Source organism: Tiliqua scincoides, chromosome 13, assembly GCF_035046505.1.
Source record: "Tiliqua scincoides isolate rTilSci1 chromosome 13, rTilSci1.hap2, whole genome shotgun sequence".
Classification (NCBI taxonomy): Eukaryota; Metazoa; Chordata; class Lepidosauria; order Squamata; family Scincidae; genus Tiliqua; species Tiliqua scincoides.
In genome coordinates, this window is record NC_089833.1 from 15,837,611 (window position 1) to 15,907,661 (window position 70,051).

A 70,051-nucleotide genomic window follows, 5' to 3' on the forward strand; every position below is an offset into this window, starting at 1 on the left:
TTCCAGGCAGGGAAATTGGTTCTGGGGCTGAACTGACCCCTGGCTCCAATTAAGAGACCAGGAATTTGGAAGGGAAAGAGGGTCTGGTTCAGATTCTGTCCCCTACACCAGGGGTGTCCAAAGTTTTTGACAGGAGGGCCACATCGTCTCTCAGACACTGTGTCTAGGGCCCGAGGGAAAAAAAGAATCAATTTACATTTCAAATTTGAATAAATTTACATAAGTTTACATAAATGAATATATTAAAGATGGAACTTATATGAATGAATGAAGGTCTTGCAATAGCTCAAGGCCTATAAAAGGTCTTGCAAAAAGCAAGGCTGGCCTTTCCTTTGCTGCCACTGCTGTATCACAGATGTGAAACAGCAAGCAGGGGAGGGAGCCCTTATGCCACAGCTCACGCAAGAGGTTAAACAGTTGCCCTCAGGCTGAGAGCAGTTGCGCTGGGCCAGAGTGGGCTCCAACAAATCACCGGAGGGCCAGAGGCTCATTGGAGACTGGGAGCTCTCTGAGGGCCGCATTAAGAGGCCTCGAGGGTCGCAAGTGGCCCCAGGGCCGGGGTTTGGGCACCCCTGCCCTACACAACCTGGGGCGTCTTACTCCATCAAACCAAGGTGAGCCTGTTCCCCAGCCGCCAACAAAGGCTCAGGGATTTAATGAAATCACCAGCGACATCTCAGGCTCCGTCAGCGTGCAGTAAGAATCCACGGGGAACCAGGAGCTGTTTGGGGGGAACCCACTGGGCTATTTGGAGAAAGGCTGCAAAAACCCGGGTGCCCCCAGGAACAGCTGCCTTGTGGCTGCAGCAAGCAAAACTGCAGCCTCTCCCATGCTATGTGGGCATGCCTGAGCATGAAGCACCACTGGGCCTCAGTGGGATTTACTTGGGAGTAAATCAACTCCAGCCAGCCCTGCAAGGCTGCAGTAATCCGAGGCAGACTGACTGTGGGGCCCGCAGGGGACAGTCTTTGGGGTCCGGCTGGGAAGAAGCTGGAACGATTCTTATGATTCTTGGGGAACCCCCAAGAAAGGGAGCAGGAAATATTGGGAAGCAGGAAAGGGCAGTTCTAGAGCTTTGTCCCACACAAGAGGTGCCTGAAATCCCAGTAGTGATGTGCTCCTCCCCCTTCTTTCTTAAGCAACAAGGGAACCAGGGGAGGACAATGGAAAAAAACCTTCTGGGCATGTGAAGAGTACCATTCTTTTGGGGGAGGCAACCATAAGGAACACAGGGAGGGCTTCTGCCCCCCTCTTTCTTAAGGGAACCAGGAGAGGGCAATGGGAAGAAAAGCCCTCTGAGCATGTGAAGAGTACCATTCTTTGGGGGAAGCAACAATAAGGAACACAGGGAGGGCTTCTGCCCCCCTCTTTCTTAAGGGAACCAGGAGAGGGCAGTGGGAAGAAAAGCCCTCTGAGCATGTGAAGAGTACCATTCTTTGGGGGGAGCAACAATAAGGAACACAGGGAGGGCTTCTGCCCCCCTCTTTCTTAAGGGAACCAGGAGAGGGCAATGGGAAGTAAAGCCCTCTGAGCATGTGAAGAGTACCATTCTTTGGGGGAAGCAACAATAAGGAACACAGGGAGGGCTTCTGCCCCCCTCTTTCTTAAGGGAACCAGGAGAGGGCAATGGGAAGTAAAGCCCTCTGAGCATGTGAAGAGTACCATTCTTTGGGGGAAGCAACAATAAGGAACACAGGGAGGGCTTCTGCCCCCCTCTTTCTTAAGGGAACCAGGAGAGGGCAATGGGAAGTAAAGCCCTCTGAGCATGTGAAGAGTACCATTCTTTGGGGGAAGCAACAATAAGGAACACAGGGAGGGCTTCTGCCCCCCTCTTTCTTAAGGGAACCAGGAGAGGGCAATGGGAAGTAAAGCCCTCTGAGCATGTGAAGAGTACCATTCTTTGGGGGAAGCAACAATAAGGAACACAGGGAGGGCTTCTGCCCCCCTCTTTCTTAAGGGAACCAGGAGAGGGCAGTGGGAAGAAAAGCCCTCTGAGCATGTGAAGAGTACCATTCTTTGGGGGGAGCAACAATAAGGAACACAGGGAGGGCTTCTGCCCCCCTCTTTCTTAAGGGAACCAGGAGAGGGCAATGGGAAGTAAAGCCCTCTGAGCATGTGAAGAGTACCATTCTTTGGGGGAAGCAACAATAAGGAACACAGGGAGGGCTTCTGCCCCCCTCTTTCTTAAGGGAACCAGGAGAGGGCAGTGGGAAGAAAAGCCCTCTGAGCATGTGAAGAGTACCATTCTTTGGGGGGAGGCAACCATAAGGAACACAGGGAGGGCTTCTGCCCCCCTCTTTCTTAAGGGAACCAGGAGAGGGCAATGGGAAGTAAAGCCCTCTGAGCATGTGAAGAGTACCATTCTTTGGGGGGGAGGCAACCATAAGGAACACAGGGAGGGCTTCTGCCCCCCTCTTTCTTAAGGGAACCAGGAGAGGGCAATGGGAAGAAAAGCCCTCTGAGCATGTGAAGAGTACCATTCTTTGGGGGAAGCAACAATAAGGAACACAGGGAGGGCTTCTGCCCCCCTCTTTCTTAAGGGAACCAGGAGAGGGCAATGGGAAGTAAAGCCCTCTGAGCATGTGAAGAGTACCATTCTTTGGGGGGGAGGCAACCATAAGGAACACAAGGAGGGCTTCTGCCCCCCTCTTTCTTAAGGGAACCAGGAGAGGGCAGTGGGAAGAAAAGCCCTCTGAGCATGTGAAGAGTACCATTCTTTGGGGGGAGGCAACCATAAGGAACACAGGGAGGGCTTCTGCCCCCCTCTTTCTTAAGGGAACCAGGAGAGGGCAGTGGGAAGTAAAGCCCTCTGAGCATGTGAAGAGTACCATTCTTGGGGGGGGGCAACGATAAGGGAGGGCCTCCAGTAGGGCTAGCTCTGCAGGGGAGGGGAAGGGGGAATGGATGCAATCGCGTGCGCCCCTTTTACACGCAGCTGGCCTGAGCCCCGAGTCAACACGCCCGGGGGCACCTCTGCACGTAGGAATGCAGCTCACACTCCCTCCCTAGCTGCACCTGGGGGGGCGACCTGCGCCTGGGGGGGGGTTGAAGCTTATCTCCTGCCGGAAAGGTGGGGGGGGGAGACCTCTATGCATTGGGGAAGGACCCCCGCAGGGCTCAGGATCCAGCCCCTGCAGCCCCACCCCCTTCCCTTCCCCCCAGCCTTTCAATGGGAGGCGGGGCCGGCCGGCCACGCCCCGCCCTCCCCGCTATAAGGCGCAGCCCGCCCTCACTGCGGCTCGCCTCGGCTGCAGCTGCGGAGCTTCGCTCGCTCGGGCTTTGTGCGGCGGAGGCGCGCCTGGTCCAGCCGAACAAAGACGGTGAGTCCCCCCAGCCCCGGCAGGTCTACTTGGGTGCAAGTGCCGTGATGCCCAATGGGGGCTTACTCCCAGGAAAGCGCGTAGCACGGCAGCCCAGCCCGAGGGTAGCCAAAGGGGCTTACTCCCGGGAAAGCGTGTCTAGGATGGGAGCCCAGCCCAATCCTAGGCAGGTCTACTTGGCTGTAAGCCCCATTGTGTCTAGTGGGACTTACTCCCAGGAAAGCACGTGTGTGCACATGAAATGGAAGCTTTACAGCCTTCCTAGTCAGGTCTACTTGGAAGTAAACCCCATGGTGTCTAATGGGGGCTTACTCCCAGGGGTGTAGCCTTCCAGCCTAATCCTAGGCAGGTCTACTCAGATGCAAGTCTCAATGGGGCTTGCTCTCCAGGATTGTGTCCAATGGAGGCTTACTCCCAGGGGTGTAGCCTTCCAGCCTAATCCTAGGCAGGTCTACTCAGATGCAAGTCTCAATGGGGCTTGCTCTCCAGGATTGTGTCCAATGGAGGCTTACTCCCAGGGGTGTAGCCTTCCAGCCTAATCCTAGGCAGGTCTACTCAGATGCAAGTCTCAATGGGGCTTGCTCTCCAGGATTGTGTCCAGTGGGGGCTTACTCCCAGGGGTGTAGCCTTCCAGCCTAATCCTAGGCAGGTCTACTCAGATGCAAGTCTCAATGGGGCTTGCTCTCCAGGATTGTGTCCAATGGAGGCTTACTCCCAGGGGTGTAGCCTTCCAGCCTAATCCTAGGCAGGTCTACTCAGATGCAAGTCTCAATGGGGCTTGCTCTCCAGGATTGTGTCCAGTGGGGGCTTACTCCCAGGGGTGTAGCCTTCCAGCCTAATCCTAGGCAGGTCTACTCAGATGCAAGTCTCAATGGGGCTTGCTCTCCAGGATTGTGTCCAATGGAGGCTTACTCCCAGGGGTGTAGCCTTCCAGCCTAATCCTAGGCAGGTCTACTCAGATGCAAGTCTCAGTGGGGCTTGCTCTCCAGGATTGTGTCCAATGGGGGCTTACTCCCAGGGGTGTAGCCTTCCAGCTTAATCCTAGGCAGGTCTACTCAGATGCAAGTCTCAATGGGGCTTGCTCTCCAGGATTGTGTCCAATGGAGGCTTACTCCCAGGGGTGTAGCCTTCCAGCCTAATCCTAGGCAGGTCTACTTACCTGCTTCCTGCAAGGGGGCTGCAATGGGGCTTCCTCCCCAGGATTGGGTCCAGCGGGGGCTTCCTCCCCTGGCCAGTGTGCCAGGAGTGGCATCTTCCAGCTCAGTCCGCAGCAGCCTCTTTGGGAGGCTGTGTCCATGGGGCTTCCTCCTGGCCAGCCTGGGTCTTGAGGACTGTGGTCCTTCCTCCCCCGCAGCTGCCGCAAGCATGACGGCCAACGGGACCGCCGAGTCGCTCCAGATCCAGTTCGGCCTGATCAACTGCGGCAACAAGTACCTGACGGCGGAGGCCTTTGGCTTCAAGCTCAACGCCTCTGCGCCCAGCCTGAAGAAGAAGCAGATCTGGACGCTGGAGCAGGACGGCGAGGACTCGGGCGGCGTGGTCTTCCTGCGCAGCCACCTGGGCCGCTACCTGGCGGCCGACAAGGATGGGCAGGTGTCCTGTGACCGCGAGGCGCCTGCCCCCGACTGCCGCTTCCTGATCGTGGCACACGACGATGGGCGCTGGTCGCTGCAGTCGGAGCCCCACCGGCGCTTCTTTGGGGGCACCGAGGACCGGCTGTCCTGCTTCGCGCAGAGCGTCTCCGGCGCCGAGAAGTGGAGCGTGCACCTGGCCATGCACCCGCAGGTGCACCTCTTCAGCGTCACCCGCAAGCGCTACGCCCACCTGGCTGTGGCCCAGGGCGAGCTGGCTGTCAACCGCGATGTGCCCTGGGGGGTGGACTCGCTGGTCACCCTCCTCTTCCAGGGGCAGCGCTACAGCCTGCAGACCTGCGACCACCGCCTCCTGCGCCACGATGGGCAGCTGGTGGAGGCCCCTGAGCCTGGCACCGGCTACACCTTGGAGTTCCGGGCCGGAAAGGTGGCCTTCCGCGACTGCCAGGGCAAGTACCTGGCCCCCTCCGGCCCCAGCGGCACCCTCAAGGCTGGCAAGAGCGCCAAGGTGGGGAAGGATGAGCTCTTTGTGCTGGAGCAGAGCTCTCCGCAGGTGGTCCTGCGTGCCGGCAACGAAAGGAACGTCTCCACCCGACAAGGTAAGTCGGCCCGTTCACACAGGCTCTCTCCGCACTTTGGATTTCCTGGTGGCTGATGTTGGCTCCATCAGGGGACTCACAGCCCAATCCAATGCAGATCTCAGAAGTAAATCCCATTGTGTTCTATGGAGCCTACTCCCAGGAAAGCCCAAGGCCGCAATCTTCTCCATGCTTGCCTGGAAATAAGCCCCATTGAGTAGAATGAGACTTGCTGCTTCTGCCTAGGATTGGGCTCTAAAGTAGCCCTTGAACTCATTTCGCATGATGTGTCAATGATCATGGGGATGTGGTAGGGTGGTGTGGAGGGCAGGCAGGCAATGTGGGCCAAGGAATGAATGTGGTCTTGTGAATGGGTCCTTAGCCTGTTGGGAGTTGACTTAACAGCCCAATCCTAGACAGGTCCTCTCAGAAGTCCTATTGTGTTCAGTGGGGCCTACTCCCAGGTAAGAGCATAAGACTGGCCCTGGGTAGGTGGGTAGGGAGAGTGGGAGGTTGCAAAGGAGACTTCAGTCCCCCTCCCCAAATGCCTTGATCCTTACTGAGACTTTGGTTAATGGGCCAGGCTGGGACAAACCTTCCCAGGACAAAGGTTTATGCCTCTACCACCCCATCTGCCCACTGAAAAATGGGGGAGGGGCCTTTAACACATGTCGCAGGATACTCCCCCCCCCAAGTGATTTGTTCTGTGTTCCTGAATGGGAGACAAAAGTGGATGCTGCTATGGGGGGCCTCGGTGATTATTTAAAAAATTTTGACTCCCAAAATTTCTACAGCCAAGGCCTATGCAATTTGCCCTACACTCTGACAAAGGATTCCGGGGGGCAGTCGGGAAGAAGCTTTATAACCATCCTAAAGGGAACCAACAAGCCTAGAATAGGAGCACTGGATTGCCAGCTTCACCTACCCGGATATTCTTGCCCCCCAAACACTGCAGTTCCCCTCTCTGCTTCTTTCCTTGCTCACTCTCTGTAAGTCTTTGTAGAAGAGTCCAGGGTTGTCGCTCCCTCCAGCTGTTGCTTTTCCCATATTTTGTTGCTTTTCCCCTCTTGAGACGTGATACAAATCTTTATAGAATAAGGGGAGGGGGTGCCACCTCTTTAATAGGGCAGTCCAGAAAAGGTGCCCCAACTATCCAATAGTCCTACATTTTCCCCCCCTTTTCCACCTTCCCCCCCTTTTTTTCCCAGGTCTGCCTTTTGCGCCTGCCTCTTCTTGGCTGGGCTGGGCTTACCTGCTGTGCTTGTGGGTTAAACCCACAAGCAGCCTCTCCCATCTGTCCCTGTTCCCCCCCCCCACTGAGGCTTGCCAGACCTCAAACCCACCCCTCCACAAACCAGCGCTACTATGGCAAGACTAGATCAGCTTTCAGGCTTGCCGGTTCAAAGATGATGGCATCTTTTTTTGCATGGGGAGGGGGTGTAACTCTTGGTGGAATAAGGAACATCTTGGTGCAATGAAAGCCACTTGTTCCCCCCCCCTTTTATCCTTGCTTTTACTTTATCCGTGCTTTCCTGCAAGCCTTGCTTATGCAGCTGGTCTTCCTCTCTTCTTTTTTAAAAACACTTTCCTCCTTTTGTTCCTGCCTGGGTCATCCTTGAAACTTCCCCTCTTGAGGGGGGGGGGGGGAAGAGGAAAAAGGGGTCCTTTTTACCAAACTGAAATCAAGCTGCTTTTTTCCAAAGCCAAGATGAGATCAGAGCTGAAGAAATAACATATCATTGTAAAAAATATACACCTAGGACAATGACTGCATAATAAGGTGGTAGAGGTTTTTTTTTGCATTGAAGTAGTAGCATAGCTGCTCATTACCTTTCCCAAGATATAATCCCAACCAACCACCCCCTGCGGACCCATGCTGTGTTTGAATTTGGCATGGTGGTGGGTAGAGAGATGCCTTGGGGATAAAGAGCTCTCTCTGTCTCGCTCCGAAGCCCCCCTCCCCAAATCCGTTTTTTTTTAAGAATATTAGCAGAATGGGGGGAGGGGGAAAATCCTACAAGATGTTTTCTAAGTCATGTCTTTTAAATCTTGCAGTTGGCATTCCTGCCATTGCTTCTTGCTCTTCTGCAAAGAAGCAACCTAGCATCCCAGCTCCTTTTTTTTTTTCTTCCAAGAAGCTGACTCAACAGGAGATCAAAGGCAGCTAATTCTGCCACCGCCAAGCCTTCCCTCAAAGCGCTCACCCCCCTATTCTAAAAATATAAAGATCAGGCACAGTTGAAAAGAAGTAGTGGTTAAGGCCCTGCATTACCTCCCCCACCCCCATAAATAAAGACTTGAAGAATCTCATTAGGCATTCCCTGCCTTCTAAGGAGTGATCATGATAGGTTCCCCCCCTTGCCCCAAGCATTTGCTGTCTTTCTGCCTCTAGCCTCTTCCCCCCCACTGCAAATGCTGTTCAGCATCCTCTGATATTTCAGACCCCATTTGCACCTTGAGGACTAGAAACCTGCTTGTTTAAAATAAAAAAGTGATTTTTTTTTCCCCCCAGGAAGCTGGATTATGCCCCCCAATACTGCACTTGGGGCTACCGCAGAACGGTAGCACATTTTGCCCTGTCTTGGCATCATCTCCACTCCACATCTTAGCTTTTCTGTGCAGAAGCCCAAAGCTGGCAGGCTGCTAGATTTCCACTGCAAATCTGAGTGGCCAATTTTCTAGCTTTACAGGGAAGAATGTGACCTACATTAAAGTAACAAAAGAGAGCTTTGGCGCTCCCGGCTGCCCCTCTGGCTGGCTCAGCTGTGCGCGCCCAACATGCCCTCCTTGCCAACATCTCTACTCTGCCAAAGCAAGTTCGGCAAACTGGGGTTGTGTACTTGCACACCCAAGGGGCAACCCTGTGGGGTTCTGATGGTGTGCTGCTGTGGAAAGGACACCATCCTGGGTGTCCTGCAAGGCTCCTGGGTTCAGGTTGGCCATGGCTGCTGCTTGGGGCTGTGCCTTGACAATGAAGGAACACGACTCACAGAGCCAAGATGTGTCTGTGGCGCTTCACCAGTGAACTGAGTTCGAATCCCCTCTATGTACAGTAATGCAGAAGCAATTCAGCTTCTTAGTAGTCAAAGAGGGTCACGCTCTTGAGAGAGCCAGGATCTAAAATACCTTATGATTGGCCTATTGGAAAAGATAATTGCAATTCTAAGCGCTCTTAATTGACAAGAGGCTAAGCATTGGCTCAGCCTTGTCCATGTCTCCGCCGTGAACTCACTTGGTGACAATTGGGCAAGACAATCGACCTTGGCAATTTAGGAACAAAATAGGCCTACCCTAAATAGGCTGTGTGTAAGGCTGCTTGAGGCAGTAGATTTGGGGCACTCCATATACTTGGAGATGCTGTAGAGAAGCAAAGCAAGTGTGTTCTTCTGACCTGTGATGCACTCCTGGTGGTCATTGGAGGTCCCTGGGTTGCCAGGGTGGGCAACATCTGACTGCTCCCCTGTTCAGAATGGGCCAAGCAGACCAGAATATGCAGGTACGTTGGTCTTCTGGGCTCTACCTATTGTATAAGCCAGGGTTCTGTGGTTATGGGTTTCTGGGGATGGGACGGGACAGGGAGGTAGGGCAAAATCCCTGTCTGGAACCATAGACCACTGCTGCCAGTCTGTGTCTGTCTAGCTCAGTTTTTACTGCCAGAGGTCAGACTCTGTCAGACAGCTTCCTATTGATGTTCTGGATAGACACGCCATGTAGCCAAAGTTCCATGGGGTTGAAATCTTTGGGAACAAGAGCAGTGGCAGTCCTCACAGGAAGAGTGATGAAAGGGCATCTGGCCACCTGGCTCCAAATATGGTTTGGACTGATGCTTCACTGGTGTAGATCTAAATTTTTTAGACTGTACGGGTGGTTTTTGTGAGCTTGCAACACACAGTAGATGGAGAGCCTGCAGCCTTTTTGTGCTTGCAGAATGATTGGCAGTCAGATTTATTATCTTCCCCCCCCCATTGCAAGCAAAGCAATGGATTCTGGGTTTTTCTTCTGCATGGCTCGTGCAATGAATGGGGTGGGGGCTGCCTGGACTCCCACCCAGCCCTCCACCCTCTCGAGGAGAGCGCTTGGATGATGGCAGATGTGGGATCTTTGTTGGATGGAGGCGGGAGAGGCAGGCAAACAGAACAAGGGCGGGATTGTGACTGTGGATGTGCAAGAGCTGGCTGTTGGGGGGGGGAGGGAGGAAGGCTCCTATTTCAGCCCTTTGTCGCTCTGGAAAACCAGATGTGAGGAGAGGGGCTGCGTGTACTGCAAGGGGCAACGTGGCTTCTTTGACTCTGTTCGTGGAGCTGCATTTTGCAAGCGGGGGCATCTTGTTGTAAGCTTAGAGTGGCTGCCGTGATGGAGGGCCTCTCCAGTGGCGTACCTAAGGTGGGGTAGGGGGTACATGGCCCTGGAGACCATGCCTTGAGGGGGGTGTAAAGTTGGGGGCACCTTCTTGTTTTGCACTCCCCTCGTAGATACTCAGAGAGGTTGTGAGTCACTTACTCCAACTCACGGGGGGGGAGAGAGAAAAGGGCAAAAAAGCCATCGGCTGCTCAGAACAGCACGCAACCTCTCTGAGTGTGCTGTAGCCTCAAAAGTAATTGGCGGTGACGTCACATCATTGCAATTACTTTTGGGTCACACACATCTGGGGGTGACATCATGAGTCAAGTCCCAGATGGCAGAGGGCCAGCTACACCACTGTGCCTCTGACCCCATTCAGCATGGGGGGCTGGAATTGGGCATCACGTAGCTCCTTTTTTGGAGGTCTGGGAGTCTTTCCCAGGTACGAGAAGTGGCCAAGCTTGCTGCTCAGCATACTAAGAAATATCAGTTGGTCAGGCGTGAGTGCCTTTGGTATGATGTGGGAACCCCTCCCCCTGATGTAGGGCTGGCCAAACTGTAGCTTGTGAGCCATATGTGGCTCTTAGACATAATGTGTGGCTCTTGGCAATGCATTGGCTGAGCTCCTTTGATATTGTGATGCAAAAAGGGAAATAAGAAATCTTCAAATTCTGCAATTTACTGGGTATAAACTGGGTGTCCTCTTGGATAAAAAATAAATCCAATGTTCATGGGGAGTACATATATTTAAGAACGTAAACGCTGCTTAAATATGGTGGCTGTCAAACATCTGAAGTTGATCGGATGTGGCTCTCCTGTTAAGCAAGTTGGGCCCCCTGTGCTCTAATCCTTGTTATGAACTCTCGCTAGAGCAGGAAATCCATTCTGTCTGCTCAGTGGTGCTTTCTTCATGTGTTCCGTGGTTGGACCCCAACATTGAAAATGGCTGCCAAGGTTGTAGACGGATTTCTGAAATTTCCCTTCCTGCTCTGACAATCTGCATCTGATTTAGGGGGGAGGGGAGTGTGGAAGAGGCCGGGAGTCGAGATACTCACAGTTCCAGAAATATGCAATGTGTAAATGGCTGTTAGGATTCCTTTTACCCCCATCGATCACGTGGTTCTGCCACATGGTTGCTCATGGCTGTTGAACCCTCTCAGGCTTTTGGGGGGTCTTCTTTTCCCAAAGTAAGCGCGCAGCTGATCTACCCATTCAGGCATGTTTGCTGGAGATCTGGTCCTTGCTGGGCTGGGCTGGACTATTGCACTCCACCATTAGATCACTTTCAGTAAGACTTTCCATGGGTAGAAACCAGTACGTGATGGCAAAGGCAAAGCTAGGAGGCTTTTTCCTGGTGCACTTTGTGCAGGCAAAGAGCCTGCTTAAATGCAGGAGAGCATTCAAAAATGCACATATGCTTCGAGCGGGGCAGTAAAAGGATATTGGTGAGTTGTGTTGCATGTATACAAACAGCCCTGTACACACATGCATCCATTCATGTGTGTGGATATAAATGAACATGGGGCCTTTACCCATAGACGGTGAATACAGTGTGTATTGCTTGAGATGTCAGGGTGGTGTCGAGGTTCGGGAGTTGGACTTGGATCTAGAAGATCCTAGTTTAAATCCCTGCTCAGCCGTGGAGCTTCCTGAGTGGTGAGTCACTGTCTTTTGGGACTTGCCTACATCACAAGGTTGTTGTGAAGATGAAAAGGAGGGGGGGAAACTATGTACTCCGCCTTGAGCACCTTGGAAGAAGGGCGGTGTAAAAACGTGCAAAATGCAAGATGTGAGCTGCTGCATGCAAGCCAATTGGGCAGTTGCATACCCCCCATGGCATGCGCTTTGGAATAGCACATGCGCAGTGGGCTCGAACAGCAGTCCTGTGATGTTTGCTGAATGTGTAACTCCTCTAGGAGCCTCTAATCTGCTTCCCATTGTTCTGTTCCAAGCCTTCCTGAATGGGACAGACAATGGATCACCTTTCTGGCATTTCCAAGGGTCATAAATGTGGCCTCTTTCCTCCCCCCCCTTCCCTGCCCCATCTCTTCTCAACTCCTACCAGAGCTCACCAGTTAGTTGCCTTCAAATGGCTGCTTTGCCAAGGCTTACGTTGGGCCTCCTCCCCCAAAAAACATCTGTTTGGTGGCCTTGGGTGTCCTCTTTGCAGCTTCCTGTGCGGCGATGATGGTTACACCTAGATTTGAAAAGCCAAATGTTGGAGGGGGAGGGGTGCACACCCCTTTCCCCTTGGCTTGGAATTAAATGCATCAGTTTCCTTTGTCTAACGGGATTTCCCTCCTCCCCCATCCTTGCCATCTTTCCAAGGTTGGAAGGAAAAGGGTAAAAAAATAACAATCTCTAGCAGACCTGCTATTCTAGCAAATCTGCCAGCTGACTTTCCTCTCCAACCAGGGAAGCGGTTTCTGCTGAGTTAATCTTACCCAGTACTGAATCAACAGTTGTGGGCTACTTTTTGGGCATGCTGCAGGGACACATCTGGTCCTTTGGGCAGAGTAAGCTTTTTTTCATCCTAATGGGAAAAATGATGACCAAAGTTGAAGGCAAACCAGAAACCTGCAAGGCCAAAGCAAGGGGCTTCTTTGCTGACCTGGCCTCACTATCATGGCTACATCCACAAACCTGCTTGGGGAGTGCCCTACCTCTCAGACAATCCATAGCAGGGCCTTCTCAGTGTTTGCCCCATAACGTGGAATGTAATTGCCTTGCGGAGTGCAGCAGGCTCCTTCTCTTCTGTTTCATGGCACCTGTTAAAGGCCTCTCTTCTTGTTCCAGCATTGCAAGTTGATTGTAAATCCCTCTCTGGTTGACTTGCAGCTGGTGAGATTCTGGTCTGTCCTTTGCAACTCTCTGTGCAGTAATTTCTTGCTGCAGTTAATTTATGGTAGTTTTGATGCACTTAGTTTTAAGATCGTCAGCCACCTTGAGTGTCTTTTCATCAAAATATATGCTCAACCTCTTGATGAAGGTGCACACAGTCAAGATGATGCTTGCAGCCATGGAAGAGGCTTTCTCTGCTGTGTTAAAGAAGGGAGAATGCCTCTTCAACGGAGAGATTGCTTGGGATATATTGCATGCATAATCTCAAAGAAATAGGTGTTTTTCTTTAAATTGTTGGTTTGCTTCGTGTGCAAACTTGTGCAGGGTGAATCGACACCTATGATTGATCAGCAAATTGGGACACCGTTTGTTAAGAAGGTGACTTCTAACTCTGTGAAGCAGCGGTTCTCAAACTTTTTTTTAGCATCGGGACCCACTTTTATGAATGACAATCTGTCGGGACGCACCAAAAGTGGTGTCATTAACCTGGGAGTGATGTCATGGCTGGAACTGACATCATCAATTTAGGCTTCAAACCTAAGCTGCGATCAGCCAAAGGTCCCACTACTGTTATTTTGCACAGCTCAGAATTCAAGCATTCCAGCTTGGAAGTCAAAGCAGAAGGCAGGCTTGGATCCTTCTCCAATCACACAGCCCTCCCAGCGTCCCATCTTTCCACCACTTCAGGACAAAACACCAGGCCTCTCGGAAGCCCACCCTAGCCAGCAGCTCTGCATCCTGTGTATTCAGCTCTGTATTTCCAGAGGTGGCTGAGCTAGGTGCTATGCAACCCACCTGAAACCGGCTCACAACCCACCTAGTGGGTCCTGACCCACAGTTTGAGAAACACTGCTGTAGAGGGAAGAAGCCCTATGAGCAGTGACTCTAAAACTTGGCTGCCATTCCCACCACACATTGCAGAGGAAGGTCTGCAAGCTAGTTGACTAGTTGACAGAGATCATTGTCTAGGTTCTGTGGAGGCTCAGTGCTGCCCCGTGCAAATGGGGTGTGGTGTTGGCTAGAGCTTACTGGCTTGTACAAGCCAGATTTCCTGGACTTAAAGGAAATTGATTCCATGTCACATTCTTGGCTTGTGTTTGGCAGCAACATGGCTGGTGCGACGCTAGGGCTAAAGGTGGGAGTGGAATGGTGCCTTCAGCTGGGTGGGATTGCCTTATGAAGACCCCAAGCCATGCGCCGCCAGAGTTGTAGGAGGACTCTGCTATGCTTTAATACAGGGGTGCCCAAACCCCGGCCCGGGGGCCACTTGCGGCCCTCGGAAGCTCCCAATCAGGCCCTTGGAGAGCCCCCAGTCTCCAATGAGCCTCTGGCCCTCCAGAGACTTGCTGGAGCCCATGCTGGACCGAAACTACTGCTCTCAGCATGAGGACCACTGTACGATCTATCATCTGAGCTGTGGGACGAGGACTCCCTCCCCTACTTGCTGTTTCACGTCTGTGATGCAGCAGTAGCAGCTAAGGAAAGGCTGGCCTTGCTTTGCGCAAGGCCTTTTATGGGCCTTGAGCTATTCCAAGACCTTCATTCATTCATATAGGTTCCATCTCTAACATATTCATTTATGTAAATTTATTCAAATTTTAAATTGTACGTAAATTAATTATCTCTTTCCCGGCCCCTGACACAGTGTCAGAGAGATGATGTGGCCCTCCTGCTAAAATGTTTGGACACTCCTGCTTTAATAGGACACGAACCAGCTTGGTCTGTTCCTGCTTTGTTCCTGCCAAGGTTCACCCCACCACCACCACAAGCCTGGAAGAGATCTCCCCCTCCTTTCTCCTTCCCACCCACCCCCCATGTGCATTTTCTTGATGCTTTAGCATGTAATGCTGTTCAGCTTCCCAGAGACCTCAGCAGGGTTGCGGAGAGCGCAAGTGGGTGGGCGGGCAGAGCCTGTGGCTTTGTCTCCTGCAAAAAATGGATGGAGCAAAGCGGCTGCCCACCTCCCCTAATTAGCAGCAGAGCCCGGCAGATGGTGTGGGGCCACTGAGCATCTGCCCCTCATTACGGATGAGCCCCCTCCCCTTCAATTGGGACTCCAGTGAGAAGGAAGAAAAGGGTGGCCTTTAGATGCATCCTTGTAGGTCTCTTGTAGGGGGGGCAGGGAGGGTGGGAGAAGAGTGTTCCTCCCCCCACAGGAAGCAGGGGGGGGCTGGTAGAGCGTCTGGCTGATGAGGTTAAGCTAGGTGGGATTCTGGGATTGTTGGAACTGATTTTGAAGGAGGGGAAATGCCCATTGGGTGGATCTTGGAGCTTCTCTAGCCGTTGGGTCAAATGGATCCTACCGGATCTGTCTTGGGAATAGTTGTAGTTTCACGAGAGCGGCCCCTCTTGGGTGCCATTCGGTCTATTAAAAAAGAGCCTGCGGGGGAACGTGATTGCAAAATTATGCAGGGGATGGAGAGAGTGGATGGAGGGATGTTCTTTCCCTCTCACAGTCCTTCCATTTGCAGTTGTGACTTGTTGGGGCAGCTGGCAACTAAGTGGTTAATCAGGATTGGCTTGCTGTTTTTGTCCAAGCCAGAACAACCTGGCTGTTGGAATTGGTTATAGGAGGGGGATCGCTTGGGGGTGGGGGCAGTGAGCTGATGTCCCCCAGGCTCCAAAGAGATGGAGGAGGTCACCAGGTCTGAGTGCATTTTGCCAGATGTTCGCATTTTCCTCTCTCCCCACCCCCTCCGCCCGTTCTCCACTGCACACTTCCTGTGGAGCATGACTCTCTCAAATACAACTTGGGGTTACTCCTTATAGTAGCGAGCCTGCCCTGTTGCTAGGGATTCACGCTGTAGTAAAGGTGCCGCAAGGTTGTTTTTTTTGCATCCATTTTTTGCCCCCTCCTGCCAGCTGATTTTTTTTTTCTGTGGTGGGGGGCTTTGGATGCAGCAGTGCTCTGGTGTGACGGCCAGCCCCTCGCTCTGCTGCACTTTGGTTGGGGGAGGCAGTCGGAAAAGAGCATCTGAACCCTGTGCCTAACTGGCAAGAATCTGAAGCCTGGACAGTGAATTGAGGGTTGAGAATTGAGTTGCTGAGGCTGGGGGAGACTTGTGGCACTCTTAAACAGACCTGCCAGTGGTCTTTTTTTTTTTTTTTTAAGGGGGGAAGCAAAGGACTGGCTGCACAGGACAGTGCCACAAGGTGGGATTTGGGTGGGTCTGCCTGACCACTGCCCCAGTGCACTGTTGGTGGCTTCCCCTCGGGGAGCAGGGCTCCTTCTGTGCTGGCCCCATCCCTCTTCAGTTCCCCATTCAGGAAGCCCCAGTTAAAGATCTCCGGAGTTGAAGCAGCCTTGATGAGATTTGTGAATAGATTGACTTCCAAAAGGTGTCTGTTGCGGTGGTGCTGAAGTGCTATTGCAGTGACCGCCCTCCTGGCTGTACATCTTTCAGGGATCCAGTGAGGTGGTTAGCTGTGGCAAGAGACTGGCTTGCTGGAATATAGGTGGGAGGGGGGAAATAAACCTTTAAAAGACTGGAGTAGCAAGTAGCATCATGTTGGCAGTCTGGCAATTGTCTTAACTCGTGGAATGCTGTGTTAATTTTATGGTGGTCCACCCCTGATTATTACCTGAGAGTCTAGTCTACTGCAACAAAAAGACCGTGTGGCACCATCTCCACCCTTTACATGGAAGGGAACCTCCTGCCGCTTTAAAAAAAACGTGTCGAGCTTTACAACTCTGTGTAGAACCTCCAGGTTTAGAGACAGTCTATCTCTGAATACATAATGCTGGGAAGCATCAACAAGCTTTTGCCTGTATGCCCTGCTTGTAGGGGGTTCCCCACAATGGCCAACCGGAGGCTTCTGGGAAACAAGATGGTGGACTAGATTGGCCCTTCTTGGGTTCAATCTGGCCAGCAGTTCCATTTCAGCTGTTCCCACAGCATCTTGGCTCTCGCCAGCTCTTGGTGAGCAGCAGGTGGCCGGTGGCCTTGAAGCAGAGGTGCGACTAATGACTGGCTCTCGTTGCCAGGTTTGTGACGGAGTTGGAATGTTGTTGTGTTCTTTTGCCAGAGTGCGCAGCTGGCTGAGCATGGGTGGAAATGCCAGCTGTGAAAATGGGGAACTGAAATGGAGTGGCTCTCACATAACACCAGAACCAGGGGACATCCACTAAAATTGAGTGTTGGGAGAGTTAGAACAGACAAAAGAAAATATTTCTTTACTCAGCGTGTGGTTGGTCTGTGGAACTCCTTGCCACAGGATGTGGTGATGGCGACTGGCCTGGACACCTTTAAAAGGGGATTGGACAAGTTTCTGGAGGAAAAATCCATTACGGGGTACAAGCCATGATGTGTATGCGCAACCTCCTGATTTTAGAAATGGGTTATGTCAGAATGCCAGATGCAGGGGAGGGCACCAGGATGAGGTCTCTTGTTATCAGGTGTGCTCCCTGGGGCATTTGGTAGGCCGCTGTGAGATACAGGAAGCTGGACTAGATGGGCCTATGGCCTGATCCAGTGGGGCTGTTCTTATGTTCTTATGAGTGTGTGGATTTAGAAATCAGTTTAGGATTGCGGGCAGCCGGGAACGGAACTGGGATGTGACAGTTCTGCAGTGGCAAACAACTGTGCAGAAGCACTGGCCAACTCTGCACATTCCAAGAATGCGCCATCCCGCACCTTATTGGGGGAGTCAAATAGCAGCCCCCTGGCTCCACAAGGTCTCCTTCCCAGCTGTGTGCAGCATTCTGGGGTGGCTTTTGGCCATGTGTAGCCATCAACACTCTGTCAGTTGCAAGCTTCTAGTGCAACAAATGGGAGGGGTGGAGAAGGTGCAAATGGGAGTGGGGGGTGGGGAGAAGCTTTTTCATGCTTTTGGTTCCACAGATGTTCTCCTGGGAATTCTCAACCTGACCTCCTGGGTATGGTGGGCAAGGCTGTTCCTGAATTTGTACCACTCCGGATTGCAGGTAGCCGATGCTCCACGTTTCCAGAAAGGAAATCACAGTGGGGAGGGTGGGGAATTAGATGAATGGAAGAGTTGGCTAGCTTGCCTCTCCCTGAAATGCTAGCTCTCTGTGTGCGAGGCCTGTTTTCTGAAAAGGAGGAGCATTGGACTATGTGCCCCCACTCACAGGATCAGCTGTTTCTTTTGTATGAAGGGAGCCCTGATGCATGTCGGCCCCCCCAAACACTCACAGTTCCCGCAGATATTGTGCACCCCTTGATGGCAGGAGTGTTCTGTGGTATGCTGGGAATGTTGCAATTGATTACAGTATTTGATTTGCTCTTCAGGAAGCCTTCTGTTGGGTACTCGACTCATTGATGTCAGCAGTGCGCCAAGGCTCTTGAGCGCCATTGTTGACCTAGTCTTGTGCTGTTGGGAGTGCCTGTCTGTGGCTTGTAGCCCAAGACTCTGTAGGAGAACTCCTAGCTTCAAGATCTGAGGCACCCTCGGCCCTTATATTGCGCTGCTCTCCCCTTGTGTTGGCATCCCAGTTGCTTGCCAACCAAGCAGCTAAGTGGTGGGTTTTAGGTTCAACCCCTGTATATCCCAGGAGGGAGAGACGCTGTCTCCGAAACGCTGGAGAGCTGCTGCCAGCGGGCGCTGGTATCGCTAGACAACCCAAGGCTCAGACTCTGCACACAGCAGTCTTGTACGTTCAAAGATCTACCTGCGCAGCCACCTCGAAAGATGCACCTGAGTCCTCAACTGGAAAGTCATAATAGGCATTGAGCCTTCCGCCCTATGGCGAGTTTCCCATGGCACAACAGCACCGGTGTTTCTTGGCCCCTGCACCTCTGGGCCAGCTGTCGAACTTGTTGCAAAGCAGTTCAGCTTGTTGACTGTCCTCTCAGGGCTCCAGCCCCTTTTCTAATCTCCTCCATTCCCAGCGGGCTGCCAAGAGTTGTTTGCACGTCGGATTCCCGCTGGGGGTACGAGCCGTGGAGCATCTGTGGCTGGGCACTCTGCGACAATTAATTTTGCCTTGTGTGGCTGCCAGGCTTGTTGCAGCTTGTCCCCAAGAGTTTAGCCTGGAAGAGGTCCATCACCCTCAGCCTGCCCTGTGCTTACAGCTCTTGAGCCAAGTTTGCGAACTGTAGTCTTGCGGTGCGCACCCTTCAAAGCTGGAACCGGTGGCCAAGGGGGCTTGCTGGAGTCCATGTCTATGGGGTCTTGCTTTCTAGACTAGAGACTTCAGATTCTTCATCTTTACAAAACTCAATATTGGCCCATCTGCCGAAGGCCACGTCTCCCACAGAAGCACTGTGCGTTTAGGGCTTTGGGCACTAGATCAGTGGTAAGACATAAGTAAGATGCAAAGCTACAAGTAATTGGAACATTCGACTTCCCCCATGTTGCACTATCAGAAGTATTCTTTGTACTGCTTATTTTTTAATACACATTTGTACATATCTTTAATGGTGGTGGTTTTTCTTATTGTGCCTTCCCTTCTAAATAAATAAATAGATAGGACATGCGCTTAGCATGAAGTTCCATTCCTGGCATTTTCAGCTAAAGATGGGTGTGAGACTTCTCCCCCCTCCTCCGAGAACTGCTGCAAGCCAGAGCAGACAGTGTAATGGAAGAGATGGGCCACTGGGTCTGCTTTAGTACAAGGCAAGGTTGTATTACAGGCTATCGAAGTGCTGGGAGTTGACATGGGACCCCAAAGCTGGTCTGTCCTAGTGTGGCATGAACCGAACATGCATGCCGTCACATCTCTTTCCAGCAATATGGATAGCAAGACAGCTTTGGAAGGTTTTACAGAAGCTAGTTCACCATTGCTGATCTTCTGATGGAAGCTTATTTTGGGGGGGGGGGGATCTCCGACAAACCCCTTTGGATCCCTGGAGCATCATCTGGGACTAGTTGAGAATAGCTTAGTTTAAGTGTAGAATCTGGTTCTCAGAGTTGCCCGGTTTGTCATGTGAGGGTGAGGCTGTGCGTGTTTGCCAATGACCTGGGCCGGTCCGTGAAGAGCGACAGTGAGACTGCTAGTGTCCTTCTCCCACGATCCTGATCTGGGCAGCCTGAGGTGGCATATCACATGCTGCCCTCCCATTACCCCATGATGTGCTCAATGCCCCCCATGATGCTGCCTGAGGCACTGGTCTCAGCTGGCCTAATAGGTGGGCCGTCCCTGCTTCTGGTCCAGGTTTGACCTGTACCTGAGTGCGCCATCAGAGACAAGAAAATCAGGCTGTTCTCATGTGCCAGCCTTCCCACTGCAACTCCTTGGCTGTCATCTTGCAGAAATGGAAGATAAGTTAAATTTCTTCCCCGTCCTCTCTGCCTTGTGTCTCTCCCGGCCTGCCACTTCCGCTCTTGTGCGGAGACCAGACTAGAAGTCATCTGACTTCTCTCAAGGCTCCACCTGACCTTGACAAGGCTGGTAATTAAAGTCTGCCTGCACTGTGGTGTGCAGATGAGCACTCTGGGGATTCAGCTTGGAACAGTGTCCCAGTGAAATGCGCTTCTCTGGCTTTTCAAGGGAGGTGTGGTGGTAGGAGGGGAGGGCCAGGACAACATCACCCTGAGCATCTCTTTCCCTTTGCCCTGCAGCTTCAGCTCTCCTCCCATCAGAGCAATGGCCCTCCTAGTTATGTTCAGTGTTGAGTGGTTTGCACCAATGGCTTCTACTTGTGTGTTGCGCATCGTGCGCACAGGAACAAGGTCATGTGAGGTTAGGTAGGCCATTGTACCTGCAGTTGGGTTTGCATCCAGAGGAGACACCCAGTGTGTGATCTTAGCTCTGATTGGAGCTTTGCTGGGGGCTGTTGAAGCTGCTTGCAGGTGGGGGGAGGGCAGGGGGCCCCTGTCCAAAGGCCTGATCCTGGAATAGAAACGTGAAACGGATACTAGGTAAAACAGCATGTTTTCTTTGGCTCGATTCATGTGTGCAGAAGGGAGGCAGTGGTGTAGCTAGAGGGGGTGCAAAGCACTAAATTTTGCAGGGAGCCCTACTGCAGTGTGCAAGTGGCGCTTCCTCCTCTCCTCTGGGAACCATTCTGGGTTGCGGGTGCAACATGGGTATTGAGGTTGACATCGAAGAACCACAGTCTTGCATAAAAAGAGAATCCAGTTTCTAGCTGTTGTGGCACAAAGGTGCACATTGATGGGTCTTGGCATTCTCTAGAGCTCCCTGGCCTCTCCGTGGCTAGCAAAATTGGAACAAATTTGTGTGCAATTCTGTCCACTCCCGCAAGTCTCCAGATCCACTCCTAAGGAGTTCTGCACCCGCATATCTCGCACACACAAACCCCCGGAGTGTGTGTTCTGCACTGCAGCTTCCCAGCGGTCTTTGCAAAGAATAATCTTAGCAAGGGGCTGGGTGCCCTTGCTTCAGTGCCTTAAAAAAAAAAAATCTCTGTTGCAAGTCTTTGGTGGCTGCCTCCCTACTTACTCCTCTGTGCAGCGCAGTGTAAATTGGAAAGCTTAAAAGCGGTTATCCCGGAAAAGGCAATAGCAGGAAATGAGACTCCCGTTTTTTGTGAGAAGTCTGATGACAGCGACACACTGTAGACACTATAAAATCTGTGGTCTGCGAAATTCAAGGTGTCTGGAGGGGGTGGGGGGGAAGGAGGGATGTTGTGTGAGCAAACCGTGCGCTGTTACCCTGTCTGATAAAAGGAGAAAAGTCTGCTTACTCAAGGCTGCTAGCCTGGATGAACCATTAGGCTAAGTACATCTTGGATGTAGTCCCAACTGCCATGCCTCTTGTGCAGCTCTTGTCGGTTTGCACAGGAGAACGTCTAGTGGATTGGGCCCACTAGTGTTCCTTGCTGACAGGGAGGATGTGGTGTGCTGCACCAAAACGTCTTGATCTGGCCCTGGTGTGGCCAGATCATGTCCAGGAAGCCAGTGACAGGGAGGGCTGCAAAGTGGCCAAAGGGGAATTGGGATGAAGTGGCGATGGACAAATTGGCGGTTTCCTGCTTGTGGGTGCTCCTGGGGCACCTGGCGGGCAGCTGGCGGGGAAATGAAAGCCGGAACTAGACCAGTCCAGTCCAGCAGGGCTCCTGTATTGGGCTGGGGGCAGATGTTCTCTGGCTTGCACGTCTATTGTACCGAGGATTGGATTCGGTCCTGCAGAAATGCTCTCTTGATGTGCCCCTCCAGTTCCAAGTTGGTGTATGCGTGTTCTCTTTTTGGGTTTAACCAAAATGGTAGAGAAACAGTCTGGGATTTTTTAACCCTATTGTACAGTCTCGGTTTCCAGGCCTCTGAAAGGGTTGGAGTCCCAGCTGCATTCCTTTCTGATGAATTGCTGTAACCCAATCCCCCCCAGCTGGCTTTTTGGGGTGGGGGGAGAAGCATGGAGGAATTCTTTGGTCTCTCTCTCTCTCTCTCTCTCTTGGCCTCCTCCCCTGTCTTGTGAATCTGCTCCTGGCTTCCCACAAATCCTTTCCCAAACTCTTGCTGGCTGTGGCATGGGTCACCCTTGAGCTCCAGGAATGTTGTGTGTCAAAAGACCAAGACTTGGTCCAATTTTTCAGTGGAAGCTGCTGATCTGTGAAGCTCGGGAATGTGGCTACGCTGCCCTCCGAAAGCCATCTGCATCTGGGAGACACGGTCTCTCCGAACCAAGTTCAGCTTCCTCTGCTGGATCCCGGCATGGGAGATATTTGAAGCCAGTTGTTCGATTCTGGTGCTACTTGATTGTGTTCCCAGGCCAGCCAGCAGCTGGCTCTTGTGCTGCTGCCACAATCCGTGGGAAGCTGGGGTCTCTCTGGCTCAGTTTCCCTGCAGCTGTCTGGGCTCGGCTGTCTTCCCATTTCCCCCAAGCTGTTGCTGGCTGTCCTGCATTCCAGATCTTCCCTGTCCTGGGGTTGGAGAGAACCTTGTCAATTGGTTCATCGGTGGGGCAAAACCAGTTGGATACTGAAGGACTTAGAGATTGAAACCAGGAGTAGGCTTCTTTAGACAGTGTATGCACATAGCAGACATCCTTTTGGAAGAGGCCTTCCCTTAGGGAGAAGAGGATGCCTCTTGAGGACAGTGTGAGCCTCAGTTTCCAGAAGCATGTGCTTTTTGACTGATTAACTAAAGCACTCTTAATGGAAGAGATGCCCCTAAGTTGTAACTCTATTCTTAAGGGTTTTTCAAAAATGTATGTTAATAGGATGTACCAGAGTATCCTGACTCAGCCTTTTGAAATCAATGAAGGTGGCTGTGACTAAGGTCCGTCATTGATCTCGGTGGTGCTGAGTCATGGCTGACTTGCCATGGATATGACCCAATGTCTGCAATAGTCATCGTGTGGGTCACTGGCTACATTGCAATGAACATGAATGAACCCGAAGGTGAGCGGAAAGGTGAACTAACTAAGAGGCCATGGAATCTGGGATGCTCCGACTACTTGTTTGGGGTTGGCCCAAGGTGGATTTGTGCTGCCATTTTGGTTTTCCGCAGGCACATTCTTCCTCCTTGCCGGCTCTGGCGCTCCGAGAACCCTGATTAAATACCCCTTGATTGTTGGGGGGGCAGCAAAGGCAGGGGTGTTGATGCAAGGACTGTGGGGCACTTATTTGGCAGTGGGATCTGCCACTGCAGTGCTTGCTGCTAGCTGAATATGCTTTGCACTGAGAGTGCCGAACTGGTGCTCTCAGTCCTCTACATGGGAGTAGGTTTGGACCCCAGCTGTCTCCTGTCCCGACCAGTCTTTGCTAGGCATGTGATCAAGGCGTGGGACTCGATCATGTTGTTCCCTCCATGTGTGCATTTTTAGACTGCAGTTATCCCAGGCGAGCCCCATAGCTGTGCTCTGCATGTATCGTGTTCACTTGTGGGGCTTGCTGGGGAGAACATCTCCATGTGTAGGGTCCCGTGGGCATCCCTTTTGCCATTGCCCTTTTCAGCATCTGCAGCCTCTCCTGGCTGGGCTGCCTCTGCAGCTGGGAATCTTGTGCGCCCCGGAGTCGAGAGAGCAGAAGGCTGAGTTTTGTGGCTCTGCAAGTATTTAGAGAGGGAAGGCTTGCCAAGCATGGGAGTGTGTGTTCTGGAGACGGCATGCGCTGACTAAGCATTTCCTATTGGATTCCTGTCTGAGCATGGCTTGTTTTGTCTAGCCCTGGCACAAACTGAGCTACTGGTGCTCCTGACATGCAGGACTCGATCCCGGAAACTTTTGGAAGGCCGCGAGATCTGCTTAAAAATTGCCTCTCAGACTTGTGTGTGTGTGTGTGTCTAAGCTTTGTGTCTAGATCAGGGGTGCCCAAACCCCAGCCCTGGGGCCACTTGTGGCCCTCAAGGACTCTCAATGCGGCCCTCAGGGAGTTTCCAGTCTCCAATGAGCCTCTGGCCCTCTGGAGATTTGTTGGAGCCCGCACCGGCCCGACGCAACTGCTCTTAGCGTGAGGGCAACTGTTTGACCTCTTGCATGAGCTGTGGGATGAGGGCTCCCTCCACTGCTTGCTGTTTCACGTCTGTGATGCAGCAGAGGCAGCAAAGGAAAGGCCAGCCTTGCTTTGTACAAGGCCTTTTATAGGCCATGAGCTATTGCAAGCCCTTCATTTGTTCATATAAGTTCATCTTTAATATATTCATTTATGTAAACTTATGTAAATTTATTCAAATTTTAAATGTAAATTAATTCTTTTTTCCCCCGGCCCCCGACACAGTGTCAGAGAGATGATGTGGCCCTCCTGCCAAAAACTTTGGACACCCCTGGTCTAGATATATGACCATCTGGGTTGTTTTGAGCTGAACCACAGTTGTGTTCAATGGTGAATTCCGTGCCAAAAACAGGGACAATCTGACTTATAAATGTGCACCCTTGCTTCCCTCTCTTGCTGCTCTCCAGGGATGGACCTCTCCGCCAATCAGGATGAGGAGAGCGACCAAGAAACCTTCCAACTGGAAATCAACAAAGATACCAAGAAATGCACCTTCAGGACCTATACTGGGAAGTACTGGACCCTCACTGCGAATGGTGGGGTGCAATCCACTGCCTCAACTAAGTGAGTGCCTTTCACAGGAGAAATCACTTGGAATTTATTTATTTTTTTGCAATGCCCCTGGTGGTGCCAGGGAGGCCTTGTCTAGGTCATGCTGGGCCAGTGACCCTCCAAGTGCTGGACTTCAAATGGTCCGCAGAAGCTACTTCTGATTTTCAGAGGCAAACTGGGAGTTGTCTCCAAAAACTAGAAGTAGCTTCTGAGGCCTACGGGGGCCGGTAGAGTGGGTCACCGGCCTGGTGCAACCCAGAAGAAGCCTCCAGGGCTGCCAGTGCCTTCAGAATGGCTCTGATTGGGACCCATTCGGATAGGAGGGCCCAGACCACGACCCAGCCTTTGGGAAAGGCTGTTGAATGCAGAAGCAGAACTTGAACCCAGAGCTGGCGGCACTGCTCCTGTCTCGGACTCTGTGCCGCTTCCAAACTCACTCCTGCCAGCTCTTTTGTCTGGGAAGGGGTGGGGTATGAATGTGGCTCTTCTAGGGTGTTCCCCCGTCTTTAATGCTTTCTGCGCTTGCCTTCTCTCTCTGCCACCTCAGGAATGCCAACTGCTACTTTGATATTGAGTGGTGCGACAGGCGTATCCTCCTGAAAGCGGCAAACGGCAAATACGTCACGGCAAAGAAGAATGGGCAGCTGGCCGCCACGGTAGAAACACCCGGTAAGAACCTCTCAGTAGTGGGCAGGAGGAGGGATGGCGACTAGCCGGGCTATGCAGCAACACGGTTAAGCCCCCAAGGGCTTATCTAGGTAATGGCGCCAGGTGAGGCTTGCACATGAACTTGGTTCCCATTTCCTTCTGTAAGTGAGATGTGGTGCCAAAAGGCTTTGCGGAGAGGGGATGTGAAGGAAGCCCCACAGTTGTTCCAAGCATCCGGGGTAGCAAGGGAGAAAAACTGGTGTTTGTGGGAACAGGAAACCATTGGATGTCTGTGGGTGTTGAGGCTGGAAGCAAGAAGGTGGTGGAGCTGAGATGCCATGGAGGGATGTGAAGGCTGGTCCCAAGAGCTTGTGCATAGAAAATATGTGTTCTATGCACAAAGCCCCAAGTTCAACTCTGGCCCCTCCATAGATGGTCAGTAGCTTTCCACAACCTCAGGCTACCCACACCACCAGCTGATGAGAGTTAATTGGTCTTGTGTGGACTTTGAAACTAGAGAATCCCCCAGTGTGTGCTCCAGTGTTGCTTTGAGATTGGGGGGGTGTTGCTCTTAAGGTGTGCAGACTCTCAGAGTAGCACGGGAGATGCTGAGCAGGTCTTCCTTGTGACTTGCGCAACCTAAAGGTCTTGTCTTGGGGTAAGGGGGCTTCCGGGTATAACGGAGACCTGGTTTGTTTTTCTCTGCGGCAACACATCTCCTGTCTTCCCTGCTGCGTAGGTGAGACGGAGCACTTTCTCATGAAGCTGATTAACAGGCCCATCATCGTCCTTCGGGGGGAGCACGGCTTCATCGGCTGCCGGAAGGTGACCGGCACCCTGGATTGCAACCGCTCCTCTTATGATGTCTTTCAGCTGGAGTTTAATGATGGTGCCTACAATATCAAAGGTACAAGCTTGGCCCTGTGTCAGTCAGCTCGACTGGGCTTTTCTGGGGAGGGTGGACACCCGTGAGAGCTTCCGGAATCTCCTGTATTTCTTATGGGGCCTCCGAGGTCCTTCCACTGGGGCCAAAATAGTGGAGAGCTGGAGATGGTAGCTGAAAGGTCTAATTTCCCAAGACAAGAAATTAGGCCTCTCTGCTGTTGTTGGCAACCTTCAGTCTCAAAAGACTCTGGTATCGCGCTCTGAAAGGTGGTTCTGGAACAGCGTCTAGTGTGGCTGAAAAGGCCGATTCGGGAGTGACAATCCCTTCCACACTGGGAGCAAGTGCAGTCTGTCCCTGGTCTGTCTCCCTGGATATGGGCCTTCCTTCTTTGCCTCAGTCTGCTGGCCAAGTGTCTCTTCAAACTGGGAAAGGCCATGCTGCACAGCCTGCCTCCAAGCGGGCCGCTCAGAGGCCAGGGTTTCCCACTTGTTGAGGTCCACTCCTAAGGCCTTCAGATCCCTCTTGCAGATGTCCTTGTGTCGCAGCTGTGGTCTATCTGTAGGGCGCTTTCCTTGCACGAGTTCTCCATAGAGGAGATCCTTTGAGATCCGGCCATCATCCATTCTCACGACATGACCGAGCCAACGCAGGCGTCTCTGTTTCAGCAGTGCATACATGCTAGGGATTCCAGCACGTTTCAGGACTGTGTTGTTTGGAACTTTGTCCTGCCAGGTGATGCCGAGGATGCGTCGGAGGCAGCGCATGTGGAAAGCGCTCAGTTTCCTCTCCTTAGGCCTCTCTGCTACTTAGGCTCTATGCTGTGCAACACTGAAGTAGGTTGCATCCCCACAAATACTTACAGGGTTCCCAATGTCCAATTTAAGGTTTCTTAAATCTACTATCTCAGTGGTTCTAGGGTTGTGCTCCTACAGCATAGTTTTTGTCACCAGAGATCGTCAAACTTCTAAATCGGTGATTTCCAACCTTTTCCATCTCACAGCACACCAAAAGGGCACGAAAATGTTCAAGGCACACCATCAGTGTTTTGACCATTGACAAGGCACACCATGCTGTTGGTGGGGGACTCGCATCCCCCAATGGCCCTACGAATAAATGACCCTCTCCCAAATTCCCGTGGCACACCTGCGGACCATTCGTGGCACACCAGTGTGCCGGAGCACAGTGGTTGAAAATGGCTGTTCTAAATAAAGACCTGAAATATTTCTAATAAAACACTGAAATAAATGTGAGTTTTCTGGGTGAGAGAAAACCCACACATAAGAACAGCCCCACTGGATCAGGCCATAGGCCCATCTAGTCCAGCTTCCTGTATCTCACAGCAGCCCACCAAATGCCCCAGGGAGCACACCAGATAACAAGAGACCTGCAAGGCTTCCTGGGAATTGTAGTTAAGAACATAAGAACAGCCCCACTGGATCAGGCCATAGGCCCATCTAGTCCAGCTTCCTGTATCTCACCGCGGCCCACCAAATGCCCCAGGGAGCACACCAGATAACAAGAAGACCTGCAAGGCCTCCTGGGAATTGTAGTTAAGAACATAAGAACAGCCCCACTGGATCAGGCCATAAGCCCAGCTTCCTGTATCTCACAGCGGCCCACCAAATGCCCCAGGGAGCACACCAGATAACAAGAGACCTCATCCTGGTGCCCTCCCTTGCAGCTGGCCTTCTGACATAACCCATTTCTAAAATCAGGAGGTTGCGCGTACACACAGACATGGGGAGACTGTGCAAACTCCACACATATGCAGGAATGGGTTTTTCTCAACTTTGTAATGAAATGACTTTAAGTGGGGACTTGCTGTACATCCAAAATAATTTAATTGTAGGGAGAAACCTTTTTTTTTTTTGCATGGCATATTTAAAGCAAGGACTTGGGCAGCTGATGACACAAATCAATAAGGTGCCTTCCCTTAAAAGAAGGAGCAGGTGTGGCAGCAGACCAATCAACATGTTAAGAAAAACCTGGGAAGGCCTGACACAAAACAGCCAGTAATAGTGGGCTTCGTACCTAAGTGGGGGCTTGAATTCAGGTCTTCCCCCAGTCCTTGTCTTACCCAACAGCAACACTGTGTTGGCTCCCATTATTGTCCCTGTGTTGCAGGCTGAATCAGAAGGCCAAGGATGTGGGGGAGCAGCTTTTCAGTGGCCACCTGGCGAGTTCATGGTGGAGGGGAGATCTGACAGTACCTTGTTTTCTTGAGCAGATGCAGAATAAGTGGCAAGGACCCTGGTTCTCAATGTACCTGGGTCACCAGGCCCTCACAGCATCTCCTTCCTGGTTCGGCTGGGCACTGCCATCTTGGATCTCAAGATTTTGCAAGATCCAAGATGGAGGTGCTCGGGGGGGGGAAATGGGTATGAGGCACTACCCGGGATATCCCACCGTACTCCTGTGTGTGTGCTGTGATGTCCTGGGGTGAACCGGCTTCCCCTAGCCAGGCCCCCTGGAGATTCTGCGTTGTTACCTCTCCCTTGTGGTGGGGCACTCAACTGCCAACACCCCCTCTTCCCCCCCCTTTCAGATTCCACTGGGAAGTACTGGATGGTCGGCAACGAGTCCTCCATCACCAGCAGCAGCAACAGCCCCGTGGACTTCTTCTTTGAGTTTTGCGACTACAACAAGGTGGCCATCAAGGTCGGCGGCAAGTACCTGAAGGGGGACCACGCTGGAGTCCTGAAAGCTTCTGCTGATGCCATTGAACCCTCCACCCTCTGGGAGTATTAACTGCACTTTAGCATCCCCCCTGCCCGTCCCCCCGCTCTGTGCTCCCTTCCTCTCCCTTTTCCGTTGCCAATTGGTGGGTTTTTTATGTTCTGGTGTCTCCCTTCTTTTCTTTTTTTCTGAAAAAGGGATCGTTTTCCACACCTGCTGCTTGTCTCCTGCCGTAGAATTTGGGGATTAATCATCCCCAGGTTTCTTTTTTGTCTTTTAAAACTGGAAAATTAAACTTGCCTGGAGACAATAGTGCACTAGGAATGCATAGACTGGAAGGTTTGACCTGTAAAGGGTAGGTATCAAACCTCACTCTTGTTCCAGGATCTGTTGTTCTCTGACTTTCGAATCTAAAAGGGAACGGGGCTGCCCCTTGATCTCACTCTGCATTTCTTTAGGCCCTGGCAAGAGGAAGCTTTGAACCAAGTTAATGAGGTGCCCGTGTTGCATCCCCCATGGGTAATCATGGCTCTGATTCCTCAAGTTTGGGGTGGTGTCCCCATAGTGGGTTAGTGCTCTTTCCTGGTGCTCCGTTCTCGAGTTCAAAATCTCCTCTAGCAAAGGGCAGAGAATAGGTGACTTGGTGTACCTTTGCCACCTTGAGAAGTGAGCAGGTTGTTCTGGCAATGGTGGGGCAGTGGGTGTCTTGGAGACATGACTTGAGTCAACCATAAGTGCAGTGATAGGGACTAGAAACTTGGCCCTCCATTAAAAATAAAATTAAAAAGAGCTGCTAGGAGTGGCCTTTGGACAGCCAGAACTCTGCAGGAGCTCCAGTTCTCACTTCCTAGGAGCCAAGGCTTGCTGAATAGTTCATCTCCTACTCTGGGCTCTTTCCTTTCCCTTTTTGTGCATCTCAAGTGCCCAAGGAGCATCTTGAAGCTCCTTGAGTTTTTCAAGCCTTTGCACTGAGAAGCTGTTGCCACTGCCTTATTGTTCCTCTCCACCTCCTTGTGGAAGGTGCAAGTTGTAATAACTTTTTGTATCGTAATGGGTATTCTAACTAGTGGGAGCAAGGCTAGTTGAAATTGTGGCCTCTTGGCGGTTATCTGACGTCAAGCTACACCTTGTCTTGGGCCTCTGGGGGGGGGCAAATCTCAGCTCCCCCCACTACGTTCCTCTTGCTTGCTGTGCCAGCAGCCATCCCTTCTTATAGTGGGGCTCTCCAGTTAGTTTCTGCAACTGCCGTGGACTGAACGAGACTGGAAATCAGGAGTTCTCGGGCTCCATCTGACCCTGTCCATAAGTGACCTCATCTCTTTCTGGCTTCACTTGGGAGTTTGTGCCTCAAGAACAGCCATATCTCAATAGCTTGTTTTTGTGTGTGTGTGTGTGCAGAAGCCAAGAGTTTATTCTGGGGGGGGGAGGGGACAGAGGAAGAGTTGCAGGAAGGAAGGTGAAGTGGGGGGGAGAGAAGGGCGAAGCCATGCTGTGTATGTGTGTTGGAGGGGGTGGATGGTGGGAGTTCCACTTTGGTTTCTGGTCACTTCCTGGACCATTGCCGGAAATGACTCGCTAATCTGAAAACTGCAGAGTAGAAAGCTTTTTAAAACTAGCATGATTTGCACAGTGGTGTATGCTCAGTACACTTTTGGACTGGAATTGTGACTGCCTTCCTCTCCCATCAACTGTGTTCCCAAATTGTGGTGTTGATTTTAAAGGCATCCGCTTCTGGCTTTTTGTCCTTTGCTAGCTGTCCCTCGCTATTTGCATCTGCCACTGACTCTGTGTGTGTATGTGTGTGTTTTGGAGGGTCTCTCCAAGGTTGCCACCAGGCACCTCTTGTGCGCGCGCACCCCTCCCAAAAGCAGGTTTCGCCACGATTCCTGAAAACGGAAAGACGACCAAAACAGTGTTTTCTTACCTATTTATATAAGCTCTCCGTCTGTTAACAGTTCACCATAACTGTAATCCAACCTTGTAAACTGTAAAGCTTAAACTGTTCAGGGTTTTGAAGAAAAAGCCTTGTGCACAATGCCTTCTGTGTTCTTATTCGACACCTTCTTGGGGTCTTCTCTGTTCCCTTGCGCAATCCCCTTGCGCAATCCAATGTCTTGGTTCCTATGGCGCAATCCGGCGTGATCTACACAAAAAAGTGCTCTTAATATCTGCGTGGTGGAATCCACCCGGCGCCTGTCCCTGATCTTAGCAAGGCACAAACCCATCGCCTTATTGGATCCACTGGGGGTCCTAGAATTGCGGGAGGCAGAACGGGGAGGAGGTGTGAGCCTTAAAAGTCACTCTGCCATCTTCAGGGCTTCCCTCATAGCTGCTTGGTGCTACACCCTTGAGCAATTGGGATGACTTTGCCTTAGGGGCACCTGATCTCATGACACTGGAGAGCTGTCTGGGTTAATCAGGAACAGTGAAGACTAGATAACCCCCCCCTCCCCCCAAGGAACAGAGATGACAACTAGAGAGGCTGAGTGTCTGGTCCCCTCCCTTAAACACACATCGGACTTTACATCTGGACCTATTTCCCGGCTTCTAGTTTTGGTTTCCAGATACTTAACCCCACTGGCTTCTCCTGTGTAACACTTTTAAAAGTTGAGAATTTACCTCCTTGGCTATCATTGGCTCTGAAAAGCATCTTGCATCCTGGTCTATTTTGTTAAGATTTTTTTTTTTCTTATGGTTTTTGTAAGTGCCATTTGTATAACAAGCTTCAAATGGAGAAGTGACAAAATAAAAATGAACCCTACATTCAGATAAGAGAAAACTTCTGTGTGTGTTTCTCTCTCTGCTTCCCACCACACTTACGGCTTTGGGCTTCTAGGTCCATATTGACATGGATTTAACCTGGTTTTGCAGGTGCAAGAACTACATTTCCCAGCACTCCAAGCACCTTACCATGCTACGATTCACAGGAATGGTGAGGGAAAGAAGCTGGTATACCCATATAATTTTTTATATTTAGGTTATTCATTGGTTACAAGTGTTGAGAAGATGGGCTGTATAAAGTTGCTGCTTATCCTTCCAGATGCCTAGATATCCTAGATGGGTACATCTTGGTGCCAACTTACTGCTAGCTGGCTGTGGGAAGGAAGCTGCTAGGTGTTGGCTGACCTGTGGCTCTGGTCCCGTGCTGAACCTCAAATTTAATCTTGAGAATTTCTCATTATCCAGTAGGGAAATTCGCAAGGGGAGGAGGTACTGGGATAATCTGTTTAGGAACCAGATGCATCCAGGAATGGAGGTGGTGGTTTCCTAACACCCCAATGTGCTCAACTGCTTACTCAGGAGCAAGGATAGTCTACGCACCTGCACTCCCCAGCCATCATGTACTCCTTTCCCAGGCCAGTGAAAGGAAGCGAGAGCCAAATGCAGCTTATTACAGTGCCAGCTAACCAGCTCTAGCTACAGATTTGTTTCACCTCTTGCTTAAGCAGCATTTGCTAAGAGGATGCAGACAGCAGTGGCATAGCTAAGGGGGGGAAGGAGGCGTATATTGCCCCAGGCACCACGCCTTGAGGAGGTATCTTAGAGCCCACCAAAAGGCACTTCTGGTTTTTGCCGAAAACCAGATGTGCCTTTTGGAGGCCTCTAAGATGTCTGGGGGTGTGTGTCTGGATAGGGAAGTTGTGTTTTTTCCCAACCCAAAATCCCAGCGAATGAAGTACAGTCTAGGCCTCTGTTTCACTATCTGTGACTGCATACCATCTGCCCAACTGTATAGTCTTTGGGAGGAAAGGGGCTTTTACCCAGGGCCAGCTTGTGCAGGCAGATGACCTCTACTGCCCTAGCCTATTATATTTCCTTGTAGATGCAGGGAAGAGTAGGGGGCCCTACAGCAAGAGGAAGGATGCAGCATTTTGGCAGGCTGCTTCAGGTAGCCTTGCATCTGTATACAGGATGATCTTCATAAGAACAGCCCCACTGGGTCAGGCCATAGGCCCATCTAGTCCACCTTCCTGTATCTCACAGCGGCCCACCAAATGCCCCAGGGAGCACACCAGGTAACAAGAGACCTCATGCTGGTGCCCTATCTTCACACTAGGAGCTTGGTGGAGGAGGTGGCTGTCAATCTGGCCACAGCGCCGGATCTGTCTCAAGGAGCAAGTGTGACTTCAGACTCGTCAGCATGCGAAGCAGACCACAGCTATGAACATTGCATCCCGCTCCCCTGTTCCATAATGATGCCAGTGTGTAAACCTGTCTTGGACAGGATTTGCATCTCCTATGAGCATGAATTCTCCAAGTTTAAGGGGTCTGATAATGGCTGTCCATCCACCTGTCGGGATAAGAGCCTGAGCCATTCCCTCTAATGCAGCATTTGTGCATTGCCGTCAGGCAGAGAGATGGGATGCCTTTAATCCCAGCAGCCGACTTGTGCCACTGGCAGCCTGGGAGTCTTAATCTCTCTGTGTTAAAGCTGCTTGGAGGAGCAGATTGGTGTGACGAAGTGGGGGGGGGGCTTCCCAGAGCAGATACCACTTTACTATGGAGAGGAGGGAACAGGTGAATGTTCAGAAAAATGGGGAGAAAAGGCTCCCTGCAGGCTGGGAGGGAAAAGGGGCTGGTGGGAGTGTCGGCTCCTAGGTAGCTGGGAGTCGAGGGTACCAGTCCATTTTTGGTTGAAAGGGAAGGCAGGCAGTCTAGACAAGCGCACAGCTTTGGAAACGGACCTGCAAAAGGGGTTATATTAAGTGGTGGTTTGTTCTTGAAGAAACAGCCTTCATAGGAAGAACTGACAGTGGCTCACAAGCAGAAGAATGAACAAGGCATCAGTGCTCCTTCAGGAGGCCCAGATCTTCCCTGGCACCTGTTTCTGTACAGCCTCTAAATGGTGGTCTCACCAACAGCTGTATGTTTCAGTTACCGTTGCAAGGGTGCTCTCTTTCCGGCCAGAAAGCTTGGGGCGCTCTTGGGGCCTCAAGACTGTCACAGCAAGCCACACAGAAAGCCTTGCTTTTCTCCTTGCAGTGGGAAGAGACCTCTGATCTGTGCAAGGGGAATGATGGCTTCCTGGGGGAGGAGGAGAGAAATAGGCCTCTCCATCTCCCAGCCAGCCTGCTGCTGTCTTTTGTGGAGCTGAACGGAATGGGGGAGGCAGTGGGCTAGAGAAGGTGGTAGAGCAGAATTGCTGAGAAGATCTGCAACAAAAAAAAGGTCTGCCCCCCTCTCAACCGCGGGGCTGAAAGAGAGCTGCAGGGGGGCTGAGAGAGGAACTGCTGGCTGATGTTGTGTAGGGGACGTTTGGGAGCCCAGTTCTGGTACTGACCATGCAGCCCTAAGCCAAGCCTCTGGCCAGGTCTTCCTGTAGCTCTGGGTTAGAAGCTCCGATCTTTTATGTGTGCTTCTGTACATGCAGGTCCTCCCTATCTATGCCTCAAGGGGCACAGCAGGAAAGAACTGAGTGAAACGTTCCTGAGCTGTTGCCCTCTTGCATCTGGTGCTAGTTAGCAGCCTTGGGCATTCTAGCTCTGCAGAAGAGGCTGCAAGCCTGTAATCTACCTAACTCCCCTCCTACAGCTTGACCACTCCGATCCTGACCAAGAAATGCAGTAGAAGAGCAGTCCTGCTGGATCAGGCCCAAAGCCCCTCTGTCCTTAACAGCACTTCTGCCCCAAAATGCAGCAAGGCGGACCAAGGTGAAGCGGAGTTGAGACTCAAACTGGGGAGGTCCTGATCTGCAGCTCAGTTTATGGGGCCTCCTGCAAACCTCAGGTTGGCCATGGCCCACCTAAAGCAATTAACTGCCAAAAACAGAATAGAGCAGTGTTAGAGGCCAAGCTGGGATGAGGGCAATTGTTCTACAGCTGAGTGCTCCCTGGCTGGTTAAAAGACCCTAGAGAGGGGACTTGAGAGGACCTCCCCTTGCCCTTTTTGCCTAGTCTCAGCTCCTACCATCAATGTATCTTGCAGACTCCTGTTTTCAAGGCAGCCAAGCTGAACCCTGTCACAGGGCTTTTGGGGAGGAGGGGAGACAGGGAAGGAGGTCACCGACCTTGCATAACAAATGTGAGCCAAGGCTCCCCTCAGCCTTGGGGGGGGGCCAAGCAAGGCTTTGATGCTGCCCCTTCAGCCAGAGAGAGAGAGTGCATTAGTTGCTGAATGGTGACCAGCTCTGAATGAGAGCCGCTATTTCCCCTTCTCACCCTCCCACAAGCTTTTCAACAGGCCAAAGAAAAGAGCCCCCCCTCCTGGCCCAGCAAGCTGGGTTTCTAAGCCAGCCCCAGCACACTACACATCTATAGCCCACTTGCCTTATCCTGCTATAGCCCACTTGCCTTATCCCTCTTGCTAGCCTCTCGCAGCTAAAGATTTATAGAATTTCCAAAAAAAAAGATTAAGAGGGCTGAAGAAACATCAGGAAAATTCATGTTCCCCACTGGGTAGAATGGTCTCTAAGTGATAGCACCAATTGCTTGTGAAAATCAGCCAGAACCCTGTAGCACCTTAAAGACAAGCATATTCTATGCAGCAAAAGCTTGCATAGCCTCTGGTCCATCAGATGCACGCAGCTCTGAAGCTGGGCTGTCAACTCTTCTTGACTGAAGCTATTCCTAGAGGTCTTTTCCCCCCAAACCCAACATGACTGTTAAAAATGCCTGGCAGGCTCGCTGTTAAAATCTCCAAGACAGCTTTCAGTTACAGAGTATGGTCTTTTCCTGCAGACTCCAGGTCAATACTGGAAGGCTGGAACCCCTTGACCAGCTATTCTCAAATTGTGGGCTGGGACTCACTAGGTGGGTCATGAGCCAATTTCAGCTGGGTCACACAGCACCTGGCTCAGCTGCCGCTGAAAATACAGAGTTGAAAATACAGGGTACAGAGCTGCTGGGCAAGGCTGGGAGAGAGGCAGGGTGCTTTGTCCAGAATAGGTGGGAAGATGGGATGTTGGAAAGCAGGGAGGGCTGTGGGATTGGAGGGAAGAAGGGGCCCTTCATGGTTTTGCAGCAGACTGGACCTGAAGGGAGTTCAGCACAAGACAGCCAATATTACATTGCGGCTTCAGAGCAACAGCTGCATTAGACCACTGCAGCAACACACACACACTCACACACAAAGGTTTTGTGGCACCTTGAAAGATTCACACAAGAATGCATCAGCAACTGGAAGTGTGCCTTGCATGCAGCAGACCAAAATCCACAAAAGCTTCTGATGTATTTGCTTTCCAGATGCCCCAAAACTCCAGGCTGGACACATTCACTGGTGATAAAGGCCCCACTTTAGCCCCCAGGTGGAAGAGGGAAAAAAGGTTCCACTATTCCTTGTTTGCGGCTTTCACATGCACAGAAAAAGCAGCCTTCTCCCCCACACCCCCGCACTCCTCCCCCTCAATGCAATTACCTCCACTTCCTCCTTAAAGAGCCATTATCAGCACCATCATGTTACAGAGGGGCTTTGAACCCCCAGCCCAGCTGCCACCGTTTGACCCAGCAATTCTCCCTGGTGCCATTAAAGTGACAAAGAGAGAGAGGTGGTGGTGGGGGGAACCCAGGGGAGACCGCACTGGCAGCCAGGATGTGCAGGCCAACAGATCGCAGAGGAAAGCCAAGCAGAAAGTGTGAGCCAAGGCACAGATCTCAGGTGCTGGTGTCACAATAGACTGGAGAGTATTTTAAGAACATAAGAACGTAAGAACAGCCCCACTGGATCAGGCCATAGGCCCATCTAGTGCAGCTTCCTGCATCTCACAGCGGCCCACCAAATGCCCCAAGGAGCACACCGGATAACAAGAGACCTGCAAGGCTTCCTGGAAATTGTAGTTAAGAACATAAGAACAGCCCCACTGGATCAGGCCATAGGCCCATCTAGTCCAGCTTCCTGTATCTCACAGCGGCCCACCAAATGCCCCAGGGAGCACACCATTTTAAAACTGGGGAGTGATTCTCCTTCCAGCAAGTCTCGTCAAGACAATTTTCTTTACGCTTTCCACCAATTTAACGTTAAGCTGACTGGTCTGTAATTTCTCAGATCGCCCCTGGATCCCTTCCTAAATATGCTACCTTGGCCACCTTCCAGTCATCTGGCAGCCAACGGACCAACGGCCTCCCTGCTTGGTTTCCTGCTTTCCAGATATTTAAAGAAGTTTTCATTGTTCTCCTGGCCGTTTTTAGCCATGCGCTCCTCGTATTCTTCCCGCGTGCCTTATGGGCAGCTCACATTTCTTCGGTCCTTTGTGTTTTTTAATTCCCCCTTTAAAGACTTCCATTTTCTGAAGGAAGTCTTCTTGCTTTTATAGCTTCCCTCGTGAGCCATACTGACATCCGCCTGGAGCCAGGGGTGCCTGTCGTACCTAGTGGTGGACAGTGGGCCCTCCTTATCTGTGGGCTTGGCGTCCACGGATATGAGCATTGGCAGATGCCAGCCTGCAAGAGATCCTCCTGGATGTGACCAGAAGTGGCATCCAGTTCCATCAGGGAGTTCTTCTGGGATAGGGGAAGGCTGCCCTCATCCCAGACCTCTTCTGGATGACACCCCCGCCCCAATTTAATTATCTGCTGAATTAGATATCTATAGGTGATGCTGGAATAGAGCCCTAGCGGATACCAAGGGGCTACTGTATATTCTAACCAGCAACTGTTACCCTGCACATGCCTGATCTCGGAAGCTAAGCAGGGTCAGGCCTGGTTAGTACTTGGATGGGAGACCGCCTGGGAATACCGGGTGCTGTAGGCTTATACCATGATCTCGGAAGCTAAGCAGAGTCAGGCCTGGTTAGTACTTGGATGGGAGACCGCCTGGGAATACCGGGTGCTGTAGGCTTATACCATGATCTCGGAAGCTAAGCAGGGTCAGGCCTGGTTAGTACTTGGATGGGAGACCGCCTGGGAATACCGGGTGCTGTAGGCTTATACCATGATCTCGGAAGCTAAGCAGGGTCAGGCCTGGTTAGTACTTGGATGGGAGACCGCCTGGGAATACCGGGTGCTGTAGGCTTATACCATGATCTCGGAAGCTAAGCAGAGTCAGGCCTGGTTAGTACTTGGATGGGAGACCGCCTGGGAATACCGGGTGCTGTAGGCTTATACCATGATCTCGGAAGCTAAGCAGAGTCAGGCCTGGTTAGTACTTGGATGGGAGACCGCCTGGGAATACCGGGTGCTGTAGGCTTATACCACAGTCTTTCCAGACTGAAGGTTGCCAACCATACTGTATATTCTAGCTGAACTTACCATTGTTTTATATGGCCTTTGTGGATGCTGGAGAGATTTGACCCTCTTGGCTTTCTCTTTCAGCTTCCTGTCCACTTATGTTCTTATTGTGGAGAAGTTCCCTCACAAAGGTGAAGAGACTTCACAAAGGTTGCAGAACATCCCTAGACCCACTCTAGCCTCTTGGCCCAAAAAGAAAGGGAGCAGCTTAGCAGCTTCCCCCCTTGGACGGCATCTTAGGCTTTTCCCTGGGCTTCTCAAAGCATCAACTCCAGCAGCATCAAGAGCTCACAGTCTCGAGAGAGAGGCCCAGTTGCAGGTAGGGGGTTTGCCACACATTGTGTGTGAGCAGCTGAACCGAGATGCGGAAAGACAGAACAAAGGCAGGACTCCACAAGAGGCCCTGGGCCAGAGGGGCTCTCGGGCTGTTGGCTTCTAAGAGGCAGTAGGGGCAGGGGAGGGACACTGGATGGGCTGTCTTTCAACTGGATGTGCCTGTCACTTATCCACACACACACAGCCACAGATTTTTTTTTTTAATGGGGATGGATGCTTAACTCCTTGCAGGGAAGAGAAAAAAAGAGGGGCACTGTGGTTGACTCTCTCAGTACTTAAACCAAGAAGAGCCCTTGAAAGGACGTGCATTTGAAAGGCAAAGATCTGCTAGCATCTCATCTGCTAGCAGACTCATCTACAAAGAACAAGTAAGTGCCACACCCTTCACAAGTTACAGGCTACCACGAGGTCCAAGACCTTGCTCCTACGCACACCCCAGTGCCTTTTGCGCAGGAACCTCGTAACAACTCAAGCAGCCCTCTCTTGTTGGCTACCGAAAAAAAAAAAATCCATGATGCTTTAAATTTTGGATATGCTCTTGTTCAGTTAAGAGACCATCATGCAACTATGGCCTTTGTCAGATTTTACTCCGGAATGTGACGCTAGAACCCCTCTGAGATTTCATGGCTGTTTGGGGGGAGGAGGAGGGGGGCCTTCTTGCCATTTGGAATAAATTAAGCTTTCGTGGCAGTCTTCAAGTACTGGCGTTGAGGAGTATCAGCTATTTTGAACTGCTCTGGTCTGAAAATCTGCAGCCAGACCCTGGTTTGCTCAAATTGCCGCCACCTATAATCAATGAACAGTAAGTCTTTCTGGGCATCAACCTTCTGCAGGGAACCAGAAGCCAAGCAACAAATCCAAACAGGGTGTGCACATTTGTTTCTTTTAATTAAAAAAAATTCAAATTACATTATAATACAGTGACTTTTTACACACAGAATATCAGAACAGTTTCCTACCAGAAGGTAAAGAAAAAATATTCTTTATTTACTGTGTTGTGTGTTTTTTTGTTTTTTAATAAACCACGTATTCATTTTCAGCTATCATTATACAAAGTTGAGGACATGCACTTTCCCCTTCATAGGGGTTTTTCTCCTTTTTTTGTTTTTTTTAATTAATATTTTCTCTTTTTTGCTAAGTGCAAATACTAAATTTTTTTTATTTCTCTCTCCACCTTTTAAGGCAAGTTAAATGCAACACTGCAAATTTGATAATAGAAAGTACCTGTTAAAATGTCAAGCTTCGGGCTTACAAAAAAAAAAATCACCAATGAACTCACACTTCTCCTTGTCTACCCGTAAAGAGAGAGAGATGGACTTTTTAAAAAAGGGAGTGTCAAAAAAAAGAAAGAAAAAGAGCGAGACTGGTTGCAAGAATCCCAAGAAAAAAACCTAACACAGGTGCAGGTTTGTTCTTTATATTATATGCCAGATGAACTGAGCAAAGATAACATAGCAAGGTTGGTACCAGAGAGAGAGAGGCGGGGGGGCATGGCTTTTAGGAGGGCTGTGCTTACGAGGCCAGGGGCAGGCCCATACCCAATTCTCCTTCCTTTCCTTGCAGATGAGTCTGCTGTATTGCTATGGGACTGCTGGAGAGGAGGTTGATTGAAGAACAGTCAACAATGACCAAGGCAAGGCTACTTCCAAGGGGCCCACGGGACTATGGCCAACAAATCTCTTTCAGGCCAAACCAAACATTCCCTGCATGCAGAAGAGAAGCATATCAGGGAGAAGGCTAGACTCAACACCCTGAAATACCAGTTTTCTACAGACTTTACTCCCCTACTCTAAAGGAGCATCCAGTCACGTGGGTGACGTAAGTACAATGCAGACACAACTGAAGCACTGGTGCCGCTGCCAAAGTCTTTAGCACGTCCACAGGACAAGAGCAGAAACAAGAGGCTACACAGCCAGGCTGCCTGGCAACTTACTATCACCGTGTGACACAAGTGACATCAGGAGTAGGAGATGGCATTTTCCCACCTCAAACGGAAGCTGGCCACCCAGATTTGAACAGGGAATGCTCTCATTCTTGATCGGAGTGCAACATACAAACAGGTATGTTCAAAGCAAAGCATGGGAAAGAGGTCAGCAACTCACCTGAGGCTGAATTAGATACTTATTGGGTCATTCCACAAGACACAAAACCACTGCATCCCCAACTCCCAACCCTTTTTTCCTACATGGTATTTCTTTGCAATGGAAGCGGTCCCAAGTCCTCAACCACTTTTGCATCAAGCTGCACCCTAAATATAGGAAAATTGCCAACAGAAACCTAAGCTCCTGGTTAAAGACAGAGGAATCTCTCAACAGGGTAAGCAACTAACCATTCAAGAAGCGACCATGGCAGGCATTAGGAAAGCAATGAAATGCGAGATGGCTGGCCTTGGGATGTCATCGTCATGTCATCCTCGAAACCTGGGTCTTTCAGACTCGCTTGCCCAAGGGCGACACGCTAACACAAGGAGGGTCAAGATCACAGATGCTGTTTCATTTATAGAATTACCATGTGCCCCATTGACTGGAGGCAGGCAAGAAGGGGAGACAATTGAGTGAGAGAGCCCTGCACTCAATATAGGGAGGAGTGTCTCATCGTGACCTGCGGGCTCAATTTCCCCAAAGGAATTATGAGCCAGGTCAAATGGAGGCCTTGCTTTCATCAGAGCACTAGAAAGATGGATGGGCCTTTCGGTCACTGGCAAAGGTCAACCGCTAAGGGGATGAATATTATATTTCTTGGGCTTCATAAGAAGTGGAAGACCCTCTTTATGAGAGGCCATTAAAACAGGCTTTGTCAAAGAGGAACACACACTCTGCCCTTGACCCCCCACTGATAGCCTACGATAGCTCAAGCAGTTGACACTCTTCCCATCCAATGGATTTCAAGTGCTGGTTAATGGCAAGGCTCAATCCAGGAAGCACTGGTGCTGCCGCCAAAGTCTTTAGCACATCCACAGGACAAGAGCAGAAACAAGAGGCTACACAGCCAGGCTGCCTGGCAAGTAGCACCCAGTGCCTGCCATCCAGGGCAACCAAAGGACTGCCCAGCCCCAAGGAATGACTACAGTGGAGCAGCAGAAGGGACAGCGGTCAGGAGAGAGAAGCCACTGCTCGGAGACTCAGTTGGCCATGATGGCGCCCCTCCAGAACCTCTCAAGAGCCATTCTGAACAGCCATGGCTTATGCATCCACACTCCCGCCATTGTCATTCAAACTCAAAGCCCTTCCAGAGCTACGGAGCCAATGGAAACGGTAAGCTGAAATGCAAGATGCTGTGGCAAAAAGGAAAGGACCAGCTGTGCTCAGGGAGACCAGAAACCTCATCGTGGAAGAAGGGCAGAGTGGAGGTCAGTGCTGGCGTCACCAGGACCAAGACAGAAAATGCTTGCCAAGATGGACTCGCCTTCTGTCTCTTTCTTTTATAGCAAGGCTTTAGCTAGCACGACTGTATGTGGAAGAGGAAGGCCAACATTTTTGGGGAGATACCCGGGACTTTTGGCTGCCTGAGCCATTCCTGCAAGTCCCAGTCATTTTCAAGCTTAGGTAGGTGGGAAGATCCAAGGGGAAAAGGAACTAGGCCTCAAGGCAGAGACTGGACTGGCTGCCGAGGGCAGCTCCACACAGCAGACATGGCTGCCTTTCTCTTGCACATGCACAAAAGGGTGGGTGATGGACATGAATAGGGAGGGAGACGGCTCTAGTGGAAGGGGATGTGACGGAGTGGGACTTGTGCAAAAGGGCAGCCCCTTTTTGCAATGCTGAAGAAGTCAGTACAACAGTTCAGCCATGTATAGAAGCTGGAGGAAAAGAAAGCAACACTTAAGTGCAGCTTCCCTAATGGTAAGGTGGAAACCTCAGGAATGCACCCACAAGTCAGTCCTGCGTGTAGAACTTGGATGTGGGGGGAGTCCGACCCACAAATCTGGTTGCCACAAGTGTCCCTGGTTGATCAGAATTCAATGATCTTGATGGCATTTCTTCTGCCTCATGGCAAGAAACAGCACTAGAAACACAGCGCAATGAGCACCTTGGGTGATGGCTTCTCCAAGGAACCAACTATTTACAGTTCTGGCTTAAAGACCTGAATAAAGGCCAACTGAGTAGCACTTGACTAGCCTCATCTTTACGCTTGGAAAAAAAATTTATTAAGCAGCAGCAGCGTTAACAAACAGGTAATATCATTCTTACCTTTAAAGACAACTGGATTAAAGTGGGAAAAGACGGCAGTGACGGAATTCTGAAGTCAATGTAAAAGCTGCAGGATGGATGGAACAAGCTTGGAACATGACTACAGCCAGAGAAACAATCTCTCCTCGACCCCCTCCCCCTCAAAAAACCCACAACTGCCCCACTACTGGGTGTGTCATTTTCCTACACGAAGGGGGTCCGGCTCCACCAGTCTGGTATATGAGTTGTAATAACTTCCAGCTGTGCACAGCACATTGAGTGTGCAGGCCAGGCAAAATGTGCCCAAAGCAGCTTGAGAAGCCTCCTTTGTGCACAGGGTGCTACAGAAAGTGCAAGAGTGCTACTGAATCCAACACAGGCGCTTTGAAGGAGACCTCACCCCAAACTCACAGGGATCTGATTTGTTTCACGACCAACTGAGAAGTGGGGCGGGGGAGGACAGGACACACGGGAATCACTCGATTCCCAAGTTAAAAAAAACTAAAAATGGCTGACACCTCGACTGCAAGGAAATGGGAAGGGAAGAAAGCAGTAATTTAAGGGCTGCTGAAAGTCTCTGTTGTTGCCTCTTCAGTTTGCAAGTCTGGGGTTGCCAAAACCAGCAGTGGGTTGGACCATCCCTGAATCCAAACCGCCAGCAGCCGAGGATCTCTATGCTCTTCCGTTCAAAGAAAAATGAAATAATGGGGGGAGAGGAGAGCTTATACTCTCCTCTTGATCTCTGGTCCAGTGTCACGGCACACAGCATGATGCGAGGTCATGCTTCTTCTCAGCGAGGTCAACCTACAGCAGCAGTCAGCAAGAGGCCGGATATTTGGCAATGACATCACCACCGTCATCCCGGAAGCAGCTGGGCAGAGTTTGGCTTGGGAAGTGAAGCCTCCTGCCCCATTTGCCATGCCCTCGACGAGGCATGACAGAGTCGCCTGCCCAGGCATGCAAAAGTCCCGCCTGGCACATGGCAAATTGGGTGGGAGGCTTTGCCAAGCTCCATGTGGGCCACAAAACTTTGGGCGGTGGCCATATACAGCCTGTGGGCTGTAGGTTGCCAGCCCTGGTCTCTTGCCCCCCAGCTGGACCCCTGGGAAGATGGGTGCGGAGGGACTGGGAACCAGACCAAGTACAAACCCCTCCCCTCAAAAAGAAGGTTACTATATTGCTTCTAAAAGGAAAACCGATTCAATATTGCAGGGGGCAGAAACTTCAGAATCGCTCAGCAAAGAGAGGGGAGCATGATGGAGTTTTCCCAAAATAATTCCATAAAACATAAACTGAGAGCTGGAGGCTTTCGCCTTCCCAGGGAAGGACAAATTCGAGACCAAGGGCAGCTGCTTAAATACACAGCTAGTTGACACCAGTGGCAGGCGTGGGGCATACAGGTTGTGAGTGCACACCCTTCTCCCCATCTCTGGGGGATCCTGCGTGCCTGCGGGTTGTGTGGCTGCTTCAGGGTGAGAATCAGCACCACGCCGAATCACCGTGCACAGAAGTGCCCTGCGGCCGGCAATGCCTCTTGGAAGTGGGGCTTGCAACTGTGCAATCAGACAGCTACTGCACACCGCTGATTTGCTCTAGGACGCCGCCAGGCCACTGGCAGGCGCACAGGAGCATTCTAAGGGCAGGACGTGGCCACCCGGCCGGTATGAAACCCACCCTAACAGTAATTCAGCTGAAAAGCAAAGGAACAGGGAAGATTCCAGGGCGCCAAGACATCTGTGTGCAGCAAGTCAGTTGCTCAGTCATGTGGGTGGAGGCTCTGAATGTGCAGGACGTGGCCCTTTCTCTTCTTGGAGCTGGAAATGCTCGGTGCATGCAGGGAAAGGAGGTGTTCTCGACTCTGAGGAAGCTCCCGTGCAGTTAGGGTGCCCAAGAGCCCTTCAGATCACAACCCACGTGAACGACCACTGTCAGGTGCCCTCGACGGCAGCCTCAACATAAGCACCCAAGAACTAGCAGAGCAGGCAAACCGACACTGCAATGGGGCCAATTCACAGGCCAGGCCACCTCTCCTTCGACAGGCATCTTTCGGACTGCTGAAATGGACACCCCCCCCCAGCAGAGGCAGCCACAGGGCCACGGACCACACCAGTCTGTCCACACCCACGACACGACCAAGTCAGACCCACACACTTGCCACCCCCCACCACTCAGGACACAATCCGCTGCAATCCTCGCACCACGGATGCCCCACTCACTGTGCAGTGCCCGTGGTTTGCCCCCCCCCGCCCCCCGGAAGCAACAACAACACATCTCAAGTTGTAATAGAAGTGAGCAAGTTCTTTGTTTGGCACCTGAGAAGGACCAGAGAGCTTCGCACTTCTGAGGATTCCTGGCAACCCACAAAGCAGGCCTGGAAGGGGAGCTTTTCGCCCACATCGCGACAGAGGCTGGCTTTGCGATGGGTAACCAGAGCGCTGGAGGGAAGGTTGGAAGTGTGTGATATCTGTGGCTCACCTGAACAGCAGAAAAAAAGGGGAAGGGGATCAGGCGGGCCGGGGGGACTGCCAGTGTGTGGACTTTCCCTGCAGTGAATTTCAAAAGACCAAAAAAAAAAAGTACTGGCAGTGCCCTGAACTGGGTCAGAACCGATGCCGAGGTTGTGGACCAAAGTGCATAGGGAGATTGTGTTCCAGCTGTAGGTTCATCTGGGGGAAATCGTAGTTCACCCGCATGTTGGGCAGCGGGGGGACATAGGGGGCGGGGATGGGACCAATGTTAATGGGGCCAATGTTGTTATACAGCGGGCGCACGGGGGGCAGGTGGAAGGGAGGGTGAACGAACGGGTAAGGGGGCATTTGGTGGTGGAGGTTCTGCGGAACCGGCCTGGGAATGGCTTCAATCCGTGGGATTTTCTCTGCAGGCTTCTCTAGTGGGGGACCAATCCGCTTAAAACTGTTTTCTGGGAAAGAGAGAGAAGAAGGGGGAAAAAAAAAAGAGAGTCAGGAAAACACATTGTCAAGAGGAACAGCACAGAGAGGCACTGAGGACTGGAAACTTTACTTTTTAAATAACGAAAGCTGAGAATGTTGTGTTGTACTATTACTGCAAGCCATCTTGGGGAACGAAAGTCAGGGCAGAAATCCAAACAGTCCGTCCCAGCTGAGCTTCCAAGCCAGCTGTGGCGCGCAGTGCCTGGCCGACTCACCTCCATTCTTCCTCTTCTGCTCCTCTTCAGCATCTTTCTGGATTTCCTGGATGATCTTCTCATCATCCTCCTGAAAATGACAGAAACAAAGAAAACGCCAACCTTGTCAGAAGGGCCAACTTTCTCTGCCCTTAACAAAAAAAACCCCCACGATGCTGCAACATGAAAATCCTACTACTTGTTCCACATCAACATTATTCAGGAATGTCTAATATTTGACACAGCTTTTGCTGCAATTCATATTGCCCTCTCCCCATTGCCTCCTCCAACCCCCACCCCCCAGGACTGGGATTCTGACCCAGCAATCTCTCTGGCTGCTAAGATTTCACCCACGACACGGAAGCTGCGATTCTAAACACACTTACTAGGGAGTGGGCTCTGAACACAGTGCGACTTGCTTCTGAGTACATGCGCACAGAACTGTGTTGTGAGAAAACCTCTCCCCGCAGCTAAAGGGCAGAAACTTTAGGAATATGAAAGCTGAAGTTCTTGGGAGGCTTCGTAGAGTGTCATGCGCAACATGACACGGTTTTGCTGTGCTGCCGTGAAGATGACGACGACATGGTGTGGACCTCGCGAGAAGCCAAAACCACCACTGGGAGAAGAATGAGATTCGGTCTGGCAGCGTTGAGTCGTTCCTCCCCTGCTCCAGGGTGCAGATGGCTGAGCATTTTCCACCAAGATCTTGGACGGTGCTGGAAGGGGGCTGGGAGGAGGGACAAACAGCAGGTGCGCTGCTGTGCTGCTGACAACTTGCCGTGGACTCTATGGAACCCTCACCCACACCGCGGAGCGTGACTAAGCTGCTTACTGAGCAGGCACTGATCCCACCTCACGCTCCCGGGCTTGACAAGGCAGATGGCAGCAAGCAAGCAAGCCCTCCTCCCTTCCTCCCCCCACGGCACTTCCAGTCTTTCCCAGGAGCCAGCTGGAGCACTGTTAATCATTTAAATGGCATTTGGCCATTAAATATTTAGATTACAGCCACAGCTCAGAGCCTGCCGGGCCCACAACTAGGCAGGACATGAAATGGGGGAGGTTGGCGCTGGTAGCTGGGGAAGGAGGCCGCTTAGATCTTATCTGGGAAAGGGAAAAGGACTTGGGCTTGGCAGGAGATGGATTCACACCAAGACTGACAGCAGGACGAGTTCTTGGCACTGTTTGCTGTGCACTCGTGAGGCTGCACAAAGAAGCAGGTGAAGAAGTGGAAGGCTGCATCTGACGTGTGCACAGGGTTCACCTGGCAAGATTCCAACTACCCTGCATGTACATCTCCACAATCCACCTCTGTACACCTGATAACTGAGATATCTGAATATGCCCCACGAACACGTCTTTAGAGGCAACCCAAGGCAATACTGGTGTCTGTTGCTGGTTGCTGGCTGCGTGATGACCCATTCACACACGGAAGTCACCAAGTGATGAACTCCCCCTGGCAAACTAAGCTTTGGAAACTATGAACACGGGGGGGGGGGGGGGGGGAGATCGCCTCTCTGTTTCTCCAAGTCCCCCCTCAAAAGCCACTGCTTCTATAGGGCCTTTGGCTCATCCTCTCAGAACCTGGGTGCATGTGGGAAAGAGAAGCAAGGAAGTGCCACTGCTCAGCCTTCATGGGGTGTGTCCTCAGAGTGACAAACTCCAGGCTCTCATCTCAGGAAACCAGTTTGCTCCCTTAAAGGCAAGAGAGCCGACCTGGAGAAGCCGAGAGAATCACGAGGACGTGGACAAGACTGCAGGGGCTTGATAGAAGTACCTCACTCCTGGGTTTGGGAACGCTACCTGTCCCCTGTACAAGGCCAGCTGCAGGCAGGAACTGGCCCCAAACTCAAGCACATCCGTGTTTTTATTTCCCTCTTCTTACCGTCTTCCTGTATAATTTTTTTCCAGTGTGGAAAACGCTCTGGATTTGGAGAGCACCAGGGGACACGCCTATGAAATATTCTATCTCTGCATACAGCACACACGCACACACTATGAGAGGCCTGCCAACAGCCGATTTGGATCTGGTAAAACCCAACACGTCTAGGAGTGCCGCCAAGTTTCCCTTCCGATTTTCTGACGAGAGCACAGCATTGTGTGGCCGGGGGAAAAAGATTCCTCAGGAGTCTGTCCAGCAAAGGAAGGCCCTCTGGCGCTGACTTCTTCGCTGAGTCAGCAGTTTGCATTCAGAAAGACTTTCCAAAAAACGGTCCCCAAGATGGAGGAGGTCCCATGGACTTGGGCTAACTAGCAGCCCATCTTTTCCCCATAGCAAAAGGTCACAGCGAAACAGCCTACGGAGAACTTCAGGCCAAGGAAGCACTCGGGCATCCCTTGCCAAGATGAGCGAGCACCAGGCCATACATGAGTTAAGCACTTTTGCTGCCCAGAGCCACCAACGCCAACAAGATGCTCTGATGTGGAGCCACAATGTCAGGACTAGACTCTCACTTGGACCAGTCACTCATCTGATAGGCTGTCACCGGCTAAATCTCCACGCAGATGTCGCCCGACTGATGTGCAATCGCTCCAGCGACAACTGAACGCCTGCCAGTTTCCAAAGCGCAATGGCTGGTGATGAATTTTTTTGGTCAACGAAGAACGCAAAATCCCATAAGGCCTCCTCCGGAATGGGGAGGGGACCAAAGGACGCCAGGGAGGCACATATGGCAATCTTAATTCTCGCCATTTATGTAGGGCAAAGTTAAACAGCAGTGTCTCTGCCTGTTGAGCTAGCCCTACATGTTCACCATTTTTTTTTCTTTTATACCTATGCATGCATCTTTAATACATTTATACCTTGTCTTTTCCCTTGTGTGTGCAGGCGTGTGTACTGATCCTCCTGCTAATACAATTGGTTCTCTCGCTCAAGATGACTCCTCCCCCATGCAAACAGCCCTAGCCCCTTCCTAAACACCACATTTATATGGTATATATTGTTGTTTTTGGCAACCTTCAGTCTCGAAAGACTCTGGTATCGCGCTCTGAATGGTGGTTCTGGCACAGCGTCTAGTGTGGCTGAAAAGGCCAATTCGGGAGTGACAATCCTTTCCACACCGGGAGCAAGTGCAGTCTGTCCCTGGTCTGTCTCCCTGGCTATGGGCCTTCCTTCTTTGCTTCTTAGCCTCAGACTGTTGGCCAAGTGTCTCTTCAAACTGGGAGAGGCCATGCTGCACAGCCTGCCTCCAAGCGGGCTGCTAAGAGGCCAGGGTTTACCACTCTGCCAAAGATCTCCAGAGGCTCATGGATCGTTTTAGCAAGGCCTGCAAAGATTTTGGACTGACGATCAGCCTGAAGAAAACACAGGTCATGGTTCAGGATGTGGACTCACCTCCCTGCATTACAATCTCTGCGCATGAACTGGAGGTTGTCCATGACTTTGTGTACCTTGGCTCAACGATCTCTGACACTCTTTCTCTCGATACCGAGCTAAACAAGCGCATCGGTAAAGCAGCTACCACGTTTTCCAGACTCACAAAGAGAGTCTGGTCCAACAAGAAGCTGATGGAACATACCAAGATCCAGGTCTATATGGTAATGCATATACCTGGTGCAGAAGAAACTTCCAGGAAAACTGGATATCCGCCACTTGCTTTAATTATGGAAGCCAAGTAGCCATTAACCAGGTAGAAGAGTTGGGAACTTGGTGGTGGTGGCTCTTTCTCAGGATCTCTCCCACTCAGCTTTTAAGTGAGCAATAAAAGGCCTGCTACTCCAGAGAGCTTTCAAGTGGCAATTTTAGCAGATACTGTGAGACTGATGGCAGCTTTTCCTGCATTCTTGTTCTTGACTGCCCTCAGAGAACTTGTCCTGGGAGGGACAAACATTTATCTAGAGAAGTGGATGGGGAAAGGCCAGCGGGGCAACTGGATTCCCACCCCAAGGGCCTTTCGCTGCTCAGCTGCTGAGAAAAGTTGTGCAAGAGCCTGCTGGTGGAAGAGACCCCTTGGGCACCCATCACAAGGATCCAGGCAAAGTCATCTCAAGACCACCAACTGGTTGCGAGCAGAGCGCCTGGCTGTGCAATCTGGGCTCTCCAAAGTGCCAAGATCTGGGTCCTCCAACCACAGCTGCTGCCAGCAGTTCTGCAGACCTTCCCTTTCCGCACCCAGTCGGTGCTTGGAGAACATCTCCACGAGCCCCCGCAGGGCTCCACACACTGCAGCGGAGATGCTCGCTCCGAGCCTTTATTGACCAGGGTGGTGATTATCGCTCCCAGCACAACAGGGGGTCCTACTGATTCTCCTCCTCCAGCCAACAAGGCAGCTGAAGCAAGAGGGAGTTAATTATACTGGTGGGATCCAAGCTGGCGTAATTAATGCTCTGTTGTTTGCAGGCACGCGCCGCCTCCTCAGAGCAGCGGGCGTGACACAGAGATGGCAGCCTGCTTCCTGGCTGAGCTGCTGCACCTCCACAACGGCCCAGATCCAGCTGCAAACTGCGTTCGGCATAGGGGTCCAAGGTCCCCGCCTTCTCACTGGGAAGTGGCAGGCTAAAGAAGGTGCTCCCATTCTTTGGAGCGTGCGATGCTGCCGCACCGGTTCCCCATTCGTTTCCGAGCCTCTCCCCAGACACCCCTCCCCACTGCAATGAAACTGCAGCCACGCTTTCGCAGCTGGAAGAAAAGGACTCATTGCCCTGGACCAGGTGCGCGTGCACACAGCTAGGAAGCCGGTGCGGCGTAGTGGCCAAGGGGCAAGCTGGGAATTCAGACTTCCTCTGCCGTGAACTCGCATTCGGTGGCCTTAAGCAAGGCGCTTCTCAGCCTCAACTGCAATAAGAGAATAATAATATGCAGCTACCTTTACACGTTGTACAGACAATACCAGGATAATACAACTGAAGGGAGGGGGAAGGGGGAGGGGACTAAATCAGGCAGGTGACATCTTCAGCCACAGCTGCCCAAGCAGATATACTGAGTCCCATTAAAAAACCCTATTACGGAAGTGTTTTCATAGGGGTTTCTTTGTATAGCATGGCAATCTCATCATTATATATATATACATATATATATATATATATATATATATATATATGAGAGACTGGCTAATTATTTCAGGGTGGAGAAAAATTATTTCCTCTCTTTAATTCTTTTTTTGCATCTAAAAAGAAGCGAGGAGAGCTGGATTCTCCATCTGCGCAACAAAAAAAAAATTTAAGAGACTTCCTTTTCCATGCATGTCTGGGCCCAGACGTTCCCAATAAGCTCCAAGACGATTTCACGAGGCAGTCAAAAAGATGGGGGGGGGGTTTGGTTTCAAATTGTTCCCAGCTTAGTCAGGGAATGCTCAAAAGCAACGACAGGCAAAGGGCATTTGAAAGCTGGGCACTGCCAGTGCAGCAGAAAGCAGAAGACCAAGAAGGAGCTGAAAGCCAGGGCTGTGAGGTGGGGAGACTTCGTTTATATAAAAAGGGAGAGACAGATGTTTGCGTAGATAGGGGAAGCTGCCTGAAACCAAATCAAGCATCCAACCCAGCCCTCTTAGTACTGCCAACACTGGCTGGCAGCCGCCCTCCAGCATTCCAAGTAGGGGTCTTACCCCGCCTTTCCTGAAGATGGTGGGAACCAAACCCAAGGCCTCCTGCATATTTCTCTCTCTCTCTCTCTCATTCACTCTGATTTTGTTGCATTGGGGGGATGTTAAAAATTCCCTGCTTGGTGATGTCACTTCTGGCCATGACACCACTTCCAGGTTGATGACATCACTTCTGGTCGTCATTACAGACAGAATTGTCATTCTAAAAAGTGGGTCCCTGTACCGGCGCTAAAAAGTCGGAGAATCACTGCCTTAAATTGTAAGCTGCCTGTTTCTTCAGCATCTCAGACACAGTGCACCAACACATGTTCTTTCCAAATCCCTTCTTCAGACTCACCTTTCCTAGGAAGCCTTCGGCCCACGCTCCAGTCCCCCTACCAAAATAAAGCCCACGGGTGTGAAACAGAAAGAGTTCATAAGCTTCCCTGTCCGCCCCTGCCATTCTCTCCCTTCGCTCCCTCTGTGGTCTCCTTGATGCCCATGCTGAGACTGCGAGTTCCTCCAGCAGGGACCCATCTCTCTGTTCTGCACAAAGCACCAGGTACACTGATGGGATGATAAATAATGTTTGAACTGATGGCCCAGTTACAAGTCAGATAATTAATCAAATACTTGTTAAGCCCCACAAGAAGCTCCGACACGGAGCAGGCAGTTTGGCACAGCTACATCCTCCCTTAGGGCCCAGTCCTATCCCACTTTCCAGTCCCGGTGCAGCCACAATGCAGCCTCTGTGCCTGCCCCACCACCACAGGATGCGGCACATGCCCCACTGGCACAGGTGTACCAGCACTGGAAAACTGGATAGAATTGGGCCCCGAGACAGCCAGAGATGATGCTGCATGGCGCATACTTGGAAGGCAACAGACCCTTCCTGCACCACCACAAGGGAGTGTCACTTGTCCGTTGGAGCCTCTTACCGTGGGGTCCGTCCAGAGAGAACACTTGGCGCAATCCTGGCACGGGGCTCCTGGGGAGCGCGGGTGCTGGCAGAAGTGGTCATACCCGTTAATGGCGGCTCGGCAGAGGTAGCACATCTGGGATCCACAGCGGCAGGACATGCGGTTGCAGCCTTCGGATTTAATCAGGCCTGTCGCGCACTTGTGACATTTCCTAATGCGGGCAGCTGTCATCTTCTCTTCTCTACAGCAGGCGGTCAGGGGTGGGGGAGGGGAATGAAAAAAAAACCCAGCAAGGCGTTACAACCAGGGCTACGCATGGCTGGCTGCGAAACAAGCTCAGGGCACACGGTCTGTGTGCAGGCAGCCTTGGGAGCAAATTCCCAGCACCTGCAGCTTCGAAGTTGGAACATTGGCTGACATGACTCAAGAAGGGGGGGGAAGCGTGGAGCAAAAGCAAAAGAGGTCGACCAAGAATGATTAGTCTTCACTGCGATATGGAGCCTCCTGATTCCAGAACAGTCAATCCCGGAATACATGTTGCTGGACAACAAGAGGCTGTTCCCACAGGTCCCACTTATGGGTCTCCCGGGAGGCATCTGGTTGCCCGCCGTGCAGAACAGAATTTTGCGTTTGACGGACCTCTGGTCTCATCCAGCAGGGCTCTCCCAGTGTTCTGATGTTTTTAATTTTATTGATTCAGCCTTTGCAGTTTATGTGTGTTCTTTTCGGTTGACAATGGTCTGTGGGCCTAGGTTAGCACGGGATACACACACACACACAGCCAGACGACCATTCAAAGCCTCCACATAGAGGAGCCCCTCCATTCTTTGGCAAGGAAGCTGTCACCATCTCAACGGCATGCGGCCATCCCAAGCATTCTCTTCCCCAGACAGCAGAGGAGAGGGGGAAAGCCACTCTCACTCTTCTCTCAAAAGCTAAGAATGTCTCCAAGGAGGTCTTTGCTGCTTTGTCTAGTTAAAGTTAACTTATGATGAGCGGGAGACAAATTAAGTGAGAGAAAGTTCATCACAGGCTGCGTCCTGGTTTCCCAGACGGGCAACGTGGCCAAGCCTCAAAATAGTTTAACCCTCGAAGTCAAAAGGGCACCCGGATTCTCACCTCTGACAGACAGAAAATATATAACTGGGGCCACAGAAAGAAGTAGGAAAGGCAAACTCTGTCCTGTCGCTTAGCAGCTTTTATCTCTAGCGGTGCCTGTTGCTTGGGTTACCGAGTTGCTGCAAAAAGACTTTCCAACTATTTTGGTTCTGCAAACACCAGCAGTTTGGAGGCTGACAAAAGTTTCAGCCCTTCCCCAGGCAGCTGAAGTAACACTCCCAGCCTTTAATTGCTCTCTGTTGTTTCAGAGGTTGCATGGGTGATGCCCAGGTCCTTAAACAAACCACACACACAGCTCTGCTACTCAAGAATATTTTCCCAGCCTTTTGGGTTAACAGTGTGCCGGTTTTCCATTAGACACATTCGCACAGGACACATCCACCAATGGCTACTACGCCTTGCGTTAACCTCCAAGTCCCAGATATGGGGTGGCTCTGAACGCTGGATGCAGGAGCCTGCTTGAGGGGGTCCCAGGGGCATCTGGATGGCTACTGTGTGGGCCTTGTGCCTGATCCGCAAGGATCTCCTTGTGTTCAATTGGAGGTGATTTTCTCTAACAACCAATCTGGTGTGAGCCAGATGGCACGAGCCCCACACAACTCAAAAGCTCGCCTGCTGCTCTGTGAACCTTTTTTGTAACAAAGCGACTTCCACGAGGGCAGGCGCAGTTGCCCACACCCTAGTACCTCCAATAAAGGGTCACACCAAATGCAACACAATAAGCCGCAGCTCTGTGCCTTGCAGGAGGTCCCAACCATCTTGAAATCCACCTTGGCTACTGCCCTCTTGCACCTCGGGACGGGCAGTAAATCAGCGAGCAGCACTGATCCTGATCCCTCTCCCGAGCCGCTGCCCTCTCACCCTCCCCACAGGAAACTCTGGACACAGCAGGAAGCTGGGGCTGAGCTCCAGCTGTGCTTCCTCTTCCTTTGACCCAAACAGGAAGTTTCATTGTCTGCAGCAGAGTAAGATTTCAGCTGCGTGGCAGCACGCCCCCCCGCCCCTCCAATGCAAATAAACTCTTGGTAAAACTATAGCCAAGGGAGCTCCCTCCGGAGAGCAGCAAAACAAAGTTAAGACCTTGCTATTGCGAGGAGGGCAGACAATTCATTCTGTCTTTGCCTCCTCCCTGCTCTACACAATGGGATGGTGGTGTGGGGCTGGTTTTAGATCAGTGGTTCCCAACCCGTGGCCCATGGGAGACAGTCCGCAAGCCAGCTAGGCCCGGCAGCTAGCAGGCGAGCAGAATGCCATGTGCTTATCACTATTCCGGTGCTTGAATGTGCCCTCCGTTGTCTCAGACTGGCCAGCAGGAAGGAGGGAGCTGGTTCTCCTCTTCTTTTTGGCTGCCGACATGCCATGCCGTGACTGGACAGCACAGGCTTGTGCAAGGAGGTGGGCTAGGGCCTTTACAAGACTTATTTGCAAGGTTAGGTCTCAGGCTTCCCATCAATGCTTGAAATCATTGCACTCCCAAGAACCCGAGGCCCCAAGGACACTTCTGTGCATATCTGTACTTCAGAGGATGGTGCTTCGCTCACTGATGCTACAGGATAGGAAGAGGCAAAGCAATGCAACAGGAGAAACAAGACTTCTCCCTCTGAAAAGGAAGTTACTTACATAGACGTTCTATATTTTATATCGTCTTTCTCAGCCAGTTGTTCACAGGTGAGGTTCATGTGCTCCTTCCACAGGCCCTGGCACTTCCGACAGGTCTCCTGAAAGACAACAAGGCCCCGTGTAGCACATCAGAGGAATAAAAAGGCACCAGGCTGCCAGGAAAAAGCCCACATTCTGCACCAAAGCAGCCCAAACTGTAATCATTACACAAGTACTCTATTATTTTGCTTTAGTTGTTCATACCCTATTTGTAGCACAAAATAAAGCCATTTGCAAACACACATATACACAAACAATAAAACCAGTAGTTAAGAAACAGCAGCATTATGGCCACAGAAAAATCCCCAGTCAATCCACAGAGCCAAAGGCAGGCAGGTTCAGGCAGGAGAAAGCTGCTCTTCATTTTCCAGAATCCCAAACTGTCTAAGAGTTTTATAGCCAACTGGATATCAAGAAGAAATTACTAATTAGCAGGGCGGTTCGGCAGCGGGACAGATGATTCTCTCACACTGGAGATCTTCAAGCTGAGACTCAACAGACACTGCTGGGGATGCTCTAGGGCAGTGTTTCTCAAACTGTGGGTTCGGACCCACTAGGTGGGTTGCGTAGCTCAGCTGAAGATAGAGGGTACAGAGCTGCTGGGCAGGGCAGGCTAGGCTCCTGGTGGGAGAGAGCCAAGGTGCTTTGCCTGAATGGGGGAAGATGGGATGCTGAAAAGGGGGGAGGGCTGTGTGGCTGGAGCAGGATCCAAGCCTGCTTTGACTCGTGAGCTGGCACGCCTGAGTTCCGAGCTATACAAATAACAGCACAAGCGCACTGCATTATGGGATCTTTGGTTGACTGCAGCTTAGGTTTGTAGCCTGAATTGATGATGTTGCTTCCAGTCTTGACATCACTTCCCGTGGGTCCCAACAGATTGTCATTCTAAAAAGTGGGTCCCGATGCTAAAATGTTTGAGAACCACTGTTCTACGAGGATTTCCTGCTATAGGCAGGGGACTAGGTGATCCATTCCAACTCGTGATTCTATAGACAACAACCAACACTTGAACTGAGCCTGAAAGCTGATGGAGTAGCCAACGCTGGTTAAACGAGACCCCAATAGCCAGTCCCAGTTAGCAACCTCACAGCTATGGTCTGAACCAACTGCCGTCTCTTCAGAGCCTTCAAGGGCAGTCCTGTGCACAACACATTTCAGGAGTCTAATATTATTAACAAACAAGAGTTTAGTTCTGAATATGGTACAGACCAACCTGTGGGTTTTCCAGATCCTGTCCACAAACCCCACACCCTAATTCCCATGCAAAAGAGACACCTGCGTCACAGGCTGGCCACCCACGTAAAATTAAACCCAGCTTCCCTTCAGTTCCCTGGATCCAGATTTTTCACTGTTGGGTTGGTTCCACAGAAGGGATGGAGTCGTTTCAGTGCCCTTGTTCTGGAGGAGCTACAGAAATGTTTACCACAACAGAAGTGTGTGTGTGTGTGGGGGGGGGGAGAGAAGAGGCAGAGACAGAATGCGAGAAGGCAGTCTTAAATTAGCAAACCCACAATGCAATGAGATGCTGATTTCCTGGCCAATGTGTTAAATTAAGCAAAAGGCTTCCATATATGGCTGCAGGAGGCAGGAAACTGCAGGACACAATGCTCAGGCAACTGCTAACAGGATTTATTGACACACCTTCCCTCCTTCCGCCAAAGCCAGAGAAAACACCTCCTTGGAAAGCAATTTGCACTTAATTCCGGGCCAACCGAACTGGCTACACCATGGGCTTAATTAAACGAAAGATTACCTGAATGCCAGCCGCTCCCAGTTCTCCAGAATCAAAGGAGTGGAAAGAGCACCATCACTGGTGTTCCTGGCTGCCCTGGGCCATGGCATGAAATTCCGCCCACCTCCCCAACAGGACATAATTGCAGTGATAACATGTCACCCCAATCACCCTGCATCTCCAGCTGCACAGCATCCCGTCCTGGGGGGGGGAGGCATCTCACAGGACTTCAGAGTAGTGCCCTGTGGGTTGGCCTGGCTGACCCTGGCAAGGTGGGGCGGCTACTCTGGCAGCCTGGCCGGCTGGCCATGGACAGGACCACATCATCAGCTGCAGCTCCATTCCAGAGGAGATCTGGGCAGGCTTCTGGCCCTCGCAGCAGAGGTCAACGGCCCGCCTCCTCTGCACTGATTTTTGGGTGAGCACTGCAGTGGCGGCTCGTCCTGAGCTCCCCCCAGATGAGGCAGTGGTGGCTCCAGACAAACAGGAATCTACAGTGGGCAGCCAGGAGTCAGTTTTTTTGGTGTTTTTTTTTTTAAAAAGGATAGAGGCAGATGGCTCAACCCCTTTTTTTAAAAAAGGTGAAAAGGGCAGGCCCTGCCACAAGGAAAGTGGATGGCGGTGAGGCACACACACACCCAGCGGGCCACCTGGGGCATTTGTAACCACTGACAACCCACCCCCTGGTATGCCAGTGAGTGCCATTAGGATGAACCCAAACATTTATAATGAAAGTGGGGGAGAATTTAGATCCCTGAGCCTGTAATTCCAGGAGGAAAAGTGCAGCAGTTCACAGGACTTCCACTTTGCAAGCAGCCTTTGATCAACTCGCCTCCGAACCAGACTAGCTTGCCCACTAGACATCATGGGTGGCCACCACCAATGTTGTCTGTACAGGGAATGAAAACCAACTCAATGTTCCGTTGAGTGCTCTGGGCGTTACAGGTGATAAATCACGCCTGAGCCTCCAAACACGGACAGATCTTTCAGGAGGGGGAGTCAGGAACCCCAAGGCTGGAATCTCCAGCTTCCTCGCTTCGAAAGCGAGCAGCAGAGAGACAATGGTGCCGCCTAGAGGTTCAGAGCGCCAGCGTACGGAGCCCTCCCCTCCACCATCGCACAGCAACCCGGCTACAGGACGCCACAGCAATCAAGGTGCTAAGAGGATGAAACATGCCGTCAACAGCTGTGCAGTCGAAGAAGATGGAAGCCAACCCCTCTTTAGCACAGCTAAGTGCTTGGAGAAACGCGAAGTGTTGACATGAATCAGGAAGGAGCCTGGGCTGGATTCCACCGCCCTGTAATCCAAGAGGATTATGTAAACTGAAGCGCACCGAGTGCCAAGGATACTGGGAGATTATCACGAATCTCGTTGTATTTGGAAGCAAAACAACATTGGGCCAGCTAGATACTCAGGACGACGCAGGATTTTCAAGCCTCTGTTACACGGAGAGGTGCAAACTAAACAAAATGCTAGCAATCCGTTCGCACATACATCTGGGTCTCATCGTTGCCAAGACTTTGCTGCTCCTCGGAACCCTGAATGGCAAAGGAGGCCATGTTAAGCCACAGGCACAAAACTTGTTTGGCAACACTCCAGCCACTGTCCAAAGGCAGGCTAGACTGGGAGGTGGCAACTAGTCTACAGTCACCCAGTGAGTTTTGGGATGGAGTGGGGATTTGAACATGGGGAGGGGGGCTTCCCTGTCCTCGTGAGCAAGCAGGCGTGTTTCTTGTTTTTACAGACACTAGACCAGGAACATGACAAGCAGGCAGACAGCTTGCAGACTCGAGGAACGCAGTCCGGCACACAGAACCGTGGATAACTGAATCCACAGATACCAGACCCGAGGATGGGGGAACACCTGTACACCAACAGCTACAATAATAACTAGGTATTTACGTATATACCGACTTTCTGGTCATCGGATGACTCTTCTGACTTTATTCAAGGCGGTTTACACAGGCAGGCATTTCTAAATCCCTCAAGGGGATTTTTACAATCACAAACGGTTCTCTCTTTCAAGAACCAACAACATTTCAGTTGGATCTTCCTGGTCTGACCTCTCTTCTGGCCTCCAGTGCCTCCCACACAGGCTGACAAGCAGCTCCTTCATCTCTCACATGGAGGGCAGCCAAAGCAGATGGAATAACTCAGCTCGGCTTGTCAGCTGCTTCAAGGTCTCGCCGTTCCAGGAGCTGCCGGTGTTCTCGAACTGGCGACCTTCTGATGTTATCTTCCGGCAAACGGAAGCTCTACCCTCTAGACCAGACCTCCTGACCTCCTACAACCACTTACGTTTCTCTGCTCCTGCCCTGCCTCAGCTGTACTTCCTGGCACTTTCTCCACATCAGCTCTTAAGAGGGCGACATGCGGTTCTCTTGGTATGCGAGCACCCCTGCAGATATGAGAGGATTTCCCACAGGATTTCCCTAGCTGGTGTTTTCATTTCTCATCAGAGGCCTCTGCAGTTGGAAAGAGGGAGGGCGGAAAAGACGAGAGGAGAACTGGTCGTCTTGGCATATCTCCTGACTGGCATGATTCCCGGCAAGCGGCCCCATGCTGGCACAAATCCAGCTTAAACAGGTGCGCCCAACAAGGGACATCGAAGAGGGCAGCACTGGGATTTCTCCTGCTGCAAGAGCAGTGACATCACTGCCAGGCACGCTCAGCTGCCGCCTTTGAAAATGTTTCCAAAAGGATGTGAAGTGTCAGGGTTGGCAGGGCACCAACTGAGAAACTTGCCTAGGGGTACGGAAGGCCAGTCTATCTTCCTCCACATACAGATGAGCGAGCAAACGAAGCTCGTGTTATATTACAGCTACAGTCCTGCGTGCATCCACCTGGGAGCAAGCCTTATTGAGCACTGTGAGGAGAACACTCTAATGAAGACATTTAAAGTTGATTTTTTTTTTAAAACTGCTGTTAAAAATCCTGATTTCAAGCTGCTTAGGGGTTGTAAGACAATAAGCGCAGTGCTTAGAAGGAAGGACAAAAATCGAGAAAATAGTGGCTGCACTGCTAATTGGTAACCAAGGTCCAGGGTGACCACCACCTTGAGCAGGTGCCCCACCCATGCCTTCACCCTCCCCCCCAGCCCCCAGCTTTAAAAAAGCAGTAGAGGGAAAGAGAGAGAGGAGCTGCTCCAGCCATGCAGTCTTATCTCCTCCACCCACTTTTGCTCTGCCTTTTGAAACGGCAGAGAGTGGGGAGGAGGAAAGATGCAAGGGAGATACGGGGAAGGGGTGAACTGGGGGGGCAGCAGGAGGCCTTGGGATGGGCCAGACCAGAGGGAAACAGGTTAAAACCCTCATTCAGCCCTGGCTGCCCACCTCTCCCCATATCCTCCTGCCTAACTGGTGGCCACCTGGACAGAGGCTCTCCCGGAATGTCCCACCAATATCCAAGGGGCAACTGGTGGGCACATGGGAGAGTGCCTCTCTCCTGGGGGATCTGCAATGCCCCCCTCCCCATGCACTGTTTTTGCTGCTGCATGAAGATTTTTATAATTAAATGTTGTATTTCATTTGGCTTGATGTGTCTGGGGTTTTTCCTCAGTCTTCACCCCCTGCTTACTTCTTAAATTGCTGCTGCTTTACTATAGATATTAAAAAAAGATATCCTCTATAACCAGTATCCATGTACAGCCACAAAGATTTAATACAGGAAGTTGCCAGTTTAAGAACAAAACAAACAAACAAAACAGATTGTGCCCCCAAAACAAACTGGCTGCAACACAGGATCACCTCTGGGCATCCTGGTTGTTAAATGTGGCTGGCTGCATTCTGGACCAGTTGATATGCCCCAACACTCTCCTGAGGAAGCCCTCGCACATTACATGCGTTAAAGTAAATGAGTACAGACAGTGCTGTTGCTTGAGACTGGTACCAAGACTATTAGTTTGCATCTTTGAGCCCGCAAGCTACAGAAGGAGGCGTGCTGGTTCTAGCACACGGTGCTTTTACGGCAAATCAAGGTATCTGGCTAGGCTTATATAGGCAAGACAAATATAGCTGTGACCTCATGATACGGAATTAGCATACACGGCCCTGGTTTGCCCTTTGCCGGGGCAGGAAGCGGAGTTGCGATTTCAGTCATTTGATCGTAGGAAGCACACGTGGTTACTGCTCTCGGATGCAGGTCTATCAGTCTAGGAAATCTGAGCCTTGCAACAGCCAAGGTTCTATCAGAGCCAAAGTAAATAAAGCTAATCAAGTACAAATGGGCTAATGCGGAAAAAAACCCAACCAAAAAACAAACCCCAAAGTCTAGACCTCCTACGGCTTTGCCAGCCCCCCAAGAATAAATCACACTGCAAAAAAAGCAACAAAATGACCTTCTAAGAACTTTAGACAAAAGGGGGAGGGGAGAGATTCTGGTTCATAAGGCTTCTTCCAAGTTCCAAGAGGGAAACTGTCCCAGGTCAGAAGCCCAGGACAGCAGCAGACACCAAGGTAAGAAGGAACTCCCAAAAGGCTCCTGCCTCCGATTCTTTAACAGGAAGCCCTTGGCCTGAATGCCTTTCAGCCTACAGTAGAGCTACAAATCTCTTCGCCTTTCCCCTTCACAAAACAGGGATGCTGATGCTCACCCACCCCCGTGGGGTTGTTGCAAGAACCATCACCAACATGGATAGCACTTGAAAGTGCTAAGAATCATTATCCGTCTCCACCAGGCTCTGGCGGGCTGCTTTCGACCTCGCAGGAACGCCTCTCTATGCAGGGCAAGACAATGCCTGCTAAGAAGCCCCTCGACAGTTGCACAAACTTCTGGAGTGTGTGTTGCCGGCTGTTGGACTATGCACTAGATCTGGATGAGAAGTGGGCATGGAGGAGACACAAGCTCCCACTGTTCAGGGACATACCTTTTATTCAGGGATAAGGCCTTTTTACAAGTGCCGCCGCCTAGGGAGGTACGTGGGGCGGCAGCAAGAAACAGGGCCTTCTCAGTAGTGGCACCAACGCTATGGAACTCCCTTCCCCTTGACTTAAGAATGGCTCCCTCTCTTGAGACCTTTCGGCAAGGCCTGAAGACCCTTCTGTTTAAACAAGCCTTCTGAGTTCTCGGCCTTTTTAACATCTTTTAATATTTTTTACAGGCCTGATTCTTTTATGACTTGCTGCTGCTCTATGCTCTTTTTACCTATTTTTTTATTCTGACTGCTGTTTTTATGATATGTGATAATATGTTTTTATTTGTTTTAAATTATGTTTTTTAATCTGTTGTAAGCCGCCTTGAGTCCCTTCGGGGAGAAAGGCGGGGTAAAAATAAAATTATTATTATTATTATTATACAGCATATGCTTGGCCTGCAGAAAGCTCAGGACCGGCCCATCCATGAGGCCAACTGAGGCCAATGCCTCAGGCAGCAGATTGCTGGGGGCCGGCTTGAGCACCTCCAACGTGTCACCTTAAGGCTTTGCCATATAAGGGGATCCTAACAGGTAACTAATAACCAAGATAAAACCGTTTCAGGACAAGCTGACGTAGACCTGTTGACCTGTATTTGTTTTTCCCTTTCATGGGATGGAGATCTCACATATAAGGACACGTGTGGGTAAATTGCCAGATTTAACCAGTGAGTAAATTTTTACGGCCCTGTTGTGGGAAAGCAGGTTGCGCAGTGTGGCCTTTGCCTCATGCCACACACACAGGCAGCATATTCTCACTTCCACAGCTGGCTGTTGAGCAAAGGAAGATGTTTCTTGGCTGCAAGGAGTAGCCGCTTAACAGGGCTTGCTCTTGAATGACTTGTGGGAGGGGAACAGAACCTCTTCATTTTATGCTTGATGTTTCCCCCTGGCAACTGCCCAGAATACTCCTAAGTACACAAGAGCAGCAAGATATGCAAGGGAGGGGGTTAATCAGGCTCCACTTGAAGCCCCAGCAACTGCTGACAGAGAACAGAAGGTGCAATTCGGTTAATTATTGACGGCAACGGCCACCCCAGAAATTTATGGCTGAATCATAAACTAGGAGCAGCCCACGGAATTGCAGGCTTCGGCCTTGCCAGGGCTTCACGGCATGAAGGTGAATGGCCAGTAACTCAATCGGTTACCGGCAGGGAAGATTAACAAGAGAATTTACTGCACGCAAAAACCAGAAGCGTCCCAGGGCACCAACTCCAGCTCACTTAAACGAGAGTCAGTTACTCCTAAATGCTCCTGGGCCACCATGCTATGCCCCTGAATATGAAGGCCACAGAGGGAGAGGAAGAAAGGTCACAACCAGGCAACTTTTCCCCAAAGCGATGCTCGGCTGTGCAGAGGGCCTTGGTTCTAGGAGACTATTCCCCATCCTACTCTCAGCCCGTGGCTGAATATCTGTGGGGAAAAGGGGCCCTGGGACTGCGGTCAGTTTCCAAACTGCTGCACAGGATCAATGGCTGACGTGAAGATGGCAGGCAAGTCTAGCAACTGGTAGGGGCGTGCAGTCTGGAACAAGGATGGTTCCCAAAAGCAGCGTGGACAGTAGTATCCCTGGGATTTCCTGCACTGCCAGGGAGGGATGGCGGGTGCATTTTTTCCCTCTGATAAGAAGGCCTTGCACAGCCCAGCCAAGAAGATTTCACCACCACAGATTACAGGCCTCCTGGCTCAATGAACTGAATGCCCCCCCCCCCCACCATGTGGGCCACTCCCAAGAACCTAGTAAAACCTAGAGAGTCTTAAAGGGCTTGGGGCTAATCTGAGTAACAGGAATGAGAGGCAGAGAAGGATCGCAGCGTAATCAACTTGCGGCAGGAGTTCAGCTCCAGCTCTGGTGACACCACCCCGTCCCACCCTCTTTGTGCATGCTCAGGCCCCTCCCCCCCCACATTCAGCGCTCTCTCTGCACCATTTATGACCCATGCAGTTTTGCAGTAAAGGGGGAACTAGCCCGGCAGGCCATAAAAGGCAAGAGAAGGCCAGCAGCAAACAGCGTGGCTTCACAAGCAGGAACTAGAGGACTTCCGCAAAGTCCCCTGCCTTTGTCCTCACAGGATTTGCTCTCATTTCCATTTTAGGATGCCAGAGCAGAGGCTGACAATTTGCAGGCCCCGATACATTCGCACATGGGCTACTGACTTGAAAAAGAAATTATGGACTTCAAAGTTGCAAATGAGCCCCTCACCTCTGCAAACAGAGGAATGCAGTAGGAAGCACCTGTTTTTGGGATCGCATTGGTGGATCCTAAACTGAGGGCTGGCACCCACCAGTGAGTCGTGACCCAATTTTTGGTGGGTTGCGAAACTGAAAAGCTGAGAGCCGACAAGGAAAACGTACTGAGCCTCTCATGGAAACCAAAACGGAGCAGCACGAGTGCATTTACTCATGAGTAGGAAAATGTTCCTTGGTTCACTGCGAAGGGGGAATGCAAGGCCACCAGAATGGTCCCAGCTTGATAAACATGGAGCTCAACAGAAGGAGATCTGCCCACCACAGTAAAGAAAGATAAAAACAGAGGCTTGAGTGGCTGGTCAAGTGAAACATTTTTTTTTATCTCGTTAAACTAGGTGGGTCTTGATAGAGTGCCATTTTAGAAGTGAGCCCTGGTGCTAAAAAGTTTGGGAACCACTGGCTTACACTCTTATCCCAGCCATCCTCCATGGACCGGGACAGTGGTTAGCCTGTTTGATCCTGGCAAGGTATGTCAGGTCGAAAGCACGACAGGCTTTGGACAAAAACTCAGAAGCAACCTCTGTGACTCAGCAAGTACCTGCACCCGTTAACTCTGGGGCAGAATTCACTAGGTGGTTCTCTTGCACAAGTCTTACAGGAACGAAGGGAAGAGGAATATTAACACAGAACACAGTATGTTTTTAAAAACATTACTTAATTCAACAGGATGTGAGCATGCGTGGGTGAGTCATGACAAACCCCTGTACTTCAAATTTTATCACTGAGGATATGCCACCAAGACAGTTTCTGTAAAGCCACCACTTAGCTTGCTCTCTCCTGACTGCAAGGAGGTATCTGTGTAGAGGATCGAAGAAGCCCCTTTCCAGTAGCCCCCACTGAACTGCCAGTCTGACCCAGTTCACAAGAGTTGGCAGAGCAGGCTGATGGTCTGCACATACGGTCAGTTCTCTTTGTCTGTGAAGCACATACACCAGCACAAAGGAAGTAGTATAAGATGATGGAGACGCTGATAAGCCTTCACTATCATCCAGCCTCACAGACCTCAAGTTAAGATTCAGGTTCCTAAAGTTCGTAGAGCGTATGGTGAAGAGTATCCCCTAGAACCTAACCCCATTTTTCCCATAGGCTTAATAATTCAGTATCCTCTACTTCAGTAATCACTAGGTTTTCCAGGAAGCTAGCCCTAGTGGATAACAAGAACTGACAGTAACAGGAAAACACTATTCGAAACTTAAGCATCTGGGGCCCCCTTGTGGCAGTCTGTTGTAAGGTCTGAACAGTTATCCTTGATCTGTTTCAACAAGCCTCCCCACATCTGCAGAGAGAGCATGTAGCCTGACTGGGGACTACTGCTAGAACAGATATACCTTATGAATCTATTCAAAATTTACTCATTTTAACCTGATTAAACAACCCCATAAGTTGTTGAATGTAATTGTTCAAATGTCACACATTTGTTGCGATGCCCCACAGGGCCTCCAAATTTGTGGACTTCTGCTTTACACAACAGTGCCACTCACAGGGGTGGCACACTGTGGTTTTCTGCCAGTGAGAGAAAAGAAAGAACCAGCAAGAGGAATGCAGGCTGCGCCAAGGGTGGGGTAGCAGAAAGCAACTCCTTTGCGAATGCTTACTACGTGCTCGACAAAGCACAGCGTTCAGCTTCAGTTTGGAGACTGAAATGCAGCTCTTACGGGGGAGTGAAGGAAAGAGCTGCCCAAGATGAACTGCCCCTCCAAATCAACGCACAAGCCCAAGGCTGTGTGCTGCTAGCAGAGATATCACACTTCAAACAACCTGTACTTGCAAAATGCTGGTGGATGCAAGAAGGCTTGGCGCACGCACAAGACACAAAGGAACTACATGAAGATAAAATGGGGGAGAAGAACTATGGTTGCTGACCAAAGTTGCTTGGAGATGCAGCAGGAGGAAAATGCCACAAGTTATGTACCATTGTTACTCACAGGTCCACATGTGGATTGGCTCCACATGTGTTCAGATGTCATGGAAGCTTAAAAAGAGTTTTTCTTCCACCTTCAGAACATACTAAGTGGTCTTGCACCAAGTCAGATCACTGATCCAATTTGATCGGCGTTTGCTACGCTGACTGGCAGGCGCCGCTTTCAAGGAAGGGTACCTGGGGATTCTGCGCCCCGGGGACCTCTTAATGCAAAGCAGGTGCATTGCTCTGGTCTGCACATACATCCCAGCTAACAAAAATATAGACACGCGCACAGGAATGCAAGAGCGAAACAGAATCCATTAGAGAATGGCTGGCTCGAGGGAGACCATCTCAGAGGCGCTACATCCGTTCAGTGCCCTGGCTCCGATTTACGGCAAGCACACTTGCACTTCCATTAGCTGCAGCTTTCCCCGCTGACCCCCCCCCCCCAAAGCTTTAAAAGGCAGGCTGCGTCTTCAGGCGGGCCAGTCTGAGTGCCTCTGACCTCATTCTGAAAAACTGCAGCCGTGCCTTAGGCTGGCTTGGGACAAAGCATTCCACTAACACTCCCCCTCCTGGAAACATCTGCTCTGCGTACGCTGCCGGGGAGAGGGGGCGGCAGAAAGAGAGGCTCTTTACCTCGATACCACCCTGGGATCTCCACTGTGCTGCGGAGATGGGATGCCTCCCAGCCAGCCATTGCTGCAGGGCTCTGTGGGAGAAAACCAGAAACTCAGGAGAGTAATCGAGCAACCTCTTGTTTTGGTAAGGAAGTTTCTGATCTTTAGACTCTGCTTTCTTGCAAAGACTGGCTCCCAAGATGGCTTAAAACCAGTCCATTCCAACAGAAAGGTACAAGACAGTATATCAGGGATGTACGCATCCCAACTGATGGTGTCTCTGGCAGTTGTCCACATAGTCCAGGTTCTTCACTGACTTTTTTATTTAAGTGAGGGGAGACTTGGGAAAATGCGTTTCTTGTGGCCACTGATTAAACACCCTGGCTTCGCTCCTTGACCCCCCTGCCAACCAGCAGCAAAATAAGTCATCGCAAATATGGAGGAGGACTTCATTTACATCACTTGGACTACGAGATTCAGGTTTTCTTGGTGCCAATCTAGTGCAGCATTTTCACTTTACGTACACTGGAAGCATCTGCTACAGGGTCGGACCAACAGTCCACCCAGCTCAGAACGGCCTGCACTGACTGGCGATGGCTCAGCTCTCCTGAGTTTCAGATGGGAAACTTTCCCTGGAAAGAGTCTGACATCCTGGAGAGCCGCCGTCAGCCAACATGGACGACATTGAGCTCGATGGGCCCACTGCAAGGCAGCTTCCCACGTTCAGGGACTTGAAGTACTGCAGCAATCTCCCCCCAGGCCACGTTGCGGCTTCTACTGACACAGGGCAGCTCTTGAGAGGTCATTGCCCTGTGCAAAGTTTCCTCTTGTCTTCAACCAAGTTAAAAAGCAAGACTTCCCCCCGCCCGCCCCCTAAAAGAAAGAAGTTAAGCGAGACAACCCTGACCACAATGTGACCAAATTAGGCAACCATCTCCAGGATGGATGCTGGATTACTAAGTTCAGACCCATACTTAACCTCGCTGACCAGTCTCCTCTGCTGGAGCCTGTCTGCACTCAGCAACAAGAGCTGTAGGACAGGGCCTGGAGCTGCATACATAAGGGCCCAGATAGTGGAGCAACCTGCTCTGTTCTAATGCACGCAGATATGCATATTCAGGGGTCACTCCACACACACACATAACGATAGCCTGAAAGCTTGCAGTATGAATGACACAAATGCACTGCTTTTTGAGTGTGCATTTTGTGACGCATTTGCCTCTGCACATGTGCTATACAGCCCTGGCAGATATTGGCAATACAGCCCTGGCAATATTCCATGTTGGTTGTACCTGCTTCCAAGTTCTTACAGAGAGACAAGTCCCGCTCATTTCTGCCACAAACAGAAATGCTACTGCCTCACATAATATATTAACGGGAGCAGGGTAGCTGCTATTGCCTCTGGCGCCACTCAGAACGTGGCTGGGGGATGAAGAGCTTGAGGTTCAAAGGCAGAAACAGCTATTGGCAGTTTCCCCAACCTTTATCAGACCCAAGCTTTTTCCAGCTGACACTGCTAGTCAGGAGGTTCTGGCGATCAACCTTTATTACTGCCACAATAGACTGGAAGGATATGGAAGAATCAGCACTTGGTAGGGTGACCACTTTCCCCACAAAAACGCCCGAGGAATTTGGTTTTATGCAACAAGGAAGGCACAGTGCTGACTGCCACCAATGGGTGCTGACTGATCAGGTTTTATTTTTAAAGGAAAAGCTCCCATCCCACAAGACGACAGGCTTCACTTCCTGTCCTGCCCAGGCCCCCAAAACTGGACAGCCAGGCAACAACATGGCCTCTTATGGAGATACTCAAGTTTAGGCACAATGGAGAATCGTCTTCTCACTGAATGGAATGGCTATATATGGCAGAAGCCTTAGGCCAGGAGGCAGAGGAAAAAAAAAAAAGAGAGAGAGAGATTGCGTTTCGCTTCCCAAACTTGCATGATCTATTTTTATACCCAGTGGTTAGAGAATTCCTGTTTTTGGAGGCTTTGGGTAGCATACACAACCACAAAATAACAGGGAAGGGGGAGGGGGAGGAGGAAAGGAGTCAGGGAAGACATCTGCATTCTTGCAGGAATGTCTGTCCTGAAATATGCCCCATTGTTCCACATATGCTGGAAAGTTTTGTTGATCAGAAACCTCTGGCCAAGGGGTTTCGCACAGGAGCTGAAGACGCCTGTTCTTCCATCAGAAATGGAACAGGAAGGGCTGGCCTCCACACTCAGAAGTATCATGTGGCACAGCCTTTCTGGGACTGTACCACTTCAAAACATGGGTACGCGCAAGAGACTCAGAGGTGTGACTAGTCGATGTAGATGCCAACAAGCAGATGGACTGAATGAAGCAGCTTCATGAAACTGTGGTGTCTCTCCTGAACACTCTGCAGCAGTTTTATTCCACCATCTCCACAAGTCTTCCACCTCCCCACACTAGGAAGACCCCACACTTTGCAACTTGGGCCTGAGAAAGGGAGTAAGTTCAGCAAAACAAAAGGAACACAAATGGATTTTTATCTGCCAGGGTTCTTCTGGCTGCAGAAGGCGTCTCCTTGGAGGATTTGGTACATGCAGAGCCCCACTTAACACACAGGCTTTGGCGCAGTCTGCTCTGGAGAACGCAAAGGCTTATCCTCTCTTGCACATGGTTGTCAACAACCTGCTTGCAGGAAGGCCTGTGCTTCCACAAGCCCCTTTCAAAGCAGTGCAGCAGCTGCAGCTGCCACCTCTCCCCCCTCCGCAGTCTGTTCTTGCCTTCGCTTCCTCACCCGCGGTGCAGAACATACCAAGGCTGCAGCGAGTTTCCCCTGTCCTTTTATGGTAGAAAAATGAAAACTGCCTGCCCAGCAGCTGAGTGAGCCGGCAGACGGAAGCTTGCCATTTGTTGTGGCTTTGGCAAGGAGTCAGCAGAGCATGTTCCCAGCCACGCCACTCAGAAGGGCGACCACCACACAGGCATGTGGGAGAGAGGAGGAGGGAGGGAAGACTTCGCCCGTGACAGCTGGCAGCCAAAAGCAAGCCTGACAGGCCAGAAAGCCTAGCACCATACTGCCTTCTCGACCCTGCAGTCCTATCAGCACCTAGCCCATCAATGCCTCCTGCGCTTCACCCATAATCTTGCAGATTTGGGGGCTCTGCCACCAGACCCGGCTTTCTCTCCCCCCCCCACCTTTATTTATGCATTGCTTTGCTTCATGGCCAGTCTGGAAGGCTCAAAATTGCTCTGCTCTCAACTAGGTGTCATTTTTGGTCAGTCCTAATAAAAGCAGCAGTCAGGTGAGGCATTAACAGTTTCCTGCATGAGACTAAAAGGGAGGTGGCAGGCATCACAAATGGTACAGGACTGCGCCGCCACCCCCAACGCTGCCCACCGCCAGCCTTGCCCTCCAGAGGGAGGGAGGCAGGCAACCAACTGGCAACCACATCCCAGCCTGCGCCTCCCGTGGAACACAAAGTGGAGTGGAGCAAGCTTGCCGAGGAGCACAAGGTGACAAGCAGAATTCAAAAACATGTTTTCACTGCTACTCAAAGGGGAAGTGGGTGAGCGAGAATCAGCAGGCTCCTTAACAGCTGGAGGGAAGGGAGAACAACATTGCAAAACCAGAATGAAGCAATTGCCCATATGCTTTGGGGGGTGGGGGGGAAGAGCGTGACCCAAAGGCGGCTGGCTCACGGACCTCTTTTCACAGTGGTGCCTCCCCCACAAGCGGACACCACTTGCCCCCAGAGCTAGAGGAAGACAGCACGAATTAAACGTTTCTGCGACCCTCTGGCTGCCTGCACTTCCCCTAGAAATCCAGTATTCCATACAGATCCTGCATGGA

The 70,051-nt window shown here is 51.2% G+C and overlaps 2 protein-coding genes across 2 annotated transcripts; one reads left to right on the plus strand and one right to left on the minus strand.

The window, feature by feature from the left end:
• The first annotated feature begins 3,255 nt into the window (after nucleotides 1–3,255).
• On the plus strand, nucleotides 3,256–30,200 carry FSCN1 (fascin actin-bundling protein 1). Its single transcript, XM_066640538.1, has 6 exons — nucleotides 3,256–3,320; nucleotides 4,675–5,511; nucleotides 24,434–24,590; nucleotides 25,126–25,247; nucleotides 25,966–26,133; nucleotides 28,658–30,200. Exons 2-6 carry the CDS (start codon nucleotides 4,686–4,688, stop codon nucleotides 28,858–28,860), a joined length of 1,476 nt encoding a protein of 491 aa, XP_066496635.1. The 5' UTR covers nucleotides 3,256–3,320; nucleotides 4,675–4,685; the 3' UTR covers nucleotides 28,861–30,200.
• A 12,209-nt stretch (nucleotides 30,201–42,409) lies between these two features.
• On the minus strand, nucleotides 42,410–67,034 carry RNF216 (ring finger protein 216). Its single transcript, XM_066640874.1, has 6 exons — nucleotides 66,903–67,034; nucleotides 66,207–66,320; nucleotides 54,775–54,872; nucleotides 52,054–52,276; nucleotides 45,621–45,690; nucleotides 42,410–45,374 (listed from the first exon to the last, which is right to left on the minus strand). The coding sequence occupies exons 1-6, from the start codon at nucleotides 67,032–67,034 to the stop codon at nucleotides 45,055–45,057; spliced, it is 957 nt and encodes a 318-aa protein (XP_066496971.1). The 3' UTR covers nucleotides 42,410–45,054.
• Between the last annotated feature and the right edge of the window lie 3,017 nt (nucleotides 67,035–70,051).

Bases quoted from the DNA above. Each gene is read 5' to 3' on its own strand.
- FSCN1 (XM_066640538.1), top strand. From the start codon at position 4,686: ATGACGGCCAACGGGACCGCCGAGTCGCTCCAGATCCAGTTCGGCCTG. The intron at 24,591-25,125 runs GTGAGTGCCTTT...CTGCCACCTCAG, and splicing joins CAATCCACTGCCTCAACTAA to GAATGCCAACTGCTACTTTG. The intron at 25,248-25,965 runs GTAAGAACCTCT...CCTGCTGCGTAG, and splicing joins CGCCACGGTAGAAACACCCG to GTGAGACGGAGCACTTTCTC.
- RNF216 (XM_066640874.1), bottom strand. From the start codon at position 67,034: ATGACCTCTCAAGAGCTGCCCTGTGTCAGTAGAAGCCGCAACGTGGCC. The intron at 66,321-66,902 runs GTTGGCTGACGG...TTTCTCCCACAG, and splicing joins TCGAGCTCAATGTCGTCCAT to AGCCCTGCAGCAATGGCTGG. The intron at 54,873-66,206 runs GTACGCAGAGCA...GTTGTCTTTCAG, and splicing joins CGCCCCCTCTCCCCGGCAGC to GAGACCTGTCGGAAGTGCCA.